General features: G+C 29.6%; 1 protein-coding gene across 1 annotated transcript; it reads left to right on the top strand.

The window, feature by feature from the left end:
• Positions 1 to 11,950: 11,950 nt before the first annotated feature.
• LOC126742414 (homeotic protein empty spiracles-like) lies at positions 11,951 to 68,366 on the top strand. The gene is made up of 3 exons (XM_050449068.1): positions 11,951 to 12,637; positions 38,769 to 38,941; positions 67,769 to 68,366. The coding sequence occupies exons 1-3, from the start codon at positions 12,100 to 12,102 to the stop codon at positions 67,979 to 67,981; spliced, it is 924 nt and encodes a 307-aa protein (XP_050305025.1). The 5' UTR covers positions 11,951 to 12,099; the 3' UTR covers positions 67,982 to 68,366.
• The last annotated feature ends 3,723 nt before the right edge of the window (positions 68,367 to 72,089 follow it).

Genomic DNA, 72,089 nt, shown 5'->3' with positions numbered 1-72,089 from the left:
TTAATATTAAAAAATTAGTAAGAAAAATTAACTCAATCCAAAATGAAAAAAAAATATTTTCAATGGGAATTTGATTTTATCCCAGAAAGATATTAAAAAAAAACTTACATGAACTATACAGACAGGGTGGTCCGGTTTAAACGTCATTAATTTTAATACCTGATAGAGAATTTAAAAAGAAATAGACTTTTATTATAAAATTTCTCTCAGAAATGTTTAATAGCAAACATACAGGGTGTTATTTTAATTAAATTTCGCATGCAGGTTGTAGTAAATTGTCAATTACTGATGAAACCAATTTTTAAAAAAATTGCCATGCCCAAAAGCCCAATTTCCTTTTTTTATAATTTTTTGCAATATTTTAGCAGGTATTTCTGAAGAATTAAATTAAGATATTTTAAAAACAGTGCCTTAAATCATAATTTTGCAACAGTAATTTTTTTTTCCAAATTAAATGGAAAATCTAACAGTTGATTTCTTATAAAAAAATATTTTATCACCTCGCAGATTTAAGGCAAAAAAGGACCAGGTTGTATGTTACGCCACAATTGACTTCATCAGTAGTTGACAATTCACTACAATAACCTGCGTGCGAAATTTAATTAAAATTGCGCGGGTAGTTTAAAAGTTATGATAAATAAACAAATAATTATTCTTAACTTTAACACCCTGTATCTTTGTTATTAAACATTTCTGAAAAAAATTTTATAATGAAAGTCACGTATTAAATCTAATGACGTTTAAACTGGACCACCCTGTATATAATCAGTGAAATAAAAGTTTATTTTAACTCAAAATGAACGGCGTTTCGTAAAATATATTTGCTTCCTCAGGGCGCTAAAAATACAAGAATTTTTTTTTGTTGAGTAACACTAAGACGTCCATAAGAAAAAGAAGAAGTTAAATCTATAAGCTTTATCTGGATAAATTCCACAATTTGACTTGTAACATTTTGTTGATGATAGTGAGGTTTTTCTACTCTTATTTATTAATAATATTTAATTATATTAAAGATGTACCTCTCCTGAAAATGTTGGCTTGTGATGTCAGTTGGTTTCTAATTCACCATTTTCTCCACTTATAATTTCAGTATACAGAAAAGATATTTTTTAATTTTTTTTCCGTTTAAGAGTAAATTATAATTTTCGTGTGATAATTATTTAATATCATTAAAAATGGTGTGGTATTGACTTAAAAGGATAGAAGTTAAACGTACTTTTTATAAAATGGTATTTGAAAAAATACTTCCTATTTTTATATTAGATCGTTAAAAAATAAACCTGTATACTTTAATATTTAAGAAAAAACAACAAACATAAATTTAATTAAATATGCCCTTACAACTTCAGCTCGTTATATAAATCACAAGAATGAGAGATTTTATAAATCTGTAGGCCGGAGGTATACAACACTATGTCCAATTTTGGCCAAAATTGAGTTACGCACATAGTTTTATGACATTTTTTGTACTTTATTTAGAGGCATAAGACACTATCGTTTATTTTTTATATTAACCCAATTCCATAGAAACTTTTAACACCATGTGACTTTTTTATACGAGGTAAAGAACACCAAAAGAAATAATGTTGTATGCCTCAAACTTAATATCCAGAAGTGCATATTTTACTTCGGGGTAAACAACGCCAAGTCCACTTGGTGTTAGGTTAGGTTATATTTAGGCCCTGACCTGAACATGGAAAAATTGTATAAAAACTATTTGGAATGGTGTGAGGATAAAGGTCTTGAAAAGGGACTAGTTGCAAAGAAATGGGTCTACTATGATATTTTCAATAAAGATTTTAATTTGTCATTTAAGACACCAGAAGTAGATACGTGTGATACTTGCGACCAATTCGTTGTAAAAATCAAGTCCACAACATCAGACTTAGAAAAAGCAGATATTTTGACAGTTTGATAATCATCAAAAAGAATCAACTACCCGATATACGCTTAAACATGAGGATATCGAAATATCAAGAAATAACCCAACACTTAAAGTTTTAACCGTTGACTTACAAAAGTGCCTACCGACGCCATTATTAACCTGTGGTACCAGCTTTTATAAAAGAAAGCTTTGGACCTTAAATTTTACTATTTATGACGCAACGACGGGACAAGCTCACAATATGATGTGGGATAAAAGCAAAGCTGGTCGGGGGGGGAAATGAGATTGCATCAGCTTTGATTAAGTGGGTATTTTTTAATATTAAGGACAATAATATTGAAGAACTGACTATTTGGTCAGATAACTGTTACGGACAAAACAAAAATATGGCAATTATTGCTGCTCTGTTCTGGATTTTAGTCAAATACCCTCAACTTAAGGTTATAAATCAAAAATTTCTCTTAAAAGGCCGTACACACACATGGAAGCAGATACCGTCCACGCTTTGATTGAAAGAAAAAGGAAACACTTAACACGCTTAGAAATTATGACTCCTTGGAATTGGCAACAATTTATAAGGCAGGTTCATAGTAAGTATGTTGTACATAACATGGAAAAACAAGACTTCCTAAACTTTAAGGTGCTATACGAAAATCCGAAAACATCTCCATTTATTTATCGAAAAGTTGATAGTGAAAAACAGCCTGTACTAATTTCAAATGCTGTTCAACTACTGGTAAGACAGGAAGAGATTGGAATGTTGTATTTTAAAACAGAATTTGATGGAAATTTTAAAATGGTCAGCCTGAAGAGAAATGTAAGCAGTCCAAACATTACTCTGCCAGATAAACTTAATGTGCTTAGCGAGACAGGAAAACCAATCACCGAGCAGAAGTATCAAGACTTATTAGCACTACTGCCATATACAAGTTCCTATTGTCACGATTTTTATACAAACCTGAGACATGACAGCAGTAATCATGATTACCCTGAGAGTGATGAATGTGACTAAGAAATACTTAATGTATTATTTTTTTATAACTAATAACTTAATAAAAAATAAGTTACAATTTACCAGCTTTTTTCTTTGCTAATTTGTGAATTTTATCACTTACTTTTCACAACATTCAACATTATGGTGTTAACTCCTTTCTTACTTTCATAATTTTTTTTAGAGGCATATAAAACCATGTTCATCAAAATCCTATTAATATATTTTTTTTTTAATATTTTTTATTGTAAATGTATGTATTCAATAAAAGCATCAATGGTAATAAAAAAGAATATAATTAAAATATTAAGTGCGTTATATCTCGTGTTACACATAAATTTAATTTTTTTTCTAGTAATTCAGAACAAAAAATATCCCCACGCAGAACTCTCAGGATCAGGGCAGACTTATGATCTTTATGAAGTCAATCGAGCTATTTTTCTTTTCAACTGCTTAATCGATGAACTGCAGCTTTCAACTGATTTTTTCTCAGACAGTAAAATACGTATAAAGTCTCTTGTTTTCTTTCTTTCTCAACTGCCTGGAATAAACAAATTAATATTTCTCTTCCAGGCACTTGAAGCAAAAGAAAATGACTTTTATCATAGAGTTTCAAGAGAATCCATGGAGAGTATAGTTAAAAGAAGATTGTATAAAAAACCCCATGGCATCCATAACTCTAAAGGTTAGATACTTTTGTTGAATCTTTTCTATTGAATAATCATGAATTGCATAGTAGGTATTCCAAATAAAAAAAAGCATATTCAAGTATAAAAAGTAAAAAGCAATAAATTTAAAGTTTTTTTTGAAACGCCGACAATCGCGTACCACAAACCCCAATGCCCTACTCGCGAGATTAGAGACATGACAAGTTAAGGTCAAAACGTACAGGGCAGCCCAAATTCGACCCTCTTCATTGGGATCTCGGAAACCGTAACAGATACAAGGTCGGTTAAATAGAGGCAAAGTTGCGCAATTTGGTACTTAACAAAATGTCGTTTTAAAATTTTGAATAGTTCTGAAGATATCAATAGAACCGATTTAATAGCAAAAACTGAGATTTTCCAAAATTAAAAAAAAATCTTAATACGAATCTGCTTTTATTTTTTTTCCTTTAATTAAGTATTTAATATTGACTTATTATTAATAAAATAATATTGACTTATTATTAACTAATGCACCCCGTATATTTTTGCAATTGGCAATTTCATCTATCGATGCTACGACAACTGTCAATAAGCTGGCGAATGTAAGCAAATGTGGAGGGAATTCAACGCGTCGATATTTTTTGATTGAATAAATGTATGAAGGGCATAACATCGCGCTTTGTAAAATCTTAGGCTTGGTTTCGCAAAAAAAAAATGGCGATGTTCGGAACAAGTGCTTCAATATTTGTAAATATTATATATTTTCGAATTTTGAACTCAGAACGAAAAAAAGGTAGAAAGCAGCCTTAATATATTTTAAGGCCACGTTTTACAATAAGATTCACATCGAGACAGTGCAAGAAAGCTTGAATTTTACAATTGACATAATGCAATGTTACATAAAGATGAAAATTTTTTGAATAAAATAATATGGACGGACGAATGCAATTCCTCCACGAGTGGTTTTTTTAACACAAATAATAAGCAATATTGCGTAGTCGAAAATCCGTATCCAAATCAGCAAATTCGAAGACAGGGACGGGAGTCATTTAATGTTTGGATTAGGCTATATGGGAAAAAATTTTAGTGCCTTTGAAATTTGAATTCCGAACGATACCTAAATTTCCTACAAAACGACATATTTGATGCCCTACAGCCGTTGAATATTGTTCAGCAATTATGGTGGCAACAGGATAGGGCACCACCACATAATGGTATTGCTACCTCTCTGAACAGTTCGCTGGCCTGCCAAAAGCCCCGATTTGTCACCTCTTGATTATTTTTTATGGGGATATTTAAAAGACCGTGTATTTAAAAAAAGTCCTCAAAATATAAATGTTTTACGCCACAATTTTACTTTGGAAATAACAAGAGGAAGAATGATCTAACGGGTAGAGTCACGAGTAATCTGCGCAGGCGGATTCAGAAATGCATCGAAGTTGAAGGAGGATTATTTGAGCATTTTTTTAAATTATAATTAAAATTTAGTTAGTGTTAATTAATATTTAGCTTTTTAGGTGGTAGGATTCGACAAAAAGTACGTCATATTTACTAATATATTTCTTTGTTTTTTTGTTACAGTAGTTTTTTTTAAAAGATGTTAAATGTGTTTTCAGTTTTTTCTATTAAGTCGGTTGAAAATAAAAATAATAATCATAAAAATGTAGGTCAACAAAATAAGGTAATAGAAATGCAGGGCCGTGTTTGAAAAAAGAAAGTTGATGATGGTATCTCAAAAACGAAACGTCGTATTTTAATTATGAAAACGCCTCTTGTAGAGGAGAAAAAGTGCCCTTAACAAAGTGTTATTTATCTTATTATACGATTTTAAATAACGTGATAAAAAAAATAAAAAAGATTTTTCCAGATTTCGTTTTTTCCGGATATCTTCCGAACTATTTAAAATTTTAAAACGGCATTTTGTTAAGTCCCAAATTTAGCAACTTTGCCATGATTTAACCTCTTACGGTTTCCGAGATCCCAATGATGAGGGTCGAATTTGGGCCTTATGTTCACGATGGTAGAATAAATCGTTATATCATTAGCAAAAAAAAAAAGCTTTTTTTAGGTCAGGATGGTATAATTATAAGAATACAAATATTCCAATCGTTGGAACACTAAAAATGAACTGCCTGGACGTTTGGACTCATTTACCGATTACAAGTCTTCTTATAAAAAATTTATATTTTCACTGAAATTAGTCTTATAATTATGTATGTACCACACAATATAGTGGTTCCACTAATGATTTATAAATCATAATCGCTAAGTTGGTATATAGAATCTATTTACTAAATTACGTATTCTTAATGGTATATTATTGATATGGGGTATCCACCTAAAATTTTGATTCACAACTACACCAAGGTGTTTTTCTTGATGTGATATATGAATAGTTTAAGGATACTTTCCTCTAATAAATACTTCACTAGTACAGGGCAAAATTATTATATTGATGTTCTATAAAAGAGTCTGAATTATCACAATTTTTGTAATTAAATTTAAAAAAAAATAGAATTCCCTCAGTGAAGAAAATAATCAAAATTCCAATAAAAACCCTCTTGCCTACCCTAATTTTTGAGTAAAAAAAAAGCAGGACAACTCAAATTACAAGTTTATACCCTAATTGGTTCCAACATGATTGATGGACATTATAATTTAATAAAAAGGACAAATTATGGTACCATCATTTCAAAATTAACATAAAAAATGGGCTGACCTATAATTATGCCCCTCTCGACCACTGCTACACCATAATGGGAGGCGAATTTAAAAATGTTTACCAAAATAGCTACCGAAAGGGAGGACCCCCAATAAAATACGTAGTTTGTTATAAGCTCATTATTTCAATTAATTCTTTTGAATAAATAAAATTGTTGCAAACAATATCGTACTTTAAAAACAAATTCTCACGGTTTATTTATACCGAAAAAAATAATAAATAACATCAATTCTACTTACTCGGTAATAATAATAAAAAACTAAATGACTACGGCGTTTTCTTGGCAATTAGGACGCCTTTTCGTGTAAAGTTTCTTGTAATTATCACTTTTATTTCACACTAATAATGTGAAAAATAAATTGTCAGCAGTATAAAAGGTAAAATGTGTCCGTGGTACGGGAGTCAATTAAGAAAATAATTTATGTTACGTGTCGAGTAAATGAGTTTAAACTTAATAACTTAATTGAAACTAGGAAATTATGTCGGGTGGTTATCGTGAAATTATGCGCTTCTTTTTTATTTCTCGTGATTTTTTTTTTATTTTGTCAAATACGCATAAGTCACGCACCCCAATCAGGAATATTCCTAAAGAAATATTCAAGGAATAAATTAGAAGAGGCAAATGTTCATTCATTAGTATATTGTTTTTTTACCCTAAATGAGTCTTGAGTAAACATTTTATACATTAAGCTATTAATTTGGGTACCACTTTAATTTCTATATTAATAGTGACTAATGAAATATTTGAAATATGTGTTACTCACGTGTTTCTGCTTGCAAGCGTCCTCAGTCTATTGATATTTTTACCCACTGAAAATTCTTTAGAACGAAATTTTAATTTAATTAAAATCTTTCAGGTTAATAGAAAGGTTAGTCCGCCCCGATGTGAATAATCCGACTTAAAGTTGTAAAACCTCACATTTATTGAGATTTACCAACATTCAATATTTAGTGGTAATCCGTACTAAAGACCTTTTATTTGTAATTATTTAATGGAATAGAGAGATTAAGTAAAAGGGCCGGCGTGGATAATAGGATGAGATTACGATAGATTTTGAGGCGTAAGCTTTTGGTTTAAGTTATCGGTACATTTGAAACCCTTTGAACGGTTAGTAACGTGAAAAAATCAAAAGGTAAACTCAATAAATGCAGAAGAAATTAAATTTCTTTTGGTGCTTAATTAAATAAATACGAATTTCTAATTTTACTTATATGGTGATTAGTTACGGTGACGTGCCCTGTATAAATTAATAGCAATGAAGGAAACTATTCGGTAATAAATTTAAATTAATGTGAAAGGGTTAAAAATTGGGAAATATATTTTTTTAAATTTGTTTTTGGGTAATAATTACCTCACATTTCACAAGAGTCAAAAAAGAATTATCAGTAAGAAATGTAATAAAAATTGTATGCGTTTAAATTTACCATAAAAAATGAAAGTTTAGATGAAACAATGCAAGTGGGTTAAAAAAATGCCTTTTAATGTAACCCAATGCTTGTTTTCATACATAACTTAATAGTGTATGAGGCACGTTTCTTTAAAAAATAAAAATTAAAATAGACTTTTTGAAAGAATCCCAGTAAAGAAATTTGTACCAGTTACTTAATGTATAATTTAATGGAGTCTGAGGTATATTTTTCTACAATTTTAATTTAAAAAAAAATCAGGAAAATAAAGAACTGAATATTAAAAACATAGCTACAAAATTTGACATAATAAATATAAATTTTGGAAAAAAATTTTGAGTATAAATGTATTTATTAAGTAAAATGAAAAAAGTCTATAGTGTTAAAAAAATTGTGATCTAATTAAAAAAATTATCTAAAAATACGCTAGTACCATATAAGAACATGCAACTTAATGAATATTCCTCGGGCTAATTGTAGTTAAAAATTGAGAAAAAAAATCCAAATTTTTAAAAGAAAAAATAAATTTTAGGAAAATGATGCTGAACAGCCAAAATTAAAGTAACAGCTTATCAAAGTTACTTATAATTTAGTAAGAAAAAATATTTTTTTTGTGCATAATTAAATAGTACATGAGAGGGTTTTCTTCAATATTTAAGGTCCATGAAGTCTAATATCCAATAAGTCTAATCCAAACAGTCCTTGAAAATTCAACAATAAAAAATTATTTAAATTTCGTCCATAAGCTAATTTTATATGAGGCACGTTTTCATTTAATTCCGAGTCTTATAAGTTTTTTACTTAAAAAAATGCGTTTAATTAATTAATAGCAAATGACACTAAGATATCCAAGGAACTTGAAGTATATATTTAAAAAGGGATAAAAAATCGTAATAATCATTGGGAAGTAATTAAGTGAAATATTTATTTAAAATTTAATAAAAAAAGTAAAAATAGGCTACTGCCTGACAAAAACAGAAATCATTAAGATTCCTCGAGTGTCCAAGAGCAGACATAAGTATAGAGTCATACTTATTAAACAACCATGGGAAGAAAATGATAAAATAATAAAAGAAAAAATTTAGATCAGAAAAACTGACGAATTATTGCTTAAAATAATTGTGAAAAAATCAAAAAAAGGGCAATTTCAAGTGTATTTCCATGCATAACTTAATAGTTTATGATGTACGTTTTCTTTTATTTGTAAAACTGCATCGGCATTTTATAATTTAAGCATATTTCTTAATTAAAAGTCTTTAAAATTACCTTTACAAGGTGTCCCATAAATTATGCTATAAATTTAATAGAAAATTCCTTGTAAAAAAAAATTAGGTTTAGTTAAATTTTCCTGTATTTTGATTGTCAGAGACAATATAATTTTTTGAATTTTTTCCATAAATTTAGCATTTATTCTTCGTTTTTAACAAAATTTGAAATGTGCTTTTTTGTATGGTAAATCTTACAAAAAAAAATACTTTTTTTTTAATTATGTCATAAAAAGCGCTACTAGCGACATTCTGATTTTTTTTTTAATTCCGTAACTTTTGTAGGATTGGTATAACTATTTTCGACATATTTAGATTTAAAATTTGAATTATTAATTATAAATTTCAACAATTTCTTGCACAGTAAAACTAGGGTAATCGTGTTTTATGCAATCATGTACATTTAAAATAATAACTTTTTCACTCAGCGATAGTGGAGAATTTTTAGTACATCTTTTCGTTGGACTGAATACCTCCATTTTTTAAATATTGGGATAATAATATTGTGATTACACTACAGCGTAGCAGTGACTACTAACGTTTAAAATATGATTTAAAAGTATTTATAGTCTGTATATATTACCTGACCCCATTTTTGCATGTTATAAAGCGTTAAAAGATAGGTACCTATACAAAAGGATTAAAAGTATTTATTTAGTATTTAATCTCTTTCAAAATAAAGGCATTTAATCCGTGAAAATTAAATTCATAAATATTATAAGTACCTGCGCCTATGAACTACCACGAAATGTAGCCAAACAGAACGGAATTCCCCAGTTTATTGCTCTATACACTTCTGAAATAGAGTATAAATATATCTATTTCTAGGCATAACTTAAAGGCATATGACGTTCATTTTCTTTTATATTTCTTGCATAACAGCGTATAATTAATTAGGAATTTTAAGCATAAAATTAATATTCCTCAGACATCTCCACGCGATTATCCTTTTATAGTCACCTAATATAGGCAATTAGTCCGATTTTAATAAACGAGTAATAGGTAATAAACAAAAAAAAATATAAATAATTACGACAAACTGGGCATAAAAGAGACACTTGTAGAGCAAAAAAAAATCCGAACCCTGGGTTATAATTAAATCAGATCTCGGTCCATAATAGCGATAAAACGAAATAGTGATATAATCAAAAATTGAAGAAAAAAATTATGAAAATTACTTATAACCTTGTGACAACCAAATTAATTTTTCTAATTTTGGTGCATAACTTAATAGCATATGAGGGACTTTTTCTTACTATGTAATGTTTATGTCGTTTATGCAGAAATTTGCTGGTAACTAATTAAATCAAATGAATATTTAATTCGAATAACCCTTCCAAATTAAACATTCATGCATAAATTAATTTTACATGAGGAACCTTTTCCTTAATTTTAGCCGTAATATTTTTTTAGAGAAAAATGCGTTTAATCAATTAAAGCTCTTTGAAATGTAAGCATTTTCGTAACAAATTTCTTCCAAATTTCAGTAATTAATTAATTATGTCCAATTCTAGGCATAACTTAATAGTATATGACGCTTATTTTCTTTTAAAGTAAACCGCTGCATAGCAAAATGTGTGTAATTAATTAGGAATTTTAAGCAGAGAAGTAATATTCTTCAGTCATCTCTATGTAATTATTCTCTTACAGTTATCTAATATAGGCAACGGAACCGATTATTAATCCAACTTAAACAAACGAATAATCGCTAATAAACAAAAAAAAGTTAAATAATTACAACCAATTGGACATAAAAAGACACTTGCAGTGCAAAAAAAATCGGAACCCTGGGTTATAATTAATTGAGATCTCGGTCCATAATAGCGATAAAACGAGATAGCGATATAATCAAAAATTGAAGAAAAAATTTATCAAAATTACTTATAACCTAGTGACAACCAAATAATTTTTTTATTTTTGATGCATAACTTAATAGCATATGAAGGACTTTTTCTTACTATGTAATGTTTATGTCGTTTATGCAGCAATTTGCTGGTAACTGATTAAATCAAATGAATATTTAATTCGAATAACCCTTTCAAATTGAACACTCATGCATAAATTAATTTTACATGAGGAACCTTTTCCTTAATTTTGAGCCCTAATAATTTTTTTAAAGTGAAATGCGTTAAATCAATTAAAACACTTTAAAATTGTGAAAATTGCCGTAAAAAATTTCTTCCGAGTTTCAGTAATTAATTAATTATGTCCAATTCTAGGCATAACTTAATAGTATATGACGCTCATTTTCTTTTACAGTAAACCGCTGCACAGCAAAATGTGTGTAATTAATTCGAAATTTTAAGCATAGAAGTAATATTCTTCAGACATCTCTATGTAATTATCCTCTTATAGTTATCTAATATAGACAACGTAAACGATAATTAGTCCGACTTAAACAAACGAATAATCGCTAATAAACAAAGAAAAAGTTAAATAATTGCGACAAACTGGACATAAAAGAGACACTTGCAGAGCAAAAAAAAATCCGTTCTCTGGGTTATAATTAAATCAGATCTCGGTCCATAATAGCGATAAAACGTTAGCCATAAAAACCGCGCAAGATATTACAGTTGACACAACCCGGGCATTAAATATAAATTAAATTACCGCCCAGCGAATGCGCGCGCACCCTTGAGGCGGTACGTACGCCCGGGCATTAATTGCGACCGCAAAACAAACGCGAGGCATGTTATTTTCTAAAGACTCCCGCAAATTGTCCACAACCTGTTTATCTTCCACTTATACAAATCGTAAAAGTAATATCCGAGCGTTTATGGAGTTAAACGGGTTTTTTTCTTCTTCGACGGAGAGGTGAAAATAAGGGGCCGCACTAAGGCATCTTAATGCCATTTCGGTTGCTCGTCCCGTCCAATCGTGTGTCGCCCCTAAAGGTTCGGGTGTTTGCCGAGCAGACCAATCCTACGCGAGCACAACCTCCCGAATGTAAATTCCATTCGACGATTACCCCCTCTACGGGGGGATTAGCGAAAGCATCAACCGTGTTTCGACTTATTAACTCGATAGGTCCGACAGCGGTAGCACGTTTATAGCATATTAACCCCCCAATAAGGTGTTGTAAAGTGCGGGTAACATGCGGCGGTAAACTTGACAATTAGTGACTATTTCGTTACAGTGGTGACTGTTAATTTTTTTTTGTTTGAGTGCGGACTAAGTTAAACATGATGCCTTTGGCACCGACTCCAGTACTCCCGGTGCCCTCCAAACCGAAAATCGGATTTTCTATTGACTCAATTGTCGGCGGTGCCACCGCCGGTGCCAGTCCGCAAACCTCCCCGGTGCATTATTCCGAAAGTTCGGCACCGTTATCCCCATCGAGTGATGCGGAGCAACGGATGAATAGCTCCCCGAAGAATTACTCGAGATCACCTTTGGGATCTCCGAAACCCCCGATAATGGTACCGGGGATACCCGCTCACAGTTTGGTGAGACCCAGTCCCACTTACGATCCGAATTTGGTGGCTAAAAATGGGTTCTTGCAACCGGAAATGATGCACAATCATACTGGGCAGCATCCGTTTGCGCTCGCGGCACATTTTCAAGGGGCTGCCCTGGCGGCGGCTTTGAGTCAGGGTCAGCACGGTTTCCCTGGACAACCATCACCTTTGACCACCCATACCCCACCTAGAGATAGCTACCCTTTGTATCCTTGGTTGCTTAGCAGACACGGAAGGATATTTCCTCATCGGTTTCCCGGCGGTAAGTGAATCAGTTGAGTAATAAGTATGGGTGTGTTGCAGAGAGCCTTTAAGCAAAAATTAGCCTTTAACGGAGTTTTCATTTTTTATGTGCATAATTTAATTGCGTATGATGCACGTTTTCTTGTATTTCAACCAATTTTGACCATCGCATCAAAAATAGGCCCTAGTTTGTCATATAAGCACATACCATGAGATGCTTCCTCACCAACACACAAGATGTTTGACATTGGCTTCGGAAAAGAATTATTACACAAAATTATTACCTAAAAACAGTTTTCAAGACATATTTTTGAGTAATAATCAATGCCGTCATATTTGTTTTATTTATTGCTATTCACACTGTAGAGCGTTAATTTAATGTGGATCCTACTAGAGATCAATATATAAGTTTTAATAATTTATAGTTCATTATAGTCTTACCTGCTAGAATTTATGAAAGTTTTGAAATTTTAATTAAAAAAAAAAGTTATCTATGATTCTTTCATGGATTTTTAGTGCATAAGAAATAAAAACAATAAATCTACCGTATGACTTAATGACTTTAATGCGATACCTATGGCGACTGTGGATTTAGAATTTTTATTTTAACCTGGATTGCATTTACAATGAGCATGGTCCAAACATTGACCTTCACATATAGTCATCAGGTTTTCCAAAAAACTAGACCGAAAAGAAGTTTGCTCATATTTATTGTCAAACAATTTCTACTTTTTGTCATATATTTCTTCAATTACTTCCTTTGGTGAGTATGGCTGTGTCATCTGCAAAGTAATTTACGTCTCCTTGTTTGGCAGTCATTTACATATATGAGACATGATTCACTCAATGTATATCATTAAGTTTTACTCTTTGGGTTCTGCTAGGAGTCAAGCAGACTATTGATTGTGCTTCTCATTCGTACTTTATACAATTTTTCTAGCAAAGTAAGATTTGTTACAGGGTAAAAAAGCCAGAAATATGCCTATGCACAGATTTTCCTCCTTTAAAGTTTTATAAATAGAATGCTTAAGAATAAAAAAAAATATTTCTAATTATCTAATTTTTATACCTTTCTGAATTAACTTAGAATAATTGCCGATTAGTGCTATCGGCAGATAATTACTGGAAACATTCTTTATTTATTCTATTATTTCATTTTCAGTTATCGGTCTAAAGAATATAGAATTTAAAAATGATTTATCATTTCTTTTACATACTCGTACATTAATATTTGACCTCTTTTTAATTTTCATTAATTATTGAATTTATTTAATTTATTCTTGGTTGATAATTTTCCATGTTTCCATGTTACCTAATCGGTAATAGTAAGTTCTAAAATAGTATAAATTATTCTTGTGTAAGCTTGTCTCTTTGCCTCATTGAAGCGACTAGATCCTGCGTTATTTATGGTTTTATTAAAGTTTTAAACAGTTAAATTGTTAATAAGAGTTTTGATTACAATTTTATTTTATAATCTAATATTTATATTTTAGTTGCAAAAAAAACTTCACTTATAAAATGCGTTTAATTGATTATTTTTTTAATTAATTAATTAAACGCATAATGGGCAAAGTATCCAATGAACTTGAAGTAATTAAATAAAAAATTAGAAGAAACTATAAAAGTGCTAAAAAATATAATTGGAAATTAATTAAATTAAATATTTATTTCAAATTAAAAGAAAAATATGTAAAAATAGGCTATTGTCCGACAAAAGTAGAAATAAATAATATTTCTCGGACATACCCATGCAAATAACTTTTATAAAGTTAAACTCACTAAACAATTATAGGGAGAAAATTTAACTAAAAGACTTTATTATTTATATAAAAAGAATAAACTTTGAAACAAAAAAAGGGCGAACAATTGAACCAAATATCAAAAAACCCAATTTTAAGTGTATGTCCATGCATAATTTAATATTGCACGATGCACGTTTTCTTAAATATTTTAAAGTTAGCTCAACAAGACAATTTTTTTTTTTTTTTAATTTCAGTGTAAGTATTAAATCTGAGTGAGTAACACAGCTAAGTAAAAAAAAACCTCTGTTTGCCACACAATCCCAATATTCGACATAAATTATTATTTATTATTTAATTAAAGTGGTAAATAGGAGCGCATCTCGATTATGAGCAAACTGTTCCACAATAACGCCTTGTCGGAAATACTTAATTTTTTATTTATTTATATAAGAAGCAAAGATTAATTTATTGTCAAGTATAAGGCCCTACATTTTTGATTCTGAAACCACTGGAATTTTTATATTATAAATCTCATTAACGATATTTTTTTATATTAAATCAATATTTTCTTTAATTTAATGCAAGGAAGAGAACACTCGACCTAGAGGCAATTAATATATTAAATTTAGAAATTATGATAATGTAAAATTGCCTTATAAATAAGGCAGTGTTCAGGAATTGCTGCAAATATAGGAATAGACTCATTATTAATAATTCTTAGGTCTAAAATAATATTGGATTTATTATCAAAATAATATCGAGTTAATTCTATAATATTTTAATTAAAATTCAATGCATCGGTAAATGAATCAATTTATTTAATATAGTTGATTGATGTAGAAAGTTTATATTAAAATCCTCACTCTATTATAAAAAGATACTACTAAATATAATAAGTTTAAAAAAAGGTAGATTAGTAGAAGATGGTCGATATACAGATATAAACAAAATATTTTTTTAATCAATTTAAGATGTAGGCCTTAAGATTAGAATGAATATCAAAATCAACTCATGTTGATGTACGTTTTCTTATATGTTTTTATATTACATATTTCGTGCTAAGGCAATTAACTGTTTTTTTCAAATAATAGTGTGAGTAATATAACTGAGTAAAAAATAGGCCCAACAAGTATAAAATGTATGCATAATTTAATAGTTTATGATGCACGTGTTCTTAAAATTGGCTTTATTCAATTATTGACCAAAAAAAAATAGGTACGATTCAAAAGTATTTAAGGTCATCAAACGCCCAATTAATTAATTATTTCTATACCCAAAATAAATTTATATATTTTTTAATTAACTGTCACCATAATCGAACTCTTTAATCTATTCTGGCCCAGGCAGTAAACGGTGGCCATTACAACTACTTAAAATTCAAAATCTAATTCGATTCGACTTTTATGGAGGTAGAATTTGGCGGTCACATAATTGCTTATACGAGTTTTGTTTAGCAAATCAGTAGGAATGTTCCACATTTAATTTTATCACGCATTTGTGGTTAAATTATTAAGTTAAAAATAAAATAAGTTATAAAAAAGGATAGAGATAGAATAAGCGGAATAATAGTAGGAAACGCAAAGAACATTTACCAGGAATATCTTAGGAAACTGGAAAAAATCAACTTCTTAAAGAATTCTGGGAAGAACTAATCAGACGACTATGGATACAACCTCCGGAAGTCTGATCACGTCGTTAACTCCTACACCTCTGGCGCCTTCTATATAATTTCATAAACTTACCAGAGAATTTCAATATAAAAGTAATTCCCATTCAAACGTCAAGGCAGTGAAATCATTTTTATAGCAGCCATTATTAACATCTCGAATTTATATTCAGATGATCGCCTCCCTAGGAAGGTATTTAAAAAGAGACATAAACAATACTTATTGCTTACTAGAATTCGATATTTATTCAAGACCAGCGTTACTAAAACGTTGATGTGTTACTGCCAAAGAATATTAATATTACGCATATTCGGGGGAAATAATAATAATAAAAAAAAATTATGAACCGAAATCGATTCGATTTGTTCGTTTTCTCTTTTTTAATACTGGCTGTATTATAATTTAGTGCAATTTCATATCGTAGGGTTCTCTTCAACTTCCTAGAAGAATTTTTTAATTTTTTTTCTTGGTCCAGAGACTTCAATTAGACCTCTATTCATAAAGAGAAATTGATAAATCTAATAAAAGGATCAAAATGATTTCTACCGGATAAGGCAGGTTAATAAGGAAATTATGAAAACTATAATACACCATGATGATATAATATTACAAATAATGCAGCTATTAGTACTATGACGGATGCGCTGAATGTCAAATCAGTTTTCCGTTTAATGCATGGCGAGCATACGTACCTTATAATTATCATGTTTTATGTGTAGACCAATGGGTGTTATTATGATCGCGGTAGTAGGGTGGGTTTGCACAGGCCGTTTTATACTAAATCGGAACACGCATTGATTTTTCTATAATAACTGGCTTTTGGCTCCATTTTTGGCATCTGAAATCCAGGAAACTTTAACGATCGTAGTTAATTCCTGGGTATCCTCTGTAGAGAATTTAATTATGTAAGAAAAATAATTTTTCAAGTTCATTCGAGGTGTATCTGGAGAGTTAGAAGCTAAAAAAGTAGGAGTGTGACCCATTTTCGTTAAATCTTTCTGAGACTTAGGAATATTTGACGATAGTGATTGTCCATTGTCCATATATAGAGTAACTTTGAAAAAATCTAATTTTTCTCTCTTTTTATTGAGAACTCGATTTGAACCATTAATTTTTAGACTTATATATTGTATTTTTCTATTGACGTATGTAAGCATTTTAAATGTAAAGAAGATGAATAAACAATTTGAATTTAGATTTTAAGGACTTTCGTAGAACGTTTTAGGATTTTACTAAAAACGTTTGTCCACATTTGGGACATTTTTGATCGAAAAATCTTAAAATTGTTACAAAAATGTTCAAATTACTAAATATTTTCTTGCAAAATTTCGGTCCATACTTTTGAGCCTCGTTAGTCATAGCCAAATTGTAGGCGTATCTTCTATGCTACATAGGCAACCCGCAGCATTATAAGCTAATTTAGGACCAACAAGGGTATAAAGTATGCATTTTTTTTTCTAATGAAATAATTTTGATATTTTTTTATTTTTCTTAGACGTTTTCTTGAGCAAATATTCCTAGAATATTCTTGATGTATTTATTAGGAGAATATATAGAATAGTCTTACACAAACGAATATTCCCATTGAAAAATCTGAAATTTGCAGTTGACGTTTGGCCTATCTGTCAGCTTGAAAAAAAAAAGTTTTTTTTTGTGAGTAATAAAAAGTTTGCTTCGCATTAGAGGGCCATACGGTGCAAGATATCTCAAAAACCAATAATTTCTCAAAAAAAGGGTAGAGACACAAAATGTACCCTTAATTTTTCCCTACACAACACTGTTTAAGTCATCTTCCTAGTTATAACAAGAAAGAAGTTATTGCACATTTAGTCGAGAAACAATCTCAGAGACCCAATTTTTGAAGATATCTCAACAAGTAATAATTTCTCAAAAAAAATGTAGAGACATAAAATGTACCACCAATTTTTCCCTATACGATACTCTCTAAATCATCTTTCTATCTTTAACATAAAAGAAGCTATTGCAAATTTTGTTGAGGGACAATCAGAGAAGAGACTGTCAGGCCCAATTTTTGAAGATATCTCAAAAACTAATAATTTTTCAAAAAAAGTGTAAAAACACAAACTGTACCCTCAATTTTTCCCTATAACAGGATATATAAATCATCTTCCTAGTTATAAACGGGAAAGAAGTTATTGCAAATTTTGTTGAGGGACAAGTAGAGAACGAGACTGTTAGACCCAAGTTTTGCAAATATCTCAAAAAAAATAGTTTTTTGAAAGAAGTGCAAAACACAAAAAGTCTTTTTCTACTTAAAACTGTTTAAACCCTTCTGCTTAACTATAACAGAAAAGAAGTTATTGCAAAATTTGTTAAAGGTCCATCAGAGAAGAGACTGTTAAACGCAATTTTTGAAGATATCTCAAAAACTATTGATTTCTTTAAAAAAATATAACAACACAAAATATACCCTCAATCTTTCCGTACCCAACACTCTTTAAATAATTTTTCTAGTTACAACAGAATTAAAGTTATTGCAAATTTGGTTGATGGAGGGACTGTCATTTTTGAATACTGGCCCAATTTTTGAACATATCTCAAAAACTAATGATTTCTCAAAAAAAGTGTGAAGACACAAAATGTACCCTTAAATTTTCCCTACTCAATACTGTTCATATCATCTTCATAGCTTAAATAGAATTCATCCATTTTTGGTTTAGTCCAGGCAGTTGAGTTCATTATTGTTCCATTATTGAAGAGGTAAAATTCCCTTCAACTGCCTGGAATAAATTATTTATTTTGATTTTCCAGGCAGTTCATTTAATTTTCCTTCTATTTCCAATGCAATTTAGTAAAAAAAAAACGTTTTGAGTTAATTTTTCATTCCTACATTGCCGCAAAATAAATTAACACTAACATCAACTGCCTGGACGAATTTAACTAATTTTGCTTCCTTTCAAGAATTTCAGTTCAGTTCTGGAAAGCGTTGACGTTTACCTCAACTGCCTGGAAGAAATTATTTATTTTAATTTTCCAGGCAGTCCAATTAATATTCCTGCTATTTCCAATGCAATTTAGTAAAAAAAAAATTTTTTGATTTAATTTTTTTATTCTACATTGCCTCAAAATCAATTAGCACTAACATCAACTGCCTGGAAGAATTTAATTAATTTTGCTTCCTTTCAAGAATTTCAGTTCAGTTCTGGGAAGCGTTGACGTTTACCGCAACTGCCTGGAAGAAATTAATTAATTTTATTTTTTCCAGAACTGAATATTTAAATTGGACTATTGCAACCATTTACTTGTAATTTTTTTTCTAAATAAAAGGACTTCTTTATTTTATTAAGACTATTATAAGGGTTAATTTACCTTTAAAAGATGTCGAAAATTCAGACAAAAACATCGACTTAAAATGAATATATTCATGTTTAAAAAAGGGCTGTATTAAAAAATGTGTCTATCGTGTTCACTTAAGTTATGCACAGCCGTTTACAATAACTTAGAAAAAGGATGTAATTTCTTATACTTTAAATTATATTGAAAACATTTATATAATAAAAAAACAAAAATATTGTTTTCCAGGCTTGGGATCTTGGGATGTGAACAAGTTAGGAATAAACAAAGAAAACACACGATACAATTGAACTTCTTGGAAGATACACCTTTATTAATGAAAACCCTTGTCTGGAACAAGTATTTATTTGAAAACCGACAAATTTGTAAATTATTGTTGACGGACAATAAATTGAAGACAAAAAATCATTTAAAAGGATTAACCATTAAACCAAAAAGTACCCAGCCAACGGTGGTTATATCTAATAAACTAATCAGCGATCATGTTTTATAGTTTTCAACGTAAGTAGATCACGACAAACGTTAAGATCGTGCCTCCAATAACACTATTTAAGTAAAGGCGTTATGTGCCGCAAATCGGTTTATTAACCAGACATGATAATCATAGAAAAGCGGGCAATTACAGTTTTTCTTCAATACCCTCAGATTGCCCATCTCAAGTAGGTTATGCCGTAATATCGGTAATAGCGATTCGTGTAGATGTGTGTGTGTGTACCATTCCAACTCGGTTCTGCATGGATTCGCAATTAGGATGGGTCTCGGAATCACTTTAGAGAGCATTTAATTGAAAGCAAATTATGGGAAGCCCCGGGGGCATAATTAGCCCCGCGTTTGCATCAGCATAACATTTTGCATGTTTTATCTTTTTGTGAAAAGTTAAAACGGTTAATGGGGGGCGCTGTTAGGAAACTGAAGAGCCAATTACTACGGTGTTTTTAGTCCGATTACGCTATTAAGGTATTAATTTCAGAAGAAAAAAAAATGTTAAACTTTAATAACGGACCAGCAAAAGTTCTAAAACGTAATTATAGCGGGCTCTGCTAATGTGTAAATAATTACGGGATGATGGGGGCCTTTATTATGTGTACGCGCGATGCCTATCTCGATGGTAACGTAAACCCCCTTATTTTCGGTCCTTAGCTTATTTTATATCAAAGAAAAAATTATCATAATTTTAAATTGCCACTTTATAGTTTGCTCCAGATTTAATATATCCCTAATTTATTGTGAATAATTTAATTTACTGAGGCATTGGTTTCGGACCATCGTTGCTTCTTAGCAAATCATTTTAAAAGTAAACTATCTATTCAAATGTCTTATTATTATTATTATTATGCTCATTTATTTGATTAGTTTATTAGATAACCACCATTGACTGTTTTTTTGAGGCAGTATAGAGCTGAAGAATTAACTCAAAAATATGTTTTTTTTACTGAGTTGAATTGGAAATAAGGGAGAAATTAATTGAACTGCCTGAAAAATCAAAATAATTAATTTAGGCAGTTAAAAGAATTTTTAACATTTCAATGAAACAAAAATTAATTCAACTGCCTGGACTTAACTTAAAATTGATGAATTCTATTCAAACAAATAGTTGTATCTTTCCAGAATTCCTTTGGACAGGAATTTTCCAAGGGTTGTCATAAATCACGGTCTATCTTCCAGGAAGTTCAATTTCTATTTTATTATGCATTTTCTTTATTTATTCGTGATTTGTTTACATGAGAACCCAAACCTGAAAAACAATATTTAAAAAAAAAAATTTAAAAATTTGTCACTCTTAAGGCTTTCCAGATTTGTTTTTTCATTTATATAGATGTTTTCACTTTGATTTATTATATAAAAAATGTATCCTTTTTTAAATTAAATGTAGTGCATAACTTAAATGAACACGATAGACACATTGTTAAACATGAATAAATTTATTTTAAATCGATGTTTTTTACTGGATCTTTTGAGGGTAAATTATTGCTTATAATGGCTTCATAATAGAAGAAAGAAGTAATTTGATGTACTATTTTAGAATTATTTAGAAAAAAAACAGATTAATAGTTGTAAAATGGTCCCATTTTAATATTCAGTTCTGGAAGAAACAAAATTAATTAATTTCTTTCTTCCAGGCAGTTGAGGTCAGTATTAATTTTTTTTGAGGCAATATAGAGCTCAAGAATTAACTCAAAAAGATGTTTTTTTTACTGGGTTGAATTGGAAATAAGGGATAAATTAATTGAACTGTCTGGAAAATTAAAATAGTTAATTTATTACAGGCAGTTAAAGGAATTTTTAAATGGGCAAAAGAGAATTCAACTACCTGGACTAAACTTAAAATTGATGAATTCTATTCAAACTATGAAGATGGTTAAAATAATGTTGTGTAGGCAAAGATTGAGTGTACATCTTTTTAATATAATTTTTTTTAAAAAATTATTAGTTTTTGAGATATCCCTCACTTTATTGTCTTCTAATGCAAAGAAACCATTTTTCAATTTTCACAACAATTTTTTTCAACTCACAGTTACTTTTGTATAGCTTTTGGGTTAAAATAGGTTTAAAATACATGAAAGTCTCGGTGCGCATTTTGTGCCCTCGTTAATCATAAATTGACTGATAGTGATGCGGGTTGCCTACGTAACATGAAAGATACGCCTACATTTTTGCTATGACTGACGAGGATCAAAAGTATGGACCGTAATTTTGCAAGAAAATATTAATAGTTTCTTGTAATTGAAGATGCTGACGATCAGAAATACATTAATAGAAAAATTATTATTTTTTATAGATTTTGTATGAAAATCGGCTTTTTTACAACGACAATTTTTTTCAGTAGGTGCAATTCTTAACTTCCACGGATTATTCTCTAAAATCCTAGGAAATTTTAGGGATAATCCTTGGCCTAAAATTAATTGTAGGATTTAATTGTACATCCAACGAATATTCTGTAATTCTTTAAGTAAACCTAGAATATTGTGTTAAAGTAAACATTCTTAGCAACATTTATAAAAATATGTTATTGGTTTTCTATGGCCATTTATAATCGCTCTAATACATCAAATACATTAAGCATGCTTCTGCCATATTAATATTTATAATATGCAAGTAATATTCTTTATGTTCATGAGAAATTCCAAGGATATATTAATATAAACAAGCCTGTATAAAAGAGAATATTCCTATACTGAAATTTTTGATTTTTAATATAATTTTTTGATTTTAATTTATTGCCTTTAAAAAATTAATTAAGGAGCATTTCGAGAGCCTGGAATAAGTAATTGCTTATTCAATAAAAAATTAGGTAGTACAACCCCGTAATTTCTTATTTCTAATTATATTCTAAAGTCTGGAATGAAAATTACTTAAAAAAATTGAGTAGTATGACTCTTCAGTTTATGATAAGATCAATGGTGCCTAACGTCAACCATTAAATTTTTTTTTTGGAAGCAGCATTTAAATCAGGACCGTATTGATATTGACAGTTTTTGTATATCTTCTTATTAAATTGCCAAAATCTGGAGTTAGTTTCATTTATTTATCAAAGCCTATAATAAATAAATCTATTAATTTATCATTCCGATTTTCTTTACAAGTCAATTAGAGAAGATTTGTTAAAAAATTATGTTTTTCCTGATATTTGAAATTGCCTGCAGAGAAAAATAGGTTCTGCTTTAAAATATCATCTCAAATGTCTGGAATAAATAAAAAACCAATTTGAACAGCTCGAAAAATTTGTTTAAACATTTTTACTCGTTACTCTGAATCGTTTTAATATTTTCCGAGATTCTTCTGATAATCTCTTGTAAAAAACTCTTCCGTTTATTCCTCAATCCGACTTATTTGATATGACATGATAAAACAATTTTATTACTTCATTAGTTAAGTCGATATCGTACCCAGATGGTCAGAGCGAGAAAGTCAGATGCCTTTTCGCACTTTATAAACTACCTAGAATAACTCACGCAAAAAAAATAGATCTTGACAATATAAATTTGTTTTCTAGAAGATACAGAGAAACGTAGTACGTAGGCTCAAAAGACAATAGAGCCGTATATACATTCGGTTTTCTTCACAAGTCAATTAGAGGCGTTGCGTGCTTGCGCATCATTAGACAGAGCCGATCGTTCCGATATACACAGAGAGAGAGTTGAAGTTAGTTTAGCGGTCTCAAGCCGGCGTAGCTCGATAAGTGTTCATTAAATGTGGAAAACGGACCTGGCAGCTTATTCCCGAGAGACAGAACCTTATTATTATTGTATTAACTGCAAATTGAAGTTTAGTACTTACTCAAAAATTGCACGCTGCCCGTATCGAACGTAGATTTACGTAACCATTGTTATTTCAATTCATTATAACAGTACGCTTGGATCAATATTGGGTGTTAACAGTTTATAAATTATTTATCGTTAACGCTCTTTATGTGCCCGAGATTGAGCGGAGAATTTAAGGTGTCATGCACGAACATCGTGACTTTTATGTGGTATGGTGGGGGTTATTTAATTCGAGAAGGTATCGCGTATAATTCGGTTTAAATCATCTTGTAATGGCCAATTATGTGGTCTCGAGATCTTTATGTGGAATTATTATTTAATCGTGCGACTTTATTATTGTTTTTTTTTGCATTTTGTTAAATTGGGACTTAGTCAAAGTCAAAGTTGGATATTGCTTTATTGTTATAACATTAAAATGTTTTTAACCAAGCTAGAAAAATTAAAACTTTTAAACAAGCTATTACTCGATACCCATTTCAATTTAAAATTTTTAAGGGGATGACCCTGGGGGGCAATGGGTGAAAGAGGGTGAGGTAATTTTAGGTTAGAAAGTTATCCCTCTTGACAAACCTTTTGACGTATTTTGGGGTTTTTTTTTAATCAGTGGTTTTCGATAAATCCGTGGTGGGAGGTTTTCAAATTAACACTCTCTATAAACAGTCACTTAAAGTATATCATTAAAAAAATCTTCAACGGAGTAATAGGTCTTAGCAGCAAGCAACCTCTTTAATCATCTGCCTATCATTATTAAAAACTTAACTTCGCCTAGGATTTAAAAAAAAACATTTAAAAATAGAAATACTGTCATAAAAAATTGATTTTTTTGTTAAAGCTAAAGTAGGTCGAGGAAGGTGCAAAATCATCTGATTTCTGCTTAGGTACCGAGCACTCCTGACCATGAACTTCTCTCTGTACTTATAGATTATGCAAGCAGTCTCAAGAATATACAGACATGGGAGAGTTAGTATTTTATTTTGGTGAAATAGAGGACGGCATAAATCCCAAGGGTTAGGCCCACATATATATCGAATGGCCCGTTTTTGAATAATAAGCAATATAATGTAACTGCTTGCACTGCCACAGAAAGCGATACCGAAGGTGGGATTTAAAGAGGGAACAATAAACGGACTAGCCAATTTTTGAACCAAGTTCCTGTACACTGATCCTGACAGCATAACAACCAGATGTTAGCTTTTTGGCAAGAATATTTATCTGTGTCAAATTTGAGATATTTGTCTACGAAAATTCCAAGAAATTTGCTGTCAGGGTTAATCTGAATTAGATCACCATCTATCGAAACATTTTTAAGATTACATTTAAAACATAGCAATTTAGTTTTTGTTGGATTTAATCTAAGTAAATTAGAGTCACACCATCTTTTTACCATCTTAAGATCCTCCAGGATGATCTTATGGAGAGAATCTGAGTCTGCCACAATTTTGTGGTATCATCTGCAAATATAATGAAGACACCGCGAATAGACCAACCAGATCTTTTATGTAAAGCAAAATAAGCCCTGAGGCACTCCCCATCTAATAAAGCTATATTCTGAGTATTTTGACCCAACCAAAACCCGTTGCCGTCGACCTCGCAGGAATGAAGAAAACCATGATAGAGGAAAGCCTATAAAACCATAGCGGTGGAGCTTCCGCACCAGAATGTCATGACTAACACAGTCAAAAGCTTTTGACAGATCACAAAAGACTCCCCCCGCCATTGATATGAGAGTACAAGTCCTGAAGAAGCATCATTTGTATTGGTATTCTCGCGAAAACCGAACTGACACTTAATAAGGATGTTATTTGCATTAATAAAAGACAGCATACGAATTTTAACCAGTTTTTCTATGATTTTTGACATGGTGGATAGAAGTGATATTGGCCGGAAATTAGAAGGATTCTCCATGTCTCCTTCTTTGTAGACTGGAATGACTTTGGATGTTTTTAGACAAAAGAGAAATGATCCTCTTTCCCATGACTGGTTAATTGCTTTTACCAGGACCGTTAAGGCTGAATCAGGAATATTGAGAAGAATGTTTGTAGATATGCCATCCTCACCTGAACTGTTTTTGTTTTTTAACGATTTTAAGACGCCTTTTAATTCTGTCAGATCAGTTGGAAAAAACAGAAAGTAGTCTGAAACGTTGACAGCTGACAAGTAAGTCATTGGATCTACTTATGGAGAAAAGCGTTGTTGGAGATTAACAGTTGTTAAGCGCGTTTGGGAAAATATTGGGAACGGAAGCAGGGCAATAAGAGTTTTCAACATTCCTTTTGCGAATTTTGGAACTTGATCAGCCTGTTGGAATAATATTGTTCCTTGGAGAGTCTTATTATAAGCGACGAAATATGGAGCGATATTTAGCAAAATACTCTTTTGAAATAAGGAGATATCTCAATAGCTCAAAAACGGCTTGAAGCATTTTCATGAAATAAAAAGCAGAGTATTTTTCAAAGTATGCTTAATAAATAGTGCTTGTTTTAATTCAGTACTAGGTACAATTTCGAAGATATCAGACTTTATATGCACAAGTGTTTGAAGATTAAACTTAATGCCCAACGTACCCGCTGACTTCAAACTCCAGTACCTCAAAAACTACTCAAAGGATTCTCATGAAACAAAAAGCATAATATTTTATAAAGTATGCTTAACAAATAGTGTCTTAAATTCAAATAAGTATTAAGTACAAATTCATAGATATCAGACTTTATATGTGCAAGTGTCTAAAAGTTATGCTTGATCTCCAAGGGGCCCACTGACTTCAAACTCCAGTACCTCAAAAACTACTTGAAGTACCCGCATGAAACAGAAAGCATGATATTCCCTAAAGCATGCTCAACGAATAATGCTTAGAATTTAAATCAGTATTAGGTACCATTTCAGATATATCAGACTTTATATGGGCAAGTATCCAAAAATCATTATTAGTCTCTAAGGCACCCACTGACTTCAAAATCCAATATCTCAAAAACTAGTTGGAGCACTTTCATGAAACAAAAAGCATAATTTTCTTTGAAGTATGCTTAACAAATAGTTTTCAACAACAACAAATTCCTGATGGTATGGAGCGAACGGAGATTTTTTGAAGAAATAGTTACAACCTTAGTAAACCACTTTTTTTTAGACAGTTTTTTTCGTTTTATCTTTTTGATAGGGAAAACTGCATTAAACAAGTCAACAATCCTATTATGTAAAGCAGCTATAGGGTCATATGATTCAAGAATTGTGTCCCAGTTAGAAGAGGCGCATAAATTGTTAAATTGTTTGTAATTTCTAGTGCTAAAAACTCGGTCAAAATGTGGTAGAGATTTTGCTCGTTGTTTAGGTTGTAAGACGTTAAAAAAAATGCTTCATGTTCGGACAGTGCAGCATTTTCAACGGTACATCATATCAGAACAATAGTTAGAGCACATATAGTCAATAGTACTCGAAGAGACTCGAGCAATACGTATCGGCGATTTAACATGCATTTGCAAAATATAACACTCAAGCAGATTACTCAAGCGAGTTGTGCATCTATCATCAAAATTTACATTAAGATCCCCCGCTACAATTATGTTTGCAGAGCCCAAAATACCAGACAGAATCTCGTTTTTTCCCATATTATTCTAATGTGTATTAAATTAGAATAATTTATTAATTTTTGAGCTTCGTCCAGGCAGTTATTACTCTGGAAGACACTAATACTGTGTTACTTCTAGGCAGTTTGGAAATTTCATTTTGGAAGTTCGATGTACTTATTAGTAAATTTTTTGTTACTTCCAGGCAGTAGAATTAATTTTTCTAATTGTTGGAGACAGTTTTTCTAAATATATTTTTCATGTTTCAATTGCTGTGTGAGGTTATTTAACTTGAACAAGGTATTGCGTACAGTTCGTTGTAAATCATCTTGTAATGGCCAATTATATGCTCTCGGGATTTTTATGAGAAATTATTATTTAATCGTGCAACTTCATTATTACATTTTGTTAAATTGCGACTTATTGGATATAGATTTGGATACTACCAGGCAAATCAGGATGCGGTAGGATGTGTGTATCCGGCGATCGTCGTATTGTGTATAGAATTTTTTGATAATAGATATAACGAATAATTTATTTGGATATAGAGAAACAGAAAGACTAGAAAAATATGTAAATTTTTTTAAGGCAGGTTAAACTTAAATCTTTTTAAAATTGCGTCTTGGCCTATATTATTCTTATGTGTATTAAATTAGGATAATTAATGAATTTTTGAGCTTCGTCCAGGCAGTTATTACTCTGGAAGACAGTAATACTGTGTTACTTCCAGGCAGTAGAATTAATTACGTCATTATTACATTGTTTAATTATAGTAAATTGGCAACTCCCAGGCATTTGAAATTACTAAATTTGTTACGCATAACCTAAATTGGTAGGAATTATGTTTTTTTTTGCTCATTAAGGTTCTAGTTAAATTTATTTAATGAAGCCAAAATTGATGTTCATCAGAAATCGGAATTTAATATTATTGGCCAGTCATTCGCTTCGAAATCTTAGCATGAAATAATTGTCCGTGCGTATTTTATTTAAGCATTTTAGGGGTTTCTTTAGGCAGTTAATACTTTGGAAGTCCCCAGTTTTCTGAAACTTCCAGGCAATTGAATTCTTTTTTATATTATTGCAGGCAGTGGAGTTGTTCTCAATTTTTTTGAAAGAAGTTTTCCTAGAAACCTATTGGATAAAGAGTTTTTCTTAAGAATATTAATTTTTAAGGTTTCCAACTACCAAAGAGAATGAATCTGTGTGATTGTTTTTTTAATATTCACGGCTATCACTGTTTTTTTTACAATTAATGGGTTACTTACTAAATGTAATTCTCTTTTAAAAATTTAGAAATATCCATGTGTTCCAACTAAACAATGTAATAATGACGTAATTAATTCTACTGCCTGGAAGTAACACAGTATTACTGTCTTCCAGAGTAATAACTGCCTGGAAAAAATTTTCATTTAAATGTCTTTAATGAAGCTCAAATTGATATATATATCTTAACTGAATAGCTTCTTGTACAGGGTGTCCCAAATTCGAGGGTGACCATTGGAATCTCGGAAACCGTAAGAGTTACGGGGTCGGTTAATGAGAGGCGAAGTTGCGCAATTTGGAGCTTAATAAAATGACGTTTAAAAAATTTTAGAATTTCGGATATTTAAGCGAAAAAAATCGAAAATTGTCAAAATCGTTTTTACCTTCTACCGACTTTATTTAAAGAGACATCGGCAAACGAAAAACAGTTTTTCATTGCTACTTTTTATGTCCTACAATATGACGCAAAAAAAAATTAATCCGACATTTCGTTTTTTTTTTTTGATCATCATCAACTTCATTTTTTTCTATGGGCGCCATATTGGATTTTTTCATTTTTAAATTTTTAGTATTTTTAATTGCCTTTAAAATGATGTATCGCACTTGCATGTCCGATTAGGGGAGCGGGGGGGAATTGGAGCCACTTAATGCATTATTGTCAATAGAAATATTTAAAAAAACCTTTAAAGTTCTTTCAAACATACCAGCGTTTAAAAGGATTTTTTAACGTTACATTTTAATAACAGTTGTGGAAAAAATGAATTTATTTCTTTTTATAAAAAAACTTTAAAAAAAAGTGCGTTTAGCTCTCATTTCCCACGACGATTGGGTAATGGGAGCCAGATTTATTATTGTAGTTTTTAAGATGTTTTTAATAAGTATTAAGCTAGTTCTCATAAAAAATGGACCTTATTTGAAAATGTAACAAACGTAACATAAATTCTTAAGCAAAAATACCTAAAAAAACGTAAACAAAAGTCACAAATATAGCCCTCTGTATCTTCTACGCCCGAACATTCAGAGTGTGCCCAACTGCCACAATTTGTACAACGGTACCACAGTTCATTATTTTTTCCAACGTCGTCACAAATAATGCATCTAACATGAGCGGCGCTGTCGCTAAGATCATCGCACTCGTCGTCGTCACAAATATCTTATTCACTTATCTCTTCGTCTTCTGAAGATGACGATTCTTCAGCAACTTGTCTTTTGTTCGTGCCTTTTTTGTAAACAACTTTTCCTTTTGCATATTTAATATATTTATTAACTGGTTTTGACTCCCTTTTGGACACATATTTGCTAATAACTGTTTTCGTCAAAGGTTCTTCATCTTCTGATGACCACAATTCGTCTGCTCCTACTTGTCGTTTAGCACTTTTTATTTTGCTGTTCTTTTTAGTTTTGTTTATGTTCTCTGTTTTCATCCCTTTTTTTTCATCACGTTCTTGTTTTTTTCGCTTTTTTTCTTCAAAAAATAGGTGTCTGGGTAAAAATTTCGGAATGCTGTTTTCGTGTTTGTCTTAAGTTCTTGCTTTTATTATCGTCTTTGCTGTTTGCTTCTGTTATTTTAGAGCTACTTGCCGGTGATCCCATTGTCTTCTCATTAGTATCCACGCAAGCTGGTGGCACACAATTATAGACAAAATCAGCATCAGTAAAGATATCTGGCTGGTATGGAAAAATACCTGTGCATTTGAACCCTGATATTCCCTTTTCCAAAGAAGCAACATCATATGGAGTGATTTGTGTGAGGTTATTTGACTTCATGTAATTGTCACATTCTTTATAGTAGGACTTCTTTAGTGGACCATAAAATGTTACATCTAACGGATACGATGTGATGAATGTGGTGGCAGGGACAGTACCGTAAAGAAATTTTCTTTGCAGTAATTGTAACTTTCAAGCGTTGCATGACTAGAATGATTATCTAGAATAAGTAATACTGGTTCATCACGATTGGGCTTAACAAATTTTACAAAATGCCTAAGCCACAATTCGAACATTTCCTCATTAGTCCAGCCGTTAAAAGTAATCTGATATTCCGCGTCTGGAGGCCCATCCTTAACAAGTAGTGGAGAAAATCGTCTTCTGGGGAATATAAAAAATGGGGGCACAAACGATCCGGTAGCGCTCATGCAACAAATTACAGTAATGTTTTTGCCACGCTCCCCCCAACTAGTTGCCGAACCTACCCTTTTTTGACCTTTTCTAGCCAATATAGTTCCAGGTTCTTGAACCGTCGTTATTCCCGTTTCATCCATATTAAAAATATTGGACTTCTTGAAAACCGTGTGAAGATTGTCGAAAAAGCGAGTTACCTCGTCCATTTGTTAAAACTCTTGATGCGGTTTAAACTCGTGGCCTCAGGTTTACGAATGCTGATCGTGGAATTCCGTCTTAAGAATCCATCTAGCCAGTCTCTTCCAGCTAACTGCTTCTGTTTATTAAAGGGGTGATTAATTCTTAAATTTTCGGCACATCTGTAAGCTAAGCGACAAAATTGCCACCTAGTTAGCCCATAAAACATATTTGCAAGGGTATAACTAAATGTTGGGCCATTTACGTTTTTTGCTGAAGAGTAAAGATGGGGTGTCTACCAAGTTTTCCTGAACTTTGCAGTTGTCCTTTTTTCAATCGTTTCTGCAATGTTTGATATGGAATTCCACAACGCACGGCTGCTTTTCTAATAGCTAATCCTTCGCCGACCAATTGCGCCTCTTTTTGTAGGTCTTCCAGGGTCCAAGCCGCCTCTCAGTTTTCCTTTTCCAATTTCGAGGCATTTCCTACAATAAATTTTTAGTTTCAAAAAAATTGGGGTATTTAGAGCCATGGGGGTAATTGGAGCCATATTGTGTAACAGTTCAAAGTAGTTTGAAAGTATCAAGATTAAATGTTAGCTGCGTTCCAAGATTACATTACGCACATCATGGCGTAAATAACGAGATGGATCCCATTACCCGCTGGCTCCTATTCCTCCTCGCTCTCCTACTCCTTCTAGTGCTTCCAATAAGAACTCCATGAGTGCACAAGAGAAAGATATATCAATGGGATTTCCAAATAAATTGATTTTATATAAACTGAAGCTATAAAATACTGTGTATTTGATATAGTTTTTTTTTAAACCAATTCAATGAAAGTGTATCAATTGAATACAGGGTATTTCATAACTTTGATGATATTGATGATAATTTACCAGATAAACTTGTTAACAAATCATATTGAGTTTTTGTTCCATTTTTTTTGCGTCATGTTGTAGAGCATTAAAAGTGACAATGAAAATGTGTTTTTAGTTTTCCGATATCTCTTCAAATAAAGTCGCAAGAAGGTAAAAACGATTTTGACAAATTTCGCTTATTTTTTGGATATCGCCGGAATTTTAACAATTTTTAAACGTCATTTTATTAAGTTCCAAATTGCGCAACTTTGCTTCCCTTCAACCGACCCTGTAACTCTTACAGTTTCCGAGATCCCAATGGTCACCTTCCAATTTGGGACACCCTTTATTATAATTCTTCCTTAAATGTTGACTAGAAACAAATCTTTTTTAAGAGCCTTATAAGGTTCAATTTGATCAGTTAGATTTTTGGGATAAACTATGAGGCTTTGAAACACTTTAAAAAAAAATACTAAAAAAACCCTAAAACAAAAAAAACAAAAAAACACTATTATAGGCCACCTATACAATTTTAGTTACACTATTTTTATATAAGACTTAAAAAAACTGATTCACTTTCCAGAAATTAGAATCAATACAGAAAACGTGTAAACGTGAATTTGATCTGGATATAAAATGCATCGGACAAAGATTTGAAAGGTAGGCCCTTACTACCGGATTATTTAAATCAATGACTGAACGACTGAATTTTTATATGTAAAACACAAATTTTAAGAGTAATGATAATAAAAAAGAAAATTATAAACATATGTAATGGTTGTTCAGTTTCAGATAAGGAAAATGGCACGCATACAATCCGAGCCGTTCGAGTTACCTAACCGCATTCTTTATGCAAAGCGCCTTTTGTACACAAAGTGGTACAAATTGCCGCTCAATTATTATACCGGCGAGAAATTACGTACAAAACGGATTTCTTGGTTGGTAGATTTACCCAATATCTCTATGTTGTTTTATTAAGAAATTTAAATCCGACCACAATATATTAAAAAAAAAAAACACCAACGGAATTCCAATATTCAACATTTCTGTTAAAAATTCTTATGCTAAAAAGAAAAATTTATGGTGACGTCCTAAACGGCCTTTTGAAATAACTATGCAAATCGATAAAAGACCGCATTTTTCGCACGTTTACTGGGCAACAATAATTTAAATCCAAAGGAGTAAAAAAAAACCCTTTTTGATCCATTAAGCATAATTTGCTCCCAAGTTAATGTCTTCATTAGCATTTCGGACCGAAAAGCTGCCCAGGCCCGGGCGTTAGTTTAACGTTTTAACTTTAATTACGTTATAATTAAAAAATATGTTAATTTAATTGCGATACAGACCCTCACGCTTATCGTTAATTGAGGATGTTTATGCTACTATGGATAGATTTTAATAAAATGCCACAATAAAGAATACAATTTCAGTTTAATTAAGGCCCTTAATTAAGACTTGTGCATACATTTAATTATTTTTTTAACTATTAATCACTTGTAATAATATTGACTCATGGAGCCATAAATAATCTTAAAGGCAAATGAGATAATTATGGGAATTCATCAATTTGTATCAAAGACGGATGTCTCTATTATGTTCCTTTGGACAGATGAATAGACGATTACTGAATATAAGAAAACGCATTTAAAAAAGCCTATAGTCATCTGCCTACTCACACATCTATTAAAGAGAAATTATTTTTATTGCAGGCATTTTAAGGAAGTTAAGAGGTTATGATAGGAAGACCATTTTTAACTTCAATAACAAGAGACCGTTGAATAAGCCAAATTATTAATAAATTATTCCAGGCATTTGGATGGCTTTTAAGTATCTTACTGTCAGTTGGAATATTTCAGGTTATTGATATGAATTAATTAAACAGTCATTCCAGAAATTTGGATTGGATAGAAGAGTATTCCAGAATGGGCCGGAAATCTACTAGTTAGTTAAAGTAAAGAAAAAACATAGAGTTTTTATTAAAGGCATTTGCATTTAAGTTGTCCCAAAATTGTTGTTATTGGAATAATTGGGGCTGAGTAACATTGAATATAAGGATGAGGTTACTTGTTTTTTAAACTGGAATTAGCATATTTGATTCCAGTTGCATAGAGTATTTTTTCCAGGCACTTAGGTGTCTCTGAGTTACCTTAAAGTGCCTTATGATCAGTTGGAATAATTGAGTTTATTAAGTTAATAAATAGGGTTTTTCCAGGCATTTAGGGAACTTGGAATATTCCAAAAATTTCACGGAATACGTTATAGGAATATTTTATTGAAGTTACATGGACAATTTATTCCAGGCACTTGGATGCCTCTGAGTTGCCCTAAAGTGCCTTATGATTAGTTGGAATAATTGAGTTTACTGATAAAAGAAATAATGAAGTTGATAAATAGGGTTTTTCCAGGCATTTAGGGAAGTTGGAATATTCCAAAAATCTCACAGAATACATTATAGCAATATTTTATTAAAGTTACATGGACAATTTATTCCAGGCACTTGAATGTCTCTGAGTTGCCTTAAAGTGCCTTATGATCAGTTGGAATAAATCAATTTACTGATAAAAAAATAATGAAGTTAATATATAGGGTTTTTCAGGGATTTAGAGAACTTGGAATATTCCAAAAATCTTACAGAATACACTACAATTATAAGAATATTTTATTGAAGATACAGAGATAATTTATTCCAAGCACTTGGATGCATTTGAGTTGCCTTAAACTGATTTAAAATCAGTTGGAATAAATAAGGTACCTGATAAATTAATGAAATTATTAAAGGGGGTCTTTGCAGGTATTTAAGTAATTTGTAATATTCCAAAAATCTTACAGAATACACTAGAATTAGAATATTTTACATAGAGGCACTTGGATGCCTCTGAGTTGCCCTAAAGTGCCTTATGATCAGTTGGAATAATTGAGTTTACTGATTAAAAAAATTAAGTTAATAAATAGGGTGTTTCCAGGCATTTAGGGAACTTAGAATATTCCAAAAATTTCACAGAATACACTAAAATTATAGGAATATTTTATTGAAGTTACATAGGCAATTTATTCCAGGCACTTGGATGCCTCTGAGTTGCCCTAAACTGCCTTATGATCAGTTAGAACAATTGAGTTTACTAATAAAAAAAATAATGAAGTTAATAAATAGGGTTTTTTAAGGCATTTAGGGAACTTGAATTATTCCAAAAATCTCACAAAATACACTGCAATTATAGGAATATTTTATTGAAGTTACATAGACAATTTATTCCAGACATTTGGATGCCTCTGAGTTGCCTTAAAATCAGTTGGAATAATTGAGGTACCTGATAAATTAACAAAATTATTAAAGGGGGGTCTTTGCAGGTATTTAAATAATTTCTAATATTCCAAAAATCTTATAGAATACAATAGAATTAGAATATTTTATTCAAGTTACATAGAGGCACTTGGATGCCTCTCAGTTGCCCTAAAGTACCTTAAGAACAGTTAAAATAATTAAGATTGCTGATAAATTAATGAAGTTAATTATAGGGTCTTACCAGGGCAACTATGAGAAATATTATGGTCAAAATATCGACTTAAATGAATTAAATCGGAGGATTTCAGAGTATTTTTCCAGAGAATCTGGTATACCGATTTATCTGGAAATGCAAAAAGGAGATATTTTTTCAAGAAAATGTTGATGGAATGCATAAGACCTATGATATTTTAATTAACCAGGGCAAAAACCAGAATACAAACTTAAAAAGAATAGGAGACGTTAGTCCTTAAAAAAATCCTTTTTTACATGGCTGATTACTTTAGGTCTGTAGATCACCTTTAGAGGACATTCAATATTTGCAGGCATTTAAACAACCTGGAATATTCCAAAAGCCTTCTTAAACTGGAGTATTACATTTAGGTTATATACAAGTTTTATTCCAGGCATTTGGGGGTTCCGCAGATCCAGGATAATGTATTCAAATTATAATATCTTTTGTACCTTAATATCAGTTGAAATAACGAGAATATTGTAGAGTTGAAATCTTCTATTCAAGGTATTGCACATATACATACATAATTTTATTCTGGGCACTTGAGTGGGTTAGAACATTCCAATTACATCTAGAAACATGATATTCCAAAATAGTAGAAAAAATTCCATTGCAAGGTAGTCTAAAGTGGCATTACAACAGAACCAATGAAGTATAGAGAGTCATTCTAGGCATTTGGAGAAACCAGAGTATTCTAGAAGAGAAGTTCTAAAAAGATCTAGTTGCAAAACTGGAAATTCTGGAAAACCTTAAATCAGGAGTTCAAAGAAAGGTTAATTGCATAAAAAGGAAAACAACACGAAGGAACCAAATTAAAAAATCGACCCACACATAATCCCCGTTTACAATAGCACAATACGGCGAGTCAATTTATACAATAAAAATCAAATGGTGACGGCTGCTCGTTAGATTTTTATCGTTTAATCTATTCTTTAGAGTCAGTTAACGTTTGATTCGGTGGGGTGGGAGCGGGAACTCCTAACAGGCTTATGATTGACTCTCGAATTAATTTAATAATAGGGCCTAACAATGCCCTTAATCTAGTTTTCACGCCCCTTTTAAATAAAAAAAGGGCCGTTTGTTACCGAATCGGTAGACCGTAAATATGACATTCGGGCAGGAGGATCGGATATTGTGCGATCCGTTTTTTTATTGTTTGTTTGTCTCTTTTTTATTCATTGTGTGTGAATTTTTTTTAAAGTTATATTTTCTGCACGAATCTTTGACTGTACGTCCCCTCGGATGCTGTCAATCAGGATACTACGTAGCTCTAAGTTTGAATGGCCCAAATTGTTAATAACTAGAGAGTTTTATTCCAGGCTTTTGAATTGCTATAATACCAATATTCTTGGGTTATTTAAAGTGAGGCTATGACATAAATCATTTAATAAATATTCAAGTAAACTCAGCCAAAGACCGTTAGTTAACGAGAACATAAACGGACCTCTTTAATTAAATAATAATTAGGGGAATTGTGGTGTTTTAAGAGTTGTTGGCGTAGTATGTAATTACGGATAATTATCGGCACTGTGTCGGATCCGAGCTTACAACAGAATAACTGGGGAAGAAAAAAAAATGAACGCAGGTGGTATTAAACTGCCATTAAACCACTCGACTATGGCTAATGTGAGACGATGGTGTAATATCGCTTCTAGTACCGCGTTTGTTTCCTTAACGCATCGCATATTCGACACATTAAACACAATGTTCCGGAGTACAGGATGCTCTTTTGGTGTTCGTGCAGTGTGTCAATTGTTTTGTCATTCGTCAAATTTGAGGTAGTGCCATACAAAAATTGGCTTTTATTCCATAGGAAAACTGACTGTATCGAATGTTCTGAAACTTATTAGGGTGAAAGGTCTCCACAGAAACCAGCTCTAAAAGGAGTCTTTTTAAGATTAATGCAGCAGTAGTAGGTCGTTTCTGTGATTGAGATGAAAATACAGACGCCTAAACAAACAAAAAATTCAAAAAAAAATAAATTTTTCCAGAAATTATTACATAATTTAAAGGCCTGATTTTTATCTTCATGATGCTCGGTAACATACAGGGTGCACCGCATATAAAAAATAAATGAACCCCTTTTTGAACCAACTCTTTATGCTTTTCTTAATAACTATTTAGTGCCGGTACTTTCACAATTACTAAGTATTGCTTTATATGTATTTCTTTCATTAAATTATTACGTTTGTCTATTTATACTAAGAAACTGAAACAGGGATATGTCGAGATTTTGGATCTCCTGAGACTTATATCATGGACGCTGTTTAAAAATAAGAAAATAATTATTATAAAATTGCTTCATACGTAATTGGATAAACCACAATGGAAAAACAATTTTAGAATGATATTCAAGATATTAAAAAACTAAGACAGGGGTATGTTCGAAAGGGTCGAACATATGTCTGATTCATTAGAAAATAAATATTTACTTATCTAATTTTTTTTTATATTTAGGATTAAAATATACGTTAATTTTGTTTAGCCTGTTAAAGTCATGATTTATTTGTTTCTTCGCAGTTCAATATTACGTATTTTTCTAGACATTTAAATCAATATATTTTTTCAGATAGTTATTGATGTAGTTTATATTTTCTTGAATTTTATTTAATTTTAATCAGGTGAGTTATAGTTGGTCTTCTAGCTGAATTTCTGGTAATTTTTTTCCTAGTTGTTTACGTTATGTTTAATTAAACTTTCTTCAAAGAGTTTCTCGCAGGCTCTTATTGTAACAGATTAAGTTTTCTGAGTCAGTTGTTAATACTTTTTTTAGGTAGTTAAAGTCAAAGGTAAGGTTCTGTATCATTAAAATTTTTCTAACGATTTAATTAATTTTAACGATTTGATTAAACTTTACAAATAAAATCGGTTTACCTAAAATTTGACGTTAAGTAAGAAGTCAATTCAGAATTCAGGAAAATACTTCAGATATTTGGAAAGCTTGATAGTTATAAAAAATGAGTTTAATTATCTGTGGTACCCAGGGAAGAAATTTAAAAAAAAATGCTTTAGAAAAAAGTAGCCATAAAGGCAAAATAAAATAAATTTTTCAAATTTTCGACTGCCTGGAAGAAATTTCATTTTTTGAAACTGAAAAACTCTTGAAGAGATTTAAAAATCAGAAATTTCCAAATTTTAATGAATAAAAGTGAGTAATTATTATAGGTTTCTTACAGGCACTCTTACAATTAGAATTGCAATTTCTTGACTATCATTGTAAGGATTTTTGTAATTGTTTCAAGAGAGGTTGGAAAAATGTTCAATTTTCTCCTACATGCCAAATTTTAAATTTATTTCCCTGGTTAACCAAATTCCATGAAAAATTATAAAATTAGTTAGAAAGCCTGAAAGGTGTGGAAAATGGGTTGCCTGGACTATTTGGAAGAAATTAAAAAAAAACTGTTTTAACTGCATAAATATTTAAATAACTAGAAAAGGGATGATTGATATAAATTAACCCAAATTGAATTTTTCAATTGCCTGGAAGTAATTTCATATTTTTTTTATAGGAACTTCTGGAAAATCCTTTAAAGGACTCAAGAATTGCCAAATTTTGGCCACTGTCCTTCTTGATCGGGTGCTCTATACCCGATCAAAATAACCAAATTTTTACATTTGCTCATACACATTTTTATTCCTTTTCTCACATAAACTCTTTATTAATTGCAGGTCCAGACATCCCGGGATTCCTCCTCCAACCCTTCAGGAAACCAAAGAGAATACGAACGGCTTTCAGTCCTTCGCAACTCCTAAAGTTAGAACACGCATTTGAAAAGAACCATTACGTAGTTGGAGCGGAACGAAAGCAACTTGCGCAGTCCTTATCATTAACGGAAACGCAGGTTAGTACTATTAGTAAATTTTGCCCTTAAATTCAGACTTTTTTGCACAAATAGACTAGACCTATTTAATATCTGACTATTTACACATACCCGCAATAAACCATTAAAACCACCCTTGAATTACGATTCGGCAATTGGCAACCCCTGCTAAGCAATAATACGATCCGCATAGCAGCAAATCTCCGCTCTATAAAATGAGGGGATGTTTAGGGAGACAATTGTTCAAATAATTCGCCCAATCATGCCCTATTATCCCTACGCGTCCCGAAGGGTCTCCGGACGGTCGATAGTTTATGTGCGCGCGCACCCTCGCCCTTCTCCCTTCCCTCGTTATTCCACGGGAATAACAATGGAACGAGGGATGATCCCTATTGGCGAACTTAGGGACGCCATGTTGGAATGTTATATATATACGTATGTATAGTGTTTGCTTTGCATTTTAACATCAGACATCTGCCTATCGTATGTTACGCCGAATTGAATTTCTTATTTATCGGTTGATCCCGCTATTATTGGGATAATTGTTGTTTCTTTATTTTTGGATGTCAGTAAGGGTTGCGAGGGATCGTTTATCACTGTGGGCTCTATTGTTATTTGTTTTATTGCTTGTAGGTTGACGTGTAGGGGTTGGATTGTTAGCCAATTCATAAAAAATATCATTATCATAATGTGTCAAGCATGAAATCACTTAATCGAGAATCTTGTAGCATCAAAAATTCGGTTTTTAATGGATGGTTAAATGTTTATTACTCCTGAAATAATTTTGAAATTAACTATTTTTTTATTAGTTGTTCTCAAATTCTTCTTCAGACTGAGATATGTATACAGATATGAATATTTTTGACTTGTTTCTATTTAATAAAATAATTATGTGAAACATTCACGAGTCTTTAAGTGCCTGGAATAGCGATAAAAATTGTTTGGAATTTGCATGAAAAATACCTGGAACAGGCTCCCAAAAGTCTGGAATTTATGCAGAAAAATGTATGTTGTTACTGCCGACACTACTGCTACTAGACGACAAAGTTTATATGGCTCAAGCCTTTGAGTCCACTCATAACTAAATTATATAGAATTATTAAAAGACCTGAAAAAGCATTCTAAAGCCTTCAAAAATTATTTCAACTACGGTAAAACTGTCTATAATAGATTATATGAAAAACACGTGGAAAAACTTCCTAAAAATCTGGAAGAAAAAATAAACTGCCTGGAAAAATATAAATATTTTATTTGTTAAATTTGCTTATACATTAATTTATTTCAAATTATATTGGTTTATTTGGTCATCAAATTTTAAATTATAACGTGCGATTCTAGCTCTGGAGATGGTCTAAATAAAAGTCGAAATCTCAGTATTTATGCTAAATTATCATCTGAATTTATTAACATTTTTTTTTCTGTTAGAAATAAATAAATTATAATTTAAATGGCCTCAAATGCCTGGAAAATATAATTAAATTATATGACTTACTTAAAAGACTTTAAGAGACTGGAAAAACTACTAAAAAACTGTCTGGATAATTTATAGAAATTACATGGGAAAAGCTCCAGAAGTCTCTGAAATTTATAAATAAAGAAAGCTACTTCAAGTGGAGCTTTCTAGTTTACATGCAATTGTTTGAAAGGATTTTAGAAAATTTTACAAATAAAATCGGTTTACTTAAAATTTGACGAGAATTTAAACCTTGCTGGATTGGCTTCGCTTAGTTAGAAGTGAATTTAGAATTCTGGAAAATACTTCAGATATTTGGAATACTTGGTAGTTATGAGAAATGGGTTTAATTGCCTGTGATACCTATGGAAGAAATTTAAAAAACAAGCTGCTATAAAGGGAAATTTAAAAAAAAAACCAAATTGCAATTTTCGACTGCCTGGAAGAAATTTCAAATTTTTTTCAAGAACGACTAGAAGACGACTTCTTCAAGGAATTGAAAAATCAAAAATTCCCAAGTTTTAATGAATAAAAGTAAGTAATTATTATAAGTTTCTTACAGGCACTCCTACAATAAGAATTCCAATTTCTCGACTATCATTGTAAGGATTTTCGTAATTTTTTCATGAGAGGTTGGAAAAATGTTTAATTTTCTCCTGCATTCCAAATTTTTAATTAATTTCCCTAATTAACCAAATTCTAGGAAAAATTATTAAATTAGTTAGAAAGCCTGGAAATTGTGGAAAATGGATTGGGACTATTTGGAATTAAAAAAAAAACTGTTTTAACTGCATAAATATTCAGGAAACGAGAAAAGGGATTATTAAAAGAAACTAACCCAAATTGCATTTTTTAATTGCCTGGAAGAAATTTCATATTTTTTTATAAGAACTTCTGAAGGACTCAAGAATTGCCAAATTTTGACCACTGAGTATATCTCCCTTAATTACCTAAAATATATAAATAATTATATGACTTATGAGAGCGTTTAAGTGCTTGAAAAAACCAAACAGATTCTCTTTGGAAATTTCTTGAAAATACCTGGAAAGAGCCTGGCAGAAACACTTAAAACAAATAATGTTTAAATGCCTTAAAAGGTAAATCATCGGGTACTTCAACGTAAAAAGATTATTATTAATATTAAGACTTTCAACTTCAAAAATCCTTGATCTTTGATCTTTAACAAAAATAAGTAACAATATTCGTAAAGATTATAAAGGATTGTCATAAGAAGAAATGCATAAATAATTATCTGAAATGCGTGATAAAAATAATTTTGTTATCACTTTTAATAAGGTTTTAAGGCCTTTTTGTAACACTCGAATTATGAATCTATTTTGTGTAAAAACTCCTATTTTTACAGAAAAATTGAAATTCTAAGACCATACTAAAAATCAATCAGATCTTGAGTAATCTTAAGTAAAAAAAACATTTTATCCAGAGAAGTTGAAAGAAAATGAAACATCCTTAACATGCTAGAAATTCCTTGACTATTAATCACTTATTCCCCCCTTAAAAGTGATTGAATTAATTAATAATATTTTATGTAAATATTAAGAATCTTGGATCAATCAAATTACTCTAATCTCCTGATAAAACTGATTTTTTTATCACGTGTACTCCAGTTCTTGGACTTTTTTTGTAATTCACCAATTATCAATCTAATTTGAGTGGCAAATTTAATTTTTGCAAAAGGATTAAAAAATGATTCAATTTTTTATAGTCACTAAGAATCTTGGATTAATCAGTCACTCAAACTCCTGATAAAAGTGATTTTTTTCATCATTTTCAATCCAGTTTTTGGACCTTTTTTTGTAATACTCTAATTATCAAACTCTAATTGAAAAACCACAATTTTCCAGGAAGATTAAATAAAAATAAAACATTATTGAAACACAAATAATTCTGGTTTAATCAATCACTCAATCCTGCTTTAAAACTGATTGGATTTTTTTTTTAATTTAATATAAATAATTAAGAACCTTGGATCAAATAATCACTCAGTCTTCTAATAGAATTAATTTTTTTACACTTGTTTTCTAGTTTTTGAATTTTTGAACCTAATTGGAGTGAACAATCTAATTTTTTCACAAAAATTGATATTTTGTCACAAAATTAGTAGAAATCTTGAATTAGTCAATCACTCAATCTACCCCTAAAAGTGATTTTTTCTTATACTAAAAAAATGATTGTCAACCCAATTTTAACAAAAAAATCAATTTTTGCAAAGGGATTAAAAAAAATTATTGGATTGATCAATCATTCAATCTCCTGATAACCTGGACCAAGTTACTGGACTTTTTGTGTAATTCACTAATTATCAATCCAACTTTAGTAAAAAAATCAATTTTTGCAAAGTAATTAAAAAACACCTAAGAATCTTTGATGAAATGGGAGAAAAATTGGAATTTTAAAAAAATGCATACATTAAAAATCAATCATCTTAACTTAAATTGATTAAAAATGGTGATTATAAAACTATAAAATCATTAAAAGCGATTTTTTCATCAAACTGCTTTAACTGTCTCAATATTGAATATAGAAACAGAATTTTTTTTCCAAATTACGTTTTTCAACTGCCTGGAAGAAATTTAATAATTTTTCAGGAACTTCCATGAAAATCGATACAATAAAATAAATAAATAATTAGGATTCGGTTAATCCATTTAAAAATTACTCTAAAAGCAATGACTTCATAATATTCTAACATTCTTGGTTAACGCTGATTTCATAGCGATCAATTCAATTATACTCCTACGTTCCTAATGTTATAACAAAAGCAAGAGATTTTCAAAATCACCATCAATTATATTTTTAATGCACAATTTGAACTTGAGGGTTTAAGAAGAGATTTATGTAGCTTGCATAACTTAAATGGATACGATCGTGAAAGTTTATCAAGACGGATAAACAAGTCCAGAATCGAGGCATATTAATTTTCCACTCGGCTAAACTGTATTAAAATAATTTGTTTAAGCATCTCGTGTATAATGGGGGTCCGTGTGCAAACTGCACTTCTTGTATTATTATCTGCCCCGATCAACATACTGGTATTCCACGCCCGCGGCAACAACCCGACGATACCCATCGGAGTGAAGGAAGGATATGATGTTTTTCTCTAAAGGTATAATATTATTCCCAACCTTCTTAATTAATATTATTGATAACGTAAAGTGATCAAAATTAAAAATTTAATAACACGTTCGCTCGCTGCTTTAGACTAATAAATTGCCTTAAATTGCTTTGGGACCCGGGGCGTGTTTCAATTCGAGCTACGGGTTAATTCTACCTTTGCTTTGCTTTGTGGATGAGAGAAAAAGAGCGGAGATAAGCGAGTGAGTGAGTGAGTGAGTGAGTGAGTTTTTTCGGTTTGCCTTTCGCATTCCGTTCGATCGTCTGCTCCTAAATTAATTTATAATGTCGTTACCGCGGACCGAATAACTGTTCGTGTTTGTGCTCGAAATTATCGATTAATTTGCAGGTGTGATACAATAGAGGTTATAAAAATTTACATATGATATTTATTTATTTACATCACTCAATAGAAAAACTTTAATAATAGAGTGGCCTTTGCCTTTGCCTTGACCTTTGCCATGGAAAATGCCTTTTGATGCATTTTCTATGCATCAAAAGGCATTTTCTGAGGCTCATTGATTTTTTTTATTTGTACCAGTGACGTTCGTGTAAGGTTTAAACTAAATATTTTTGATGAAAAATATGGCACACCCCTTTTTTTATTTTTGTAATTCTCATTTATTTTTGCGAAAATTTTATTTCTTGACTTTCGTTTGTTCGAGGTTGCGTATTCAATTAAAAAAATTAAATCGATCTACCTAAATGTTTTACGTTTATTATTAATGTTTAGATGTGATTCTAATTTTTATTTTAAACCAAATAAAAGAAAAATAAATTAAATACCCTCTGCCATTATGCAAGAGTCTACATACGTCGCCGTATTTGTCGACAAATCCGATAAAAAATTCCAGGAGAATTTTGAATTACGGCACATGAATTAATGATTCGATTTCTCAAGTCATCAATATCCAGTACCTGAATCCTGTACACCAAAGTTTTTAAATGACCCCATGTGGTAAAATCTAGTAGATTCATATCTGGTGACCAAGGTGGCCGAAACTGAGGACCGCTTCCAACGCTTTTGATATGTTATGTTTTGTCTGAATAACGACGTTCTAATAAACTAAAATGAGCAGGAGCCCCATCCTGGATTAAAAGTCCTGGAAGTATGTTTTGGAGCAAACGGGTGTATGGTGCTCTCCAATGATTGAAAAACAATTTTCTTTAAATGTATTTCCAACCGATACATTTCAAGAAAATTGTTGTTGGTGATGAGCTTCAACTATGGCATGGGGATTTTTATCTGCCCAAATGTGGTTATTATGGTAGTTAATGATTGCCTCTCTGGAAAAATTAGCTTCGGAAGTAAGCAGAATCTGGCTTAAAAACTGAGGGTTTTCCTCAATGGCTTCTAACATCCAACGAGAAAATTCAAGAGGCCTAGGAAAATCTCGTGGTAATAGAGCCTGGACTCGTTGTACGTGATATGGATATAATAAGTGATCCTTTAAAATAGTCCATAACATCATATGATTAACATGTAGTTGCAGAGTTTCCAGTGCTGGTATCAGGTTGTTCATCAATTAAATTAAGTACTGCTTCTTCCAATTCCGGTGTTCTAATATTGCATAGTTTCTCGTAATCTACATATTTACTTTAAACCTTGCAGGAACGTCACTGATATAAATAAAAAAAAATAATGAGCCTCATAAAATGCCTTTTGATGCATACCAAATATTACTAAAATATCTTCGGGGGTTTTACAGGTATTGTAAAATAACCTAAATTTTTCTTCAATCTTTACCACCCGGTATCTCAAATGTTAGGACTTTTAGGCCATACGTTCATATAAAGTTTCTTTCTTAAAATTTACATAAGAATCAGTTCCTGAATTTTTTCGCATTTATTTATGTACACCCTGTATATCGCATTGATCTTGTATAGAGTTGTATGTATTGCAAGCTCTAGGTATAGGTGAAATTAGTTTTTTAATATTGGTTCTAGGTCTTAAAAGGTAAAAAGTTTGAGGACTGCGAGCTGACAGCCGAGGAGTGTGTAAATTTAGAAGTTGCAAGGTCTCCGGCGAGTCGATTAAACCATTAATTAATTTATATAAGAACTGTAGATCTACCGAATCCCTTTTTTCCTGTAAGGATTTTACATGAAATCTTTCAAGCAGACGTTCATGCTTGGAAAGCCCTTGGGGTATTTGTAAATCAATAATTACAACATTTTAGTGACTAGAAATCAAGATATTCAGTTGTCAATAAGAGACAAATTATTTTATTTCTTCCAGGCACTCCTGTGAGAAAAATATTAATATCTTCATTTTTAGTAAACGGATTTCAACAATTTTTTCAGTAGTTGCTTGAAAAGGCGTTGAAGTATCTTATAAATCAAAATTCACAACATTTAGGAGACTAAAAATCAAGATTTTGAGTTATCAATAAGAGACAAATTATTTTATTTCTTCCAGGCACTCCTGTGAGAGAAATGTTAATATCTTTATTTTTAGTAAACGGATTTCGATAATTTTTTCAGTAGTTGCTTAAAAAGCTCTGGAAGTATCTTATAAATCAAAATTCATAATTTTTTAGCGACTAGAAATTAAGATATTCAGTTATCAATAAGAGACAAATTATTTTATTTCTTCCAGGCACTCCTGTGAGAAAAATGTCAATATCTTTAGTTTTAGTAAACGGATTTCGATAATTTTTTCAGTAGTTGCTTAAAAAGCTCTTGAAGAATCTTATAAATTAAAATTCATAATTTTTTAGCGACTAGAAATTAAGATATTTAGTTATCAATAAGAGACAAATTATTTTATTTTTTCCAGGCACTCCTGTGAGAAAAATGTCAATATCTTCAGTTTTAGTAAACGGATGTCGATAATTTTTTCAGTAGTTGCTTAAAAAGCTCTTGAAGTATCTTATAAATCAAAATTCATAATTTTTTAGCGACTAGAAATTAAGATATTCAGTTATCAATAAGAGATAAATTATTTTATTTCTTCCAGGCACTCCTGTGAGAAAAATGTCAATATCTTCATTTTTATTAAATGGATTTCAATAATTTTTTCAGTAGTTGCTTGGAAAGCTCCTGAAGTATCTTATAAATCAAAATTCACAACATTTAAGTAACTAGAAATTAAGATATTCAGTTATCAATAAGAGACAAATTATTTTATTTCTTCCAGGCACTCCTGTGAGAAAAATGTCAATATCTTCAGTTTTAGTAAACGGATTTCGATAATTTTTTCAGTAGTTGCTTAAAAAGCTCTTGAAGTATCTTATAAATCAAAATTCATAATTTTTTAGCGACTAGAAATTAAGATATTCAGTTATCAATAAGAGATAAATTATTTTATTTCTTCCAGGCACTCCTGTGAGAAAAATGTCAATATCTTCATTTTTATTAAATGGATTTCAATAATTTTTTCAGTAGTTGCTTGGAAAGCTCCTGAAGTATCTTATAAATCAAAATTCACAACATTTAAGTAACTAGAAATTAAGATATTCAGTTATCAATAAGAGACAAATTATTTTATTTCTTCCAGGCACTCCTGTGAGAAAAATGTCAATATCTTCAGTTTTAGTAAACGGATTTCGATAATTTTTTCAGTAGTTGCTTAAAAAGCTCTTGAAGTATCTTATAAATCAAAATTCATAATTTTTTAGCGACTAGAAATTAAGATATTTAGTTATCAATAAGAGATAAATTATTTTATTTCTTCCAGGCACTCCTGTGAGAAAAATGTCAATATCTTCATTTTTAGTAAACGGATTTTAATATTTTTTTCAGTAGTTGCTTAAAAAGCTCTTGAAGTATCTTATAAATTAAAATTTATAATTTTTTAGGGACTAGAAATTAAGATATTCAGTTGCCAATAAGAGACAAATTATGTTATTTCTTCCAGGCACTCCTGAGAGAAAAATGTCAATATCATCATTTTTAGTAGACGGATTCCAATAATTTTTTCAATAATTGCTTGAAAAGCTCGTGAAGTATCTTATAAATCAAAATTCACAACACTTAAGCGACTATAAATCAAGATATTGAGTTATCAATAAGAGACAAATTATTTTATTTCTTTCAGGCACTCCTGTGAGAGAAATGTCAATATCTTCATTTTTAGTAAACGGATTTTAATAATTTTTTGAGTAGTTGCTTAAAAAGCCCTTGAAGTATCTCATAATTTAAAATTTACAAAATTTTAGCGATTAGAAATCAAGATATTCAGTTATCAATAAATGACAAATTATTTTATTTTTTCCAGGCACTCCTGTGAGAGAAATGTCAATATGTTCATTTTTAGTAAATAGATTTCAATAATTTTTTCAGTAATTGCTTGGAAAGCTCCTGAAGTATCTTATAAATCAAAATTCACAATATTTAAGCGATGAGAAATCAAGATATTCAGTTATGAATAAGAGACAAATTATTTTATTTCTTCCAGGCACTCCTGTGAGAGAAATGTTAATATCTTCATTTTAAGTAAACGGATTTCAACAATTTTTTCAGTAGTTGCTTGAAAAGCTCCTGAAGTATCTTATAAATCAAAATTCACAATATTTAAGCGACTAGAAATCAAGATATTCAGTTATCAATAAGAGACAAATTATTTTATTTCTTCCAGGCACTCCTGTGAGAAAAATGTCAATATCTTAATTTTTAGTAAACGGATTCCAATAATTTTTTCAGTAGTTGCTTGTGAAGGCCTTGAAGTATCTTATAAATTAAAATTCAGAACATTTTAGCGACTAGAAATTAAGATATTCAGTTATCAATAAGAGACAAATTATTTTATTTCTTCCAGGCACTCCTGTGAGAGAAATGTTAATATCTTCATTTTTAGTAAATGGATTTCAATAATCTTTTTTAGTAGTTGCTTGAAAAGCTCTTGAAGTATCTTATAAATCAATAATTACAACATTCTAGCGACTAGAAATCGAGATATTCAGTTATCGCTACATAAATTTCAGGTTTTTGGAGGATTTTTGCAGTTAATTTTCATGAATTTTCCAGAAAAATTTTATGGTAATCTGAGGCACTTACATTCTTTTAAGTATTTCATATAATTATGTATATTTTCCAGGCAGATATACCAAATTTGACAATTCCTTAAATATAGGCATATTTATTTATTTAATACTATGAGATAATGGGACGGAGAGTAATTTGGAGGGAGTTAAGATTATAGAGTAAAAAGCTTTCCTGTTAATAAATTTAATTTCTAAGTTACACCAATACTTTACCGTTATGAAACTTATCTAAACGTTATAACACCCCCATTTATTATTCTTTCTCTGGAAATGCATTCGCTCTACGTCGTCACCATCATATCAATACTCTTCCTGGAAAATAACGTTCGATTTTCCCGGGAGGGCCCTCCCCTTTTTCCCCGGAAAAATAACAAATGACTCGCGCCGCTCCGGAAACAGGCAAATTGTCCCTGGAACGATATGGGGGAATAAAAAGGAGCGAAGGAATCGGCCAATTTCATCTTTTCCGTGTAGGCAAATAAAAGCGAACCGGGTGGAGGGTGTAAGGGGGTGGTGGGCGAAATCCATATGGGGCATCGCGATCATTTGTCAACTGTTTAATGGCTTGTGAATCGTTTTCCCCTTTCCGTTAGCCACTTTATCATTTGAATATTACTTCGGGTTTGTCTTCGATGCAGGGTGAATCAAAGAGAGAGAAACTAGAATACCATTCGTAGCACCATAAGAAGAAGCCGCCTTAATTCGTCTGATTAATATTTAGAGAGCATTACTGCCTAATAAATAATCGTACGTAGTAACAATTTATTCGTAATGTTTACCATATATACTGGCCACGCACACGTATATCAGTTATTACGAAGAGACCACCCATCCTCTAAACTTTCAGTTAGAGAGGAAATTGATTAAGTACGGGTTTGTGTGAGCGTTTGAAGAATATTTGAGTGTTTTTGCCGATGACTTGAAACAATGATGGTAAACGCGTTTTTCAGTTTTTGCTTATATGTTTACATAGGTTTGCTTTGGGTTCCTTTTTTTTAGATAGTTTAAGACATTTTATGTCCTTTTTTAGACAACTGAGGCCACTTTTGGTTCTGTTTTTAGACAGTTTAGATTGACTTTTCTTAGTAGCTAAAGGTACATTTTTGAACTCACATTCACCTATTCATTTTCACTGTAAAACTTTTTTTTTTCATTTAATTTAATTTTTTTCACTAGACAATTTGTAATATTTATAATTTTCATTAACTGCTAATTCTTTCTCTTGAAAACCTATTAAACAAAAATGGTTGTTTTTTAAATAAAAATATGATGACAAAAGATAATTTCCTGCCAATGAATTAACGCTAAAAAAAATTACTTTAAAGTTGTTAAATTATTTCCAACTGGAAACTCTTCAGGATTTAAATAATAAAAATAATGCATAACTTAAATGGATATGAAGAGCATTTACTCACAGAAATTATTTTATATTTAAAGAATTGCTTATAATTCAGTTAATTAGAGGTGAAATTAAATCAATTCTAAAGTAAAATAGGAAAAATAGATTTAAGTTAATATGTAATGGGTGTATGAAAACTTTAGATTTTGATAGAGTTATAGCTTTTTTTATGCTAAATAAATATTATTATTATGCACCATATAACATTGAATGAATATAAAAAACCTTAATTCAGAATAATTTATTTTAGAAAAATTAAGAATAAATTAATTTTATCGCAAAGTCGTTAGTGACATGCAAAATGTAGAGTTTTTCGCATATTTCTTAATTCCTATTATAGATAAAGTTAATTTTCTTTCGTATAAATATACCGTCTTTTATCTCACAGAACTTTTATTAGAAACATTGCCGTATAGGACTTTTACCTTTTTCACAAAAAAATATCCGCTATTGTATATTACAATCCTCTAGTTTCCTCATTTGCAGTGATTTTTTTGTTCTTTAAAAATGTATTTTTGTCAATAGAAACGCTTTCTTTTTAATTTTATAAAATACTTAAGGTTTTTGATTTTTTTTTTAATTTTAAATTTTTTTGTTAACCTAGAAGTTTTGCTTATAATATACAATAAACATAAATGAAATGAAATTAATTTTAGTGTAAAATACGCAAAATATATTAAATATGCACCATATAATGCTTCCAACTTAATTAAAGCCGAGCATAACTTAAAGGGACACAAAACACTCTTTGTTTAAATTTTAAAGAGTTCTTAATAAAAAAAAAATAGAAAAAATTTATTTTGACGCTAAATCGTTAATAACATGCAAAATTTACAATTTTTCACCATTTTCTTAACTTTTATTATACATAAAGTCCATTTTCTTTCACGTAAATAGACTCTATTTTATTTAAAATATTTTTCTATAAGTCTTTTATGATTTTATTTGCTTTAAATGCTTGAAAAATAATAAATAAAATAAAATAATTAGGAGACTTTAAGGGCCTGGAATAACCAGAAAAATTATCTGAAAATTTTACAAAAAAATCACCCTGGAACTTCAACCTTCACACCTAGAAAAGCCCCTTAAAAATCTGGAATTGAGGTAGAAATTTTTTTTTCTTTAATGCCTGGAAGAAATTAATTATGTTTTAAAGTTCATCCGTCCTCAAATGCCTGGAAAATATCAATAAGTTTGTGAAATACACCAAACTCGTACAAATAACTTTAAACGCCCGAAATAACTATAAAAACTACCTGGAAACTTTATAATAATAATAATAATAATGAGCTTTATTTCCAACAGGTTACATATACCCAGTTACAGGAGAATCAATTAAATATATAAATGTACAAGTACGAATGCCTGAACTGTATTAGATTCATGCAACTAAACTATAAAAGAATTGCTATATAATAAAAAAAAATGTTGAATTTGAACACTAAATTAGGATAAGAATCAAGAATTAATGAAGAGGTTGTCCTCACCACGGTCCCTGCGCAGCCTTAGTTCTTCTTTGACTGTATAAAGGAGTTCCAACTGAGCTGGGGTAAGGTCAGACTCAATGTATATCTTTCTTCCTGAGAACTTACTTCTGTTTTTCAATAGGAATCCGACATCCCCATGGTTCACCAGTGTGATCTTTATGAAAAATACCTGGAAAAAGGCCTTAAAAATCTGGATTTGACGTAGAAAAATATTTTTTTTGTAATACCTAAATGAAATAAATTATGGTTTTATTTGCTTCAAAGTTCCTCCGTTCTCAAATGCCTGGAAAATATCAATAAGTTTGTGAAATACACCAAACTCGTCAAAATAACTATAAATGCCCGAAATAACTATAAAACCTGTCTGGAAAAAGATCGTAAAAGTCTGGATTTGACGTAGGAAAATATTTTTTTTTTAATACCTGAAAGAAATAAATTATGATTTTATTTGCTTCAAAGTTCCCTTGTTCTCTAATGCCTGGAAAATATCAATTAGTTTATGAAATACACCAAACCTTTAAAAATAACTGTAAATGCCCGAAATAACTATAAAAACTACCTGGAAACCTTATGAAAAATACCTGGAAAGAGACCTTAAAAATCTGGATTTGACGTAGAAATTTTTTTTTTTGTAATACCTGAATGAAATAAATTATGGTTTTATTTGCTTCAAAGTTCCTCCGTCCTCAAATGCCTGGAAGATATCAATAAGTTTATGAAATACACCAAACTCTTAAAAATAACTGTAAATGCCTGAAATAACTATAAAAACCATCTGGAAACTTCATGAAAAAAACCTGGAAAGAGACCTTAAAAATCTAGATTTGACGTAGAAAAATATTTTTTTTTTAATACCTGAAAGAAATAAATTATGGTTTTATTTGCTTCAAAGTGCCTCCATTCTCAAATGCCTGGAAAACATCAATAAGTTTATGAAATACACCAAACTCTTAAAAATAACTGAAAATGCCCAAAATAACTATAAAAACTACCTGGAAACTTTATGAAAAATACCTGGAAAGAGACCTTAAAAATCTGGATTTGACGTAGAAAAATATTTTTTTTTGTAATACCTGAAAGAAATAAATTATAATTTTATTTGCTTCAAAGTTCCTCCGTTCTCAAATGCCTGGAAAATATCAATAAGTTTATGAAATACACCAAACTCTTAAAAATAACTGTAAATGCCCAAAATAACTATAAAAACTACCTGGAAACCTTATGAAAAATACCTGGAAAGAGACCTTAAAAATCTGGATTTGACATAGAAAAATATTTTTTTTTTAATACCTGAAAGAAATAAATTATGGTTTTATTTGCTTCAAAGTTCCTCCATTCTCAAATGCCTGGAAAACATCAATAAGTTTATGAAATACACCAAACTCTTAAAAATAACTGTTAATGCCCAAAATAACTATAAAAACTACCTGGAAACTTCATGAAAAATACCTGGAAGGAGACCTTAAAAATCTGGATTTGACGTAGAAAAATATTTTTTTTTTAATACCTGAAAGAAATAAATTATGGTTTTATTTGCTTCAAAGTTCCTCCGTTCTCAAATGCCTGGAAAACATCAATAAGTTTATGAAATACACCAAACTCTTAAAAATAACTGTAAATGCCCAAAATAACTATAAAAACTACCTGGAAACTTCATGAAAAATACCTGGAAAGAGACCTTAAAAATCTGGATTTGACGTAGAAAAATATTTTTTTTTGTAATACCTAAATGAAATAAATTATGGTTTTATTTGCTTCAAAGTTTCTCCGTTCTCAAATGCCTGGAAAATATCAATAAGTTTATGAAATACACCAAACTCGTCAAAATAACTGTAAATGCCCGAAATAACTATAAAAACCTGTCTGGAAAAAGACCGTAAAAATCTGGATTTGACGTAGAAAAATATTTTTTTTTGTAATACCTGAAAGAAATAAATTATGATTTTATTTGCTTCAATGACCTGGAAAATTTAATATTTAAGACTTAATTATAGAACTACTAAATACTGTATCAATTTAATATGGCGACCATCTTAAAGTCCGTTGATAATAACTGAAAAAAGGAAGCATAAGTAATAAAACACAATAAACGATTTACACATAAGTATAATGTTCTTGGTTTTCTCTAAATTAAAATTGTATGCATAACTTAAATGGACACAGTATAATATTTCGATATGAAAATACCTTGGATAATTTTAACACCCCAAGTAAGAAATGAAAAATGTATTGGATAAAATGTATGAATACCTGGAATAAAATGTACCGTATCGACTTAAAAAACATTACAATTTTAACAATTTTAGATTACACCAAAGCCTTTGATACTATGGATCATAGTTTACTAATGGCAATTTTATCTTATTTATCTTATAAGGGATACTATTTAATCTTATATGAATATTATTAGTTCACGGCATATTCCTTGCGGGGATCTCTCAGGAGTCGGTTGTAAGTCCATTATTGTACGCCATATATAAATGAAACATTAATAATGTAATAAAAATATGTAAGTATTGATTCGCAGCTATATAGTCTAGGGTATCCATAAATTTTCTGCAAATTTCACAAGTCTGGAGTTTATTTAAATTTTTTATTGCCTGGAAGAAATAGCTTAAACGGCTTCAAATGCTTGATGAATATTAATAAATATATGAGATATGCAAAAGCCATAAAAATTACTTTGAGTGAGTGAAATAGTTATAAAAATTGTCTATAATTTTTTTTTAAATATATCGGGAAAAAGTTCAAAAAATTGAAAAAATAAATTATAATTTTACGGCCTCAATTGCCTGGAATAAAAAAAAAAATTTTCTGGATATTTTATAAAACATACTTGAACAAAGCCTCTAAAAGTGCGGAACTAAGGTTGAAAAAAAAAAATGTAAGTATGCAAAAACCATAAAAATTGTATACCCATACTCACTTCACACCTGAATAATTGTTTCTTCTTACGCAAAAGTATTCATTACGACCATCCATTGATCACTTAAAAAAAGAGTCACTTTTTGATCTTAAAAACATCAAATGAGTGTCTTAAATAAATAAATAAATAGAGTGCGGCCATTTTTTTTACGTAAAAGTCCATAGTAAATCCCACGCAAAAACAAGCGAGCGTAACGCAATCAATTACGTCAAAAAAGTTAAAGAATGTGAATGACTATTATAGTATGCGCGGACAATGTTAGACGACGACAAAAAGCAACACACGGAGAGCATTCACTCATATAAAATACACGCCATTAATAAAACCGTCGTATATAACAATTAGCCAATAATTAATTTGCATACCGGCCGCCATTAATGGTTCGCTTTCAATCGTCTAAACGGATAAATTATTAATCGGTTGTAACTTGTTTTTTTTTTCCTTTTATTTAAATTATTGTTTCTTATTTGTCGACTCCACCCACCTAAGTAACGCTACAATAAAACTTTTCGAAATCAGTAGGAGGACTTTTTTTTTTATTACTAATTATACCCTTCTAATAAAAACCATAAAAAAGACACATCGTCATATGTTCAGTTCCCACGGTTATTTTATAGGATAACTAGACCCTTCGGGGGATAAATTATTTATTTTTATACAGAGTGATTCGAGAAAATCACCCTATATATGATCGGATAAGTTATTACAAGGTACAACTGTATAGTTCAAGCGGGTCACGTCGTTAACACCCCCTTTCATGATGAGAACATTTGCTCGGTCTATATTTAACATGGAAAAAAGGTGTTGCTTATATATTTAAATAAAGCGGTACTAACAGTACTCGCCAAATTCGGTTTTGTCACGACAAAATTGCTATGAAATTAATATTGTTGGGGAGAGGGATATGTCGTATTGCCCGCAGATGTTTAATTGTATATCATATTATATTTATCAAACACTTTATTAGGACCTGGAAGGAATCTCTAAACAAGTTTTACAGCAGTTGTTCTTCTACCCTTAATTGCAATAAACTTAATTTAGAGTTTTAATTATTAGAATTAATTTAAATTTTCTCTACTGCCTAGAATTAATAAATAATGATTTTTTTCCAAGCATTTGATAGTCTATTTCTACCTTTTTTTGGGGAATTTATGGTCGTTTATTGCCTGGTACAAAAAATAATTATATTGTAAATTCATAGTTCATTTCTATTTTATGTAACCATTTACTACTTATTTATCCATTTTTTTTGCTATAAAACGACATTGATTTATATAAATTATGATTTTATTTGCCTCGGCTTTAAATACATATAGAAAACAGTCAAAATGCTTGGAATTATATAAAATGCTTGATAATAATATAAACTTAAATAAAATATTAAAAATTGATCTAAATATTTGGATATTTTATATAACGTCAGGAATTTATGTGGAAAAATATTATTTTTTTTACTGTCTTCAGGAAACAAATTATGATTTAATTTACCTTAAATGCTTGGAAAATATACATAATTATGATGAATAATAAAAAAATTAAATGCCTTCAATGATCATAAAAATTGTCTAGAGTTTTCCTGAATATTAGCTGGAATAAGATTCTAAAAACTGGAATGTATGTACAACAATTATATATTTCTTACTCCTGGAAGAATTAAATAATTATATGCTATACTTAAAGAAAATAATCCGGAAATTGCACAAAAAATACCTGGAAAGTTCCTAAAAATGTGTAAAAGTATTGTATCATTTTAGCGGTCTTAAATGCCTGCAGAATATAATTAATTATGAAAAATATAAATTACTTATAATTTATTCATTCGTTTTTCTTACTAGGCTAGATATTTTAATTTTAAGTATATTATGATCAGAAAAGACCTGCCCTAATTGCCTAAATATTTAAAAATAATTATTAGTATATAGAGTTCTTTACTTACCTTACAAATGTTTTTTTTTTATTCTCTTTTTGTATGATACTCCTGCTAAAGTTAAATTATTTTTTTCATTTCCAGAGAACTGATTTTTTGCCGTTTAATATCAATGTTATTTCCAGGAGGTTTTTCAGTTATTCTGGAATTAAGTCCTTATTTTCGAAGACTTTAGTAATTTTTAAAATATATTTTTTTCAGGCAGGATACTTTAAAGAGATTTTAATTTTACCACAAAATTGGAGTTTTTTTTTTTCTTATAGGCATTAAATGGTAGATTTTCTTACTTTCAAATAATATCGAGATAAATTATAATAAGACATTTAAGCTAGTTTTCACTTTTCCAAAAAATTTTCTTTTTTTTTTTTTTTTCAGGCATTTACATCCTGACTTTCACATTTTTAGGCAATTCATGTTCCTTTTCCTAAGATCTAGACAAAATTTTCCAAGACGATTAAGTTACTTCTCACTTTTCCAAGAAATTGGTTCCTGTTCAAGAAATAATTTTTTATGTCCAGGCAGTTGAAAGAAAATTCTATTTCCAGACAGAAGAATTCCTCCTAGTACTCCACAAATTTGGTTTTGTCACGACAAAATTGCTATGAAATTAATATTGTTGGGGGATATATCGTATTGCCCGCAGATGTTTAATTGTATGAAGGAAGTATTATATTTATCAAACATTTTATATATTATTAAGGTATTTGGGGGGCTTTTTTTTTGGAGAGAAATTTCTAAACGACTTTTACAGGAGTTGTTATTCTACCCTTTAAGTCCAAAATTGACTTCATAATATAATTAATTTAGGGTTTTAATTATTAAAATTAATTTAAATTTTCTCAATTGACTAGAATTAATAAACGATGATTTATATTTTCCAAGCATTTTGTAGTCTATTTCTTCCTATTTTAGGGCATTTATGGTCGTTTATTGCCTGGTACAAAAAATCTAACGATTTACTACTTATGTAATAATTTTTTTTGCTATAAAACTACACAGATTTATATAAATTTTGATTTTACTTACCTCGGCTTTATATACATATAGAAAACAATCAAAATGACTCTCTATGCCTGGAACTATATTATAAATTCGAATAAAATTATAAAAATTGATTTAAATATTTGGATATTTTATAGACAATTACCTGGAATGACAAGGCTAAACATCAGGAATTTATGCGGAAAAATATAATTTTTTTTACTGTCTGCAGGAAATACATTATGATTTAATTTACCCTAAAAGCTTGAAAAATATACATAATTATGTGGAATAATAAAAAAATTAAATGCCTTTAAGAATCAATAAAAATTATCTGGAATTTGCCTGAAAAATAGCTGGAATAAGATTCTGAATAATAAACTGGGAATTTATGTGTAACAATTATATATTTATAAAATGTGATATAAAATACTTAAAAAAAATTATTTAGAAATTGCAAAAAAAATACCTGGAAAGTTGTAAAAGTAATTTACCATTTTAGCGGTCTTAAATGCCTGAAAAATATGATTAATTATGAAAAATATAAATTGTTTGTATTTTTTTTTTTAATTTATTCATTTGTGTTTCTTATACATTTTTTAGGTTGGAAATTTTAATTTTAAGTAAATTATGACTAGAAAAGCCTAACTATTAAAAAATTATTATTAGTATATTTTCTTTTACAGTTAGATCCTGATTTGCTCACTTTTATGTAATTCAAAGTTGTTTTTTAAGATTTATGTAAAATGCTCCTGCTAAAGTTAAATTACCTTTTTTCATTTCCAGAGAACTAATTTTTTGCCATTTAATATCAATGTTATTTCCAGGAGGTTTTCCAGTTTTTCTGGAAATTTGTCCTTATTTTCGAGGACTTTAGTAATTTTTAAAATATATTTTTTTCAGGCAGGATACTTTAAAGAGATTTTAATTTTACCACAAAATTGGAGTTTTTTTTTCTTATAGGAATTAAATGGTCGATTTTCTCACTTTCAAATAATATCGGGATAAATTATTATAGGACAATTAAGTTAGTTTTCACTTTTCCATGAAATTGGCGTCTTTTCCAAAAAATTCAACTTTTCTCTTTTAAAAAGGTAAAATCGTGTTTCTTTTTAGGCATTTACATCCTGACTTTCACATTTTTAGGCAATTCATGTTCCTTTTCCTAAGATCTAGACAAAATTTTCCAAGACGATTAAGTTACTTCTCACTTTTCCAAGAAATTGGTTCCTGTTCAAGAAATAATTTTTTATGTCCAGGCAGTTGAAAGAAAATTCTATTTCCAGACAGAAGAATTCCTCCTAGTACTCCACAAATTTGGTTTTGTCACGACAAAATTGCTATGAAATTAATATTGTTGGGGGATATATCGTATTGCCCGCAGATGTTTAATTGTATGAAGTATTATATTTATCAAACATTTTATATATTATTAAGGTATTTGGGGGGCTTTTTTTTTGGAGAGAAATTTCTAAACGACTTTTACAGGAGTTGTTATTCTACCCTTTAAGTCCAAAATTGACTTCATAATATAATTAATTTAGGGTTTTAATTATTAAAATTAATTTAAATTTTCTCAATTGACTAGAATTAATAAACGATGATTTATATTTTCCAAGCATTTTGTAGTCTATTTCTTCCTATTTTAGGGCATTTATGGTCGTTTATTGCCTGGTACAAAAAATCTAACGATTTACTACTTATGTAATAATTTTTTTTGCTATAAAACTACACAGATTTATATAAATTTTGATTTTACTTACCTCGGCTTTATATACATATAGAAAACAATCAAAATGACTCTCTATGCCTGGAACTATATTATAAATTCGAATAAAATTATAAAAATTGATTTAAATATTTGGATATTTTATAGACAATTACCTGGAATGACAAGGCTAAACATCAGGAATTTATGCGGAAAAATATAATTTTTTTTACTGTCTGCAGGAAATACATTATGATTTAATTTACCCTAAAAGCTTGAAAAATATACATAATTATGTGGAATAATAAAAAAATTAAATGCCTTTAAGAATCAATAAAAATTATCTGGAATTTGCCTGAAAAATAGCTGGAATAAGATTCTGAATAATAAACTGGGAATTTATGTGTAACAATTATATATTTATAAAATGTGATATAAAATACTTAAAAAAAATTATTTAGAAATTGCAAAAAAAATACCTGGAAAGTTGTAAAAGTAATTTACCATTTTAGTAGTCTTAAATGCCTGAAAAATATGATTAATTATGAAAAATATAAATTGTTTGTATTTTTTTTTTAAATTTATTCATTTGTGTTTCTTATACATTTTTTAGGTTGGAAATTTTAATTTTAAGTAAATTATGACTAGAAAAGCTTAAATATTAAAAAATTATTATTAGTATATTTTCTTTTACAGCTAGATCCTGATTTGCTCACTTTTATGTAATTCAAAGTTGTTTTTTAAGATTTATGTAAGATGCTCCTGCTAAAGTTAAATTACTTTTTTTCATTTCCAGAGAACTAATTTTTTGCCATTTAATATCAATGTTATTTCTAGGAGGTTTTCCAGTTTTTCTGGAAATTTGTCCTTATTTTCAAGGACTGTAGTAATTTTTAAAAAATATTTTATTCAGGCAGGACACTTGGGCATTAAATGCTCGATTTTCGCACTTTTAAGCAATATCGGGATAAATTATTATAGGACAATTAAGTTAGTTTTCACTTTTCCATGAAATTGGTGTCTTTTCCAAATAATTTGATTTTCTTTCTTTCAAAAAGTTAAAATCGTTTTTTTTTTTTGACATTTACTTCCTGACTTTTACATTTCAATGCAATCCAGGCAATTCATGTTCTTTTTACTAAGATCTAGACAAAATGATTAAAGACGATTAAGGTACTTTTCACTTTTCCAAGAAAATTGGTTCCTGCCCCAAGAAATTATTTTTATTTCCAGGCAGTTGAAAAAAATATATATTTCCAGACAGAAAAATTCCTCCTAATTAAATTAATGTAACTCGGAAAGTTTTGGGTAGAGGAAAGTGTTTTATGCCATTTTCGATAGGCAAAAGATCATACTATTTACAGAAAGTTCCTCAATGTTCTATTAATCACAATTTCAGGATCTTGACTAAGAAACTGCTTACAAAAAAAATTACAAAATGAAAAAAATTTAAATACTTGTACCTTGGAAAGTTTTGGGTATTGGAAGGTGTTTTATGCTATTTTGAATATGCAAAAATTCAGTCTAGTAACAGACATATTCTTAATATTTTACCGTTAATAATAATGAAATTACAGGGTCTTGACTAAGAAACTCTTGAAAAAATAAATTAAAAAAATTGAAAAAGTTACTCTTAATCAAAATAATCGTAACTCAGAAAGTTTTTGGTATAGGAAAGTGTTTTATGCCATTTTAGATACGCAAAAGATCAGTCTATTTATAAAAAAATCGTTACTATTGTACCATTAATAAACAGGAACTTACAGGGTCTTAACTGTTAAGAAACTCTTGAAAAAAAAAACTTAAAAAGTCCTCCTAATTAAAATACTTATAACTCGGAAAGTTTTGGGTATTGAAAGATGTTTTATGCTATTTTGGATAGGCAAAAGATCAGTCTATTTACAAACAGATCCCTATTATATTCCTGAATTAAAATTCCTGTAAAATTTTAAAATTTTTGCAAAAAATTAATTTATCCTTTCGGGGATCCGAAAAAACTTAGATAGTTAAAACAAAAATTTACCCAGTTAGACTTTAATTTTTTCACGTCGTAATAATTCACGCTGATTTTCCCAAGATCTGTATAAAAAGCTCCAAAGGGATTTTTACTTTTTTAGGGAACTAGTCTTTTTTCCTGTTTAATTTTTTTTCTCTTCTAGACAGTTGAAATTCAATTTTACATCCAGGAAGTTTTGTAGTCTTTCATCTTATTTAGTCGATATTTTCCAGAAATGTCAGTTTTATAAAAGTATATATAAAAAGGCAATTAAATCCTGATTTTCTCACTTTCGAGCAAATATGTTATTCCTAAAACCTGGATATTTTATGTTTCATAAAACTATTTTCGAAAGCTAAAACTAAGTTCCTTCCATTACCCTCTTCATTGTTTAATAAAAATCTGAAAATTGAATTTGGCACCCAAAAATTCGCCGGCAGAAAAAAAGTCACTTGAATATTTTGACAAATATGACAGGCGATTTCTGAACCTCTCACTTTAATTCAGTTCGTTTCTTCCTAATAACAGACAAAGTATACAGATGGGTAACTTCTCAAGAATTCTTCTGTCCATCTGTCTAGCTTGACAACTATGACAATTAATTTATTTACCTCCTGTTAAAAACCTTGTTTAAAAACCCAACAGCATTATATGTAGAAAAGTTCGAAGAGAATCATGGAGTAATGTGCCTTATACCTAATATTTCCATACGAGTATAATTATTTATGAATGCTATATAACCGTTACTGTTCAGATTACTTACATATTCCTGAGTTTCCACATTCTGTTGCGTAATGGTCTTTATTTAAAAAGATAATTTAGAGGCCTATGTTAATAAGGATAACAACATTCAATTAATTTCACAATTTGTCCGCAATATCCCCTTCCATCCCCCACTAAAAAGATAATTTAACGACACACTCAATTAACTGGATCGATTCTGGATGCTCTCCCTCTCCCTCTTTATCCATGACAAATTTTCTTGTTACGGGGATAACATTAAGAGGCTAATAAAATGATTAACCGATTAAAGCCGAGTCTGCCCGATGTGGGAAAAACGGTGGGAGAGAGAAGGAAAATAGGAGTAGGAAGAGGAGGAGGAGGAGGAGGAGGAGGGCGTTTATTTTAAGCTCTCTCTCTCTCCCAACTCGTATTCATTTGTTTGTGATGGTAATTGAAAACGTGTGGTTAAATGTTTTCCGCGTATATTTTAATGGAATGTAAACAGGGCCATACGTGTGCGCGACCCCCCCTGGGTTTTATATTTGAATTTTTAATCCGCCATCGGTATGGCCAAATAAAAACTCCGATCCGCTTTTCCGATTGGAATCGGACGATTGATTTGGGGCGAAATTTCATTGGAGGAATTTAATTAGGAGGGAAAACGGGGGAGGCATAGATTCAATTTGATGAATGTTAAATGCGATCTGTATATGGGATTTTCGGTTTAAATTGAATGAGAAATTACATCTTATTATGATATTAGCCATGAAAAACTGCCTTGGAATTTTTTTAAAAATCAGCTGGAAAATGCCCCCAAATGTCAGGAATTTATGTGGAAAATATTTATCTATTTTTTTATTGCCTGGAAGGAATGACTTAATTTTATTTGCCTCAAAAGCCTAGGAGTAATTATATAGTAAAGTAATTAATTATAGAGTAAAGCCTAAGTTAGTAATTATATGGAATACTTAAGAGGCTATAAGTGCCTGGAAAAATGATAAAAATTGTCTGGAAATTTTATTATAGGTATTTGAAGGAAGACATTTTGAATTAAGTTAAAATCTGGAAGATTTTTCTCTTTTAAAATATCTCATAAGCCTGTAAAAATGTTGTTTTTAATTTTCAGCAAATTAATTTTAAATTTATTTAAGTTATACACTGCTTGGAAAATTTATTTTTATAATTACAACTGTCTGGAAGAGGTAAAAAAATTATTTAATATTCCTGAAAAAAATAGTATAATTTAATTGCTTGGACGTAAATTTAACTAAATGAATTCTCTTTAAATCCAAAATTTGTGTATAAAAGGAAATAATATTTTTTCGGCTTTAAATTTTATGGTTACATTCAAGCAAAAAAATCATTTTTTTAACGCGAAAATGGCATATCAAACGTAAAAAACGTCAAAATCGTATATAAAAATCGTATAATAATTCTATTTACATTCATATATTTTAATCGTACCTGGAATTATAAACCCTTAATAATTATAAAAGTTACTAAACTAAAGCTTTACCAAAAATTTATATTTATACAAAAAACACCCTTTTTTATGCCTGTAAACCGAAAAAAAACCTATAAAAAACTAAGTAGTAGGAACATACCTATTTATTTTTTGATTGCCTGGAAGGAATGAATTTTAATTTTATTTGCCTCAAAAGCCCGGAAAAGTATGAAATACTTACAGGCTATAAGTGCCTGGAAAAATGATAAAAATTGTCTGGAAATTTTATTATAGGCATTTTTAGAAAGACATTTTGAATTTCTTCCATGTACTTCCTCAATCAAAATATATGTTTTATCAAGAGTTGTGTATGGACGCCATCAGCTAAAATCTAGAAGATTTTTCTCTTTTAAAATATCTCATAAGCCTGTAAAAATGCTGTTTTTAATTTTTAGCAAATAAATTCAAATTTATTTAAGTTATACACCGCTTGGAAAATTCATTTTTATAATTACAACAACTGCCTGGAAAAGGTAAAAAAATTGCTTGATATTTCTGGAAAAAAAGTATAATTCAATTGCTTGGACGTAAATTTAACTGAATGAATTTTTTTTAACTTTAAAATTTGTGTATAAAACGAAATGATATTTTTTCCGCTTTCAATTTTAAGGTTACATTCAAGCAAAAAAATCATTTTTTTAACGCGAAAATGGCATATCAAACGTAAAAAACGTCAAAAATAAATCATATAATAATTCTATTTACATTCATATATTTTAATCGTACCTGGAATTATAGACCCTTAATAATTATAAAAGTTACTAAACTAGAGCTTTACCAAAAATTTATATTTATACAAAAAACACCCCTTTTTATGCCTGTAAACCGAGAAAAAAACTATAATTAACTAAGTAGTAGGAACATACCTATTTATTTTTTGATTGCCTAGAAGGAATCAATTTTAATTTTATTTGCCTCAAAAGCCTAGGAAAGTTAGTAATTATATGGAATACTCAAGAGGCTATAAGTGCCTGGAAAAATGATAAAAATTGTCTGGAAATTTTATTATAGGCATTTGAAGAAAGACATTTTGAATTTCTTCCATGTACTTCCTAAGTCAAAATGTATGTTTTATTAAGAGTTGTGTATAGGTGCCATTAGTAAAAACCTGGAAAATTTTTCTCTTTTAAAATATCTCATAAGCCTGTAAAAATGCTGTTTTTAATTTTTAGCAAATAAATTCAAATTTATTTAAGTTATACACCGCTTGGAAAATTCATTTTTATAATTACAACAACTGCCTGGAAAAGGTAAAAAAATTGCTTGATATTTCTGGAAAAAATAGTATAATTCAATTGCTTGGACGTAAATTTAAGCCAAAGAAATTTTTTTAAATCCAAAATTTGTGACTTTTTTGGATTTTTATGGTTGAATTCAAGCAAAAAAATCATTTTTCTTTAACGCGAAAATGGCATATCGAACGTAAAAACGTCAAAAATAAATCCAATTTCACCTAAAATTGTAATGTTAATAGGGACTTCATATTTATCATATCATATTTAAAAAAACAAATATATGAATTGAAAAAAGGCCAGGGAAATAACCAGAAAATTGATATTAAAATAAAAAATTGATTTTCTCCTAAAATTTTAGCCCCCAGCATATAGTAGCATGAAAATTTAATAAAAGTCTGGTTTATTATTTTTTCTGAAAATCGTAGCTAAAATTATGCGGAAAACTTAAAATGTACGTAATTTTACCGAAAACAAAAAAAATCGTACCTGGACTTATAAACCTTTAATAATAAAAAAGTTACTAAACTAGAGCTTTACCGAAAATTTATATTTATACAAAAAACACCCTTTTTTATGCCTGTAAGCCAAAAAAAACTATAATTAACCAACCAACTTAGGTATAGTAATCGATCTTAAAGATTGTAGAACCAAAGATTTTAAATCCTCAATTACAATTTTATTAAATTGGGCTGGCTTTTGTACTAAGTTAATTAATAAAAATTTTATTATTTATTATTAAAATTGCAATAAACTTAAAAAATTAATAATTACTAGAATAAAGAAAGTCTAATCAAATCTGAGCAACATGTCCATGGTTTTTAATTTTTTGTGCGAAAACCGTGCATCTAACGGACAAAGTACAAGGGACCAAAAATGTTGCAAATAAAATGGGGAATTTAAAAATATTTTTTAATACAAGATAAACCAGTGGCGTACCATTTTTCTTTATAAAAGTATTCAGCGGAAAACCCGCACACACGCCACTGGAGAACATAAAAATGTTAAAAGTATGTTGGTAAATGGCTCTGGATACACAAACCCTGCATACCAATCTTTGGACAAATATCTACAGGGGTATTTAAATTATCGTAAAAAAATCATTTTTTTGTTAAAACTTTACCACCCTGTAGCTCAAAATCTAAAAGGTTTAGGACTTATGTTTATAGGAACTTTTTTGCGAATTTTTATCCAAAGAACACGTTCCTGAATTTTGTCGCAATTTATAAAAAACACCCTGTATATTTCCATAAAACATTAAAATCCTCCCTTAAAATACGCATTTAACACTCAAATAACCCGCAAAGTATAAAAATATATGAAAAATTTATAAAATGACGCCGCATGAACCTACGAGACAATTTGAAATAATTATTATAAATAGGCGAAGGCGCTAGCCAAATTTCAACACGCTTTGAAATAATTCGAATTTCAATTTATTCAAAACAACTTGGACCCATTAGACTAAATAGTGTATGTATTATGAGTAATAGTGTAACTGTAATTGTATGAAGTGTTTTTAATCATAAAACATTATTTCATTATAACTAAGCTAGTTTTATATTAAAATTTAAGAAACAAAAAAATTATAAAGAAATCACTTATTGTTTATAATATTATACAGTTTAGGCCATTTTTCATTATTTTTTTGGGCAACTGAAGCTATTTTTCACTCATCATGATTAATTCTTATAAATAACTGATGGTATATTTCTTACTCTTTCAGGCAGATGTCTTTAACTGCCTGAAAGAGTAAAAAATGTGTGTTTTTCTCTTTCTAGCCAATTAAAGTATTTTTTTTAATAAATTTTTCCACTCAGTTGAGGACATTTTTTGTCACTTTCATTTTTTCTTTTTATTTTAGACAATTAAAACCTTTTCTTAATTTTTTTTTAGAGAATTAAAGACATTTATCTGTCTCTCTTTAGGCAGTTATAATTAATTTTTAAAATCATTAGAAGTACATTTTAAATTTTAAGAAGTAGATTTAAATCCTTTTTTTCTTTCATTTGAGGCAATTAAAATTAATTTTTTTAAGCAGTGCAAGTCGCTTTTTTTCATTTATTTTAGGCAATTAAAATGAATGTTTATAAACAGCTAAAAGTACAGTAGCTCTCTATTTTTAGGCAATTAATGCCACTTTTCCGTTTTTTGTTTTTAAACAGGAAGTAATTTTTCTGTCTTATTTAAGACACCTTAAATTAATTTGCAAGTATCTAAAAATACATTTTCTCTTTAATTTAATATATTTATTTGTTAAATTTTTCATTGCACAGCTTCGACAATGTACATGCTATGTGTCTATCTGAAGATTAATCTAGGTATAAAATAATACTTTTAAAATCAGTATTAAATCAAACAGAACCTATATCACAACAATATTTTATTAAAACCGAGGTAAAATTGAAGAAAAAAATACTACAAACTAAAAGATAAACAAATAAATATATATGCATATGCATCTTCAAATTCGAAAGATTCAATCAGAAAAAATTCATTATATCGGTATAAAGAATTATCTACTACTACTAATTCTACTAGTAATTTTTTCCAACTCTTCCAGGCAATTGAGGGCATTGTTCTTCTCTTTTTACCCAATTAAACCCATTTTTTATCTCTTTTTTAAGATCATTAATTTTTTTTTTATTTTTGGCTCCATTAGGCCTGTAATTTTCATAATATTTACAATAATTTTTTTTACAGGGTGTTTCAAAATTTAATACAAATCCTTGTAAATTGGTGATCAAAGATTGTGAATTAGAAGTGAATCAGAAATTGACCAACCCACACGTAATCTAATCCAGTACAAATATCTAAGAAGCATATTCCCATAATTTGAATAAGACATTTCTTTCTATTAACATTTAACTTTGTGGATGATTTCTTTCTTTTATTTCGTACTTTAATAATAAGGGACCTCTAACTCATGTCAAAATTTACTCAAATATCAAAATAATTCTCAAATATCCTTTTTTTTAATTAAAGCCACTATTAAGGATACAATAGGAATCTGAACAAAACTAGTGATTGTATGTGAAACATAACTTAAAAATCCCCCAATAAACCAATAAAAATGCCAAAAACCTTTACCAAAGATTAACCCCAACCCGAGCTTCCTAATCTCTTCAAACCCAACCGAACACCCAATTTGATTAAATATTTTCACAAAACAACCACGTTTGACCACCACAACAGATTAAAACTGATTTACGAGGTTTTTGTGGAATTAACTTCCTAAGGATTATTATCGAAACTTTTGTTGTCAAACTGTGCCGAAATAACTTGAATGAATTATCTCCCTTTTCTACCTGTTAATTGTAATTTATACCGACAGTTTGTTTGTATTAAACCGATTATAACGTCTTCATCATGGTTTTTTCTCTCTCTTGTTCCAGGTGAAAGTTTGGTTCCAAAACCGACGAACGAAACATAAAAGGATGCAGCAAGAAGAGGAGGCGAAAACTAGTCAAGGTGGTACTAAATCGAACAGTTCAGATCCTCAAAATACTTTAAATAAATGGAAACAAGAAGCACCGGACGAGTATGGCGAGTATATCGATATGGACATGGAAGATGACTGTGTTAGTGACGTGGAAAGTGAAACGTAGTTTTGTTTTTTTTATAATTATTATTATTAACCTGAGGTCCTAAAAAGTCCTAAAACCGGAAAGAAGTTTTTCTTCTTAAGTAATGCGGCAACGTTGTCGGTTTAATATTATGCCCGAGGGACTACTCCATTTGGCAAGCGTTTACAGCTCAGGCTGCCAGATTTATCGATCCTAAGGATCGGGTCCTTGGGGGGTTTTGTCGCTCGTTTGACTTTTAAAGGTTTCTCTGGAGTAAGGTTATAAAATAATACTTAAAGAGTTTTTCAGAACAGTATTTCCAGTTGAGGGTTTGAATTTTCATTTTTGAATGAATATTAAAAAATTGCTGATGTTGAATGGTAATAAGGAATTTTGAAATAAAATGAATTTAAGTTAAAAGAAGTCACTGGATAGGAAATTACTTTAAATTACGTGAAATTCTTAAAAGTCTAAAAAATTGTCAAACGTTTTCTTGTCAAGTTTTATTTTTTAATTACGTACTTTAAGGAGGAACTTTATGCAAAAAATTGAAATAGTTTTCATTATTTTTTTGCAACTTAAAGGAGTTCCTTAAAAATCAACGAGCAATTTTTGATAATATTTTGTTGCCAAATTTTTGTGATTACAGCATTAGAACACCCATATTTCCAAAACTTTTACTTGGAATGGTTTGAGCTTTAAACAGTATTTTCAAAGAATTATTTTCTCAATATTATGCTTTAAATTTCATTAGAATCCATTGAGTAGTTTCCGAGATATTCCACTTTGAAGTGCATTATTACCTGAAAGCTGACTTTTGGAGACCACTGCATTAAAATTTCAATATTTCCGGAACTACTACTTGAACCGGTATCAAGTTAAAATACTATTTTTAAAGAATTATTTTCTTAAAATTATGCTGTTAGTTTCATTGGAAATTATTGAGTTGTTTTTGAGATATTCGGCTTTGAAGTTAGTAACCTGAAAGATGACTTTTGGAGACCACTGTATTAAAATTTCAATATTTCCAAAATATTTGATGTTTTCAGATTCAAAAATTGGGCAACAATTTATTTAATTTTTAAAGAAAAAACTATATACGCTAAATTCTAGTTAATTTACTTGGAATTTAATAGAAAAATTAAAATTTGGGTAGAAGAAGAAGTAAATTTCCGGTTGAGAATATTCATCTTACTTCTTGAATAAATATAAGAAAACACAGAAAAGTGTAAAATATTGTTATATGTTAATAAGGAATTAAAAAAAAGGAAATTTTGAAGCGAATTTAAGCTTAAAGAGGTCATTGGACAGGAAATTGCTGAATTCTTTAAATTGAGTGAAATTTCTAAAAACCTAAGGATTTCAAAGAATTTTACAGAATTTATTGAAGTGCTTTGTTCCCAAATTTTTGGAAATTTTTGTCCAAGGAAATATCTGAAAGTTGCCGTCTTTTTTTAGGTAATCCTCTTTTAAAATTACGTGGGTTAGAAAAGCATCTTAAGGAAAAAGAAAGGGTTATTACGATTAAATGAATTTGCAAAAAATTTGAATTTGGAAACTAAGGAATTTAATTAATTTTAAAGAAAAAATGCCTGGAAATTTGAAAACTATTTATTGCCAAATTCATAGAAGTTTTTTCCAAGGAAATATTTGAAAATTATTGTTTGTTTCTTTTGAAATTACATGGTTTAGAGGCGAATATTACAAACAAAAAATTTAAATAATTTTAGCAATTAAAGGAACTGCAAAAAAAAATTAAATTGGACAATTTAGAAAATAAAAAGAATTTTGCAAAATTTCCTGGAATTTTGGAAACATTTGTTTGTCAAATTCAAGGGAATTTTCCAAAAAAACACCTAAAAATTGTTTTTTTTTTTAATTTTTGAAATTATCAGATTCAGAAAGAAATTTTATGGAAAAAACTGAAATCGTTTTAATTATTTTTTGCCACTAAAGCAAATTAAAAGAATTCTTTAAACGTCGTAAAAATTCATTGAATCTTAAAAAAAATTATTGAAGAGTTTTAACAAACTTAATGAATTAATTGGTGATTTCTTATTACAAATTTCTTGTGAATTTTTGCAATTGTTTTTTTACAAAATCCAGTAAATTTTATGAGATCAGAGATGAATTTTATTAATGTTGGTATGTATGTACATAAAATTGAATTTCTTAGCAAAATTTTCACAATTTTAATGAATGTTGAGTCATTTGTATAATACAAAAAAAATCCTTATTCTTTTTTAAATCAATTAAAACAGATTTTTTTTTAAATTAAGGAATATCATGACATTACAAAATTATTTCCAATTTTGTAATGTCATGTATTTTTCCACAAAAAAAACTGCAAATATTTTTTTAAAGTTAATATTGACCTAAAAGATGACTTTTGAGCCCCCTGTATTAAAATTCCAATATTTCCAAATTATTTTTATGTTTTCATATTCAAAAATTGGTACATAATTTATTAAATTTTCAGTTTAGTAAGATCGCAAATTTATTGGATATACGCTAAATTCTAGTAAATTTACTTGGAATTTAATAGAAAAATTAAAATTTGGGTAGAAAAAGAAGGAAATTTCCAGTTAAGAATATTCATCTTAATTCTTAAATAAATATAAGAAAACGCAGAAAAGTGTGAACTATTGTTTTATGTTAATGAGGAATTAAAAAAAAGGAAATTTTTATGCGAATTTAAGCTTAAAGAAGTCATTGGACACGAAATTGCTGAATTCTTTAAATTGAGTGAAATTTCTAAAAAACTAAGGATTTCGAAGAATTTTACAGAATTTCTTTTGTTGCCAAATTTTTGGAAATTTTTGTCCAAGGAACTATCTGAAAGTTGCCGTTTTTTTTAGATAATCCTCTTATAAAATTACGTGGGTTAGAAAAGCATCTTAAGGAAAAAGAAAGAGTTATTACGATTAAATGAATTTACAAAAAATTTGAATTTGGAAACTAAGGAATTTAATTAATTTTAAAGAAAAAATGCCTGGAATTTTGAAAACTATTTATTGTCAAAAAGGGAATTTTATAAACAAATAATTTTAATTATTTTTTAGGAATTAAAGGAAATGCAAAAAAAATTAAATTGGAAAATTTAGAAAATAAAAAGAATTTTGCAAAATTTCATGGAATTTGGAAACATTTGTTTGTTAAATTCAAGGGAATTTTTCCATGAAAACTTCTGAAAATTGTCTTTTTTTATTTTTGAAATTACCTGCTTCAGAAAGGAATTTTATGAAAAAAACTGAAATCGCTTTAATTATTTTTTGCCACTAAAGCAAATTAAAATTAAAAGAATTCTTTAAACGAGAAATTCCATAAACATCGTAAAAATGCATTGAATCTTAAGAAAAATTTATTAGTAAGTTTTAGCAAACTTAATGCATTTTCACAAAATAATAAGAAACTGATTCTGAACCAATAATTTTTAAAGATTTCTTATCTGAGAAAATTACTCATATATTAATTAATCTTAAAAAGTAAATTTTGCGATATTTCTGGTGATTGCTTATAACAAATTTCTTGTGAATTGTTGCAATTTCTTTTTTTACAAAATCCAGTGAATTTTATGAGATCAGAGATGAATTTTATTAATATTATTAAAATTGAATTTTTTAGCAAAACTTTCACAATTTTAATGAATGTTGAGTCATTTGTATAATACAAAAAAAAATCCTTATTCTTTTTTAAATCAATTAAAACAGATTTTTTTTAAAATTAAGGAATATCATGACATTACAAAATTATTTCGAATTTTGTAATGTCATGTATTTTTCCACAAAAAAAATTGCAAATATTTTTTTAAAGTTAATATTGACCTAAAAGATGACTTTTGAGCCCCCTGTATTAAAATTCCAATATTTCCAAATTATTTTTATGTTTTCATATTCAAAAATTGGTACATAATTTATTAAATTTTCAGTTTAGTAAGATCGCAAATTTATTGGATATACGCTAAATTCTATTTAATTTACTTGGAATTTAATAGAAAAATTAAAATTTGAGAAGAAAAAGAAGGAAATTTCCAGTTAAGAATATTCATCTTAATTTTTAAATAAATATAAGGAAATGCAGGAAAGTGTAAAATATTGTTATATGTTAATAAGGAATTAAAAAAAAGGAAATTTTGAAGCGAATTTAAGCT

The sequence above is a fragment of the Anthonomus grandis genome, chromosome 11 (assembly GCF_022605725.1).
Source record: "Anthonomus grandis grandis chromosome 11, icAntGran1.3, whole genome shotgun sequence".
Classification (NCBI taxonomy): Eukaryota; Metazoa; Arthropoda; class Insecta; order Coleoptera; family Curculionidae; genus Anthonomus; species Anthonomus grandis.
The sequence above is the reverse complement of the archived record's forward strand: the minus strand, read 5'-3'. Positions and strand labels throughout refer to the sequence as shown.

What these genes read in the sequence shown, in the direction of transcription:
- LOC126742414 (XM_050449068.1), top strand. Translation starts at nt 12,100, where the DNA reads ATGATGCCTTTGGCACCGACTCCAGTACTCCCGGTGCCCTCCAAACCG. An exon ending in TCCTCATCGGTTTCCCGGCG is followed by an intron (nt 12,638 to 38,768) that starts GTAAGTGAATCA and finishes TATTAATTGCAG; the next exon opens with GTCCAGACATCCCGGGATTC. An exon ending in TATCATTAACGGAAACGCAG is followed by an intron (nt 38,942 to 67,768) that starts GTTAGTACTATT and finishes CTCTTGTTCCAG; the next exon opens with GTGAAAGTTTGGTTCCAAAA.